Raw genomic sequence first — 72,089 nt, 5'->3', positions numbered from 1 at the left:
CTTTTGTTTGGGGTTCTCTGTGCTTCCTGGACTTGTAAGTCTATTTCTTTCACCAGGTAGGGGAAGTTTTCTGTCATTATTTCTTCAAATAGATTTTCAATATCTTGCTCTCTCTCTTCTTGTGGCACCCCTGTAATTCGTATGTTGGTATGCTTGAAGTTGTCCTAGAGGCTCCTTACACTATCTTCATATTTTTGCATTCTTTTTTCTTTTTGCTTTTCCGGTTGGGTGTTTTTTGCTTCTTCATATTTCAAATCTGTGACTTAATTCTTGCTATCCCCTAGTCTGCTGTTAGAACTCCGTATAAGGTTCTTTATTTCAGTCAGTGTATGTTTAATTTCTAGGTGGTCCTTTTTCATAACCTCGAGGGTCTCACTAGATTTCTTGAGGATCTCACTAAGTTTATCGGTGGTCTCACTAGACTTATTGAGGGTCTTACTAAATTTATTGGAAGTTTCTAGAAAATTCTTGAAAAACCGTATACGTTGGGTTTTGAGCTCTATATCCAGTAATTTGCTTTCCTCCATTTCTGTCATTTGTGACCTGTTTCTTTGTCTCCGCATTTTTATGCTCTCCTGTGTTGATAGAGTGTTCTTTCTGTGCTAGCTGTCCTATAGGGCCCAGTGGCTCAGCCTCCCCAATTACCGGAGGTGGACACTCTTGGTGCACCCCTTTGTGGGCTTTGTACACAGTCTTGTTGGAGTTAAGCCTTGGTTGTTGTAGGTATCACTGGGAGGAATTGACCTCTAGGCCAATTGGCTGTGAGAATCAGCTGTGTCTGCAGTGGGAGAACTTCTGTGTTGAAGACACACTTATAGGGCAAGACTTGCTTCAGTGGGGCTTTGGTGCTCACTGAGTCTGTACCCTGAGTGTGTCCCTTATGGATCTGAGGAGTTGTAATCTGGATGGTCCCACTCTGACCACTGGGTACAATGGCTCTTGGATCTCTAAGGAGGTGCTAATTTAGCCTCTGCCTGAGGCTGTCCAGCAGGAGACCAGCTGTGAAGCAATGCAAGCCACTGGGGGCCTTGGGCCTTCTTTTGGATATTCTGGCTTTCTTTGACCCAGCTGCAGTTTTTTAGGTAATTTTAGATTGCAAAGGGCCAGGCCTTTCATATGCAAAAGGCTCTGTGCACAGCTTGGGTGGGGCGGGGTATCAGGATCAACAGGGCAGAGCAAGCAGCTTTGGCTTCTCCTCAGTCCTGCCCTAAGAGGCCCCGCTTCTCAGTGTCCCAGTAATCACTGCAAGCACCTCTGATAGAAAGCTGCCCTCGAGTTCCGACTGATGCCAGACAGTACAGTGTCTCCTGTGTGAGTCTGGGTCCCCAGAGACTCACCTGGAACTGGAGTCAGGGCTGTAGGGAGATTGTGCCTCCCTCCCGATTGAAAAAGACAACCGAGTACTCAGTTGGCAGCCCTTTACATGTGCACCTCCGTACCTCTGCACTTTACTTCCGCACCTCCTCTGAGTCTCAGTGTGCTTTTCTCTTTCCTTCTAGTTGTAGAATTTCCACTCAGCAGTCTTCCTGTGGTTCTGGATGATGTTCTTTCTGTCTTTTAGTTGTATTTTTGAAGTGGTTGTGCGAGGCAGCAATTTCCAGTGTTTACCTATGCCGCCATCTTGATTTTTTCCCTGTCTATTTATTTTTACATCTATAACAACATATTTTTGTAATGTCAAAGTAATTTTCCTTTTTATTTAGACACTCAGAGCACAGGCACTGCTCTGCTCTCTGCAGAGACCACACATCCCCTCATTGTTATTGAGTTCATTGTTGACTGTTTACTGACCTATACACACCTAAGTGAAAGAAGTGCATGTCTATCATTTTACCTTTTTTCCAGGCCCAGAGATTTCCCTGCTGTGCTTTCTCCTGCTTCCCTCATCTATCAACAATGAATTTCATGAAACCACACAAGTCTCCACTTTTGATTGTAATGTTTAAAATGAGGTGCAAAGCTCCATTCTCCGGAGCATAATTATCTCATTCCATTGAGATTTTGCTTCACTGCAATTGTCTACATTTTGGCTCAATAAACTCAGAAAAATTCTGCACAGGTTTCCATGTTTTCTAGATGGACAAGAGAAAAGGTTCTCGTCAGGCAGGGTAGACTTGGGGGTGAGTTATCATGTGACACATTGGTATCTTAGTCATTTCGTAGTAGAGAATGGACAACAGCTCCCTGTGTTACCAAGGTCACCCTGGGATTTCTGACAGAAAATCCCATTCTAAGATGGGAACACATAGGCTTTTCCTGGGGTGGGAGAGTCTGGATATGAGGACAAGTGGGTTGTTCAGGGCAGCACCATTGACATGACAATAGGAGGGGGTCACATCCAGGTCCCACAGCAGTGAACAGCTGGATCGCCAGCCCTGATAACAGGTCCCCCCTTGGTAAGTAGTGCAGCGCAGGTTGGCCCCAGCTCCTGACCTGGAGGGACCATAGGGATGGGGTCCTCTGGGAAGCAAATGGCAAAGCAACAGACTTGGTATCTTCAGCCCCACGTCCTTTTGGGAAAAGCATCCCTATTAATCATGATGATGTGTAAGAGTGGGAGAAGGTTTATAATGATTGTCAGGCCAACATGGACACTGGGAGATGGGCATTAAAACAGGAAAGTCTGTAAAAAAAAAAATACAAAAATACACTTGACTGAGTGTGACGTGAAATGGAGCAAGGTCTCGCTTCTGATATTCCTAAAACTTTGTGGGCAGTGACTTTGCATCTCATCTGAAGGGGGCTGGACAGTGAGAGTGGGTTGTGGGGAGGATACAGGCCCAAGATTCCTTTGGAAATTGGACTCTAGGAGGGACCTAGGAGAGTGGCAGGGCAGTTACTGGAACCCAGGGCTACCTTTGACTACATGGGATCCTGGAGTCTGGGTCACCTCAGCACCTGCACTCACCCTGCAGGAGTACAGCACACTGGAAGATGTATGGGGCACCTATGCCTCCTGCAGAGGCATGGAGGTGAGGACCCCATCTTTCAGGTCCTCTAAGTTCTCCTGTGAGGAGCTCTGTAAAGACAGTTCCCAGTCACAAGGAGGAAAGCCTCAGAGCCCTGTTTTGCTGGTTCTCTACCCCTGTAATCCTCCACTGCAGACACACACACACACATAGTGTGGTCTGCTGAGATCTCCACTGCAGAGGAAAAGGTGTGACAGCCTGAGGGTTAGGATTCCCATTGGCACCAATAAGGGACCCCTCTAGAAGCCCATCTCCACATGCCTGCCCTGTCTTAGGGGGTAATCACAGCAGGACCTCTAGGTGATCCACTGCCCCCGAAAGCTGTCCCAGCCCCAGGGTTCTCCCTTCAGGTCCCTCTTCCCCAACACATGAAGGGGAGGGGATGTGGGCTGCGCAGGGATGGCACACAGAGGTGGCCTGGCCTGAATGGGTCTGGCCCCGGCCACCTTGTGTTACCTGAGGCCAAATTCTAGGAAGTGGACACATACATCAGGGATGAGGGTTGAACCAATGTCTGCACCGTCTGAAAAAAGCTCTCACTGCGGGGACTCCGGAAGCAAGAGCACCAATCACCGGGAACACAGCAAGAGAACATGTTGCACTGGCAGATGCCTCCTGGCAAGTGAGCTGCCTGTTGGGCTACATGTGGGTGCCTGGTTACGGGGTTTCAAGTTATATTGGATAGTGACCTCCTACCTGGTATTGTCTTCCCTGAGTCCCTTCATCTCATGACAGCTATGCAAGTAGTCCTGTGGGCTGCTGTCTGCAGACACCTCTTCTGCATGAAACACCTTATCTGTACACAGTGGCACCAGCACAGCCCTCTGCCCAGCCCCCTAGAAGCTCTGGGTGCAGCCAGGGTCCCAGACTTGAGGAAACCTACCTGGGTGCAGACTCAATCCCTCATTCTTACCTTTTCTTGATCCTGGATCAGTCATTGTGCCTGTCAGGGCCCGTCTCTGTCCTGCCTGCACAATGGGTTATGGAGCAAGTGCTTCTTATGGCTGTTCAGGCTACTGTGGGGGAGTAGCTACAAAGTAGGAGGACTATTACATGTAGGTAGTGCCTCCAACCTCTTTTTCCTTCCTGTTGTCACCTCCTCTGTGTCTGCTTTTTTTCTAATCCCTCCCAAAGTCATCACATCTAGAGTGAATGTTGTGTGTGTGAGTGTGTGTGTGTGTGTGTGTGTGCACATGACAGTGCTCCCTTTCTGGACCCCAGAACAAATCAGCCCCCACAAAGGGAGGAACAGGCAGAAGCTGCCCAGTATGTCAGGATTTCTAAAGTCCAGACGAACTCTGTGGGGAGGTGGCAGCCTTGACCTGGAAGGTGTGAACATTCCTGAAGTTTGCACTCTGAATGTCATGTACCCTGGCCAATCCCTGCCTGACCAAGGGCTTCAGTTTCCCAATTATCCAATGAGGGTGTGATCCACAACTTCGCAAGCGTGAGCTGAGCATAAGAGGGCCTGGCTTTCTCCACTGCGGGTGGGTTGTGGACAGAGGTGCACTTACATGATTCCAGATCTGGGCGCCTTTTCAGACAAATACTGTCTTGGCTGCCAAGTGCTCACAGTCTCCCCTGTGCCATCTCCATATCAGCACAGGATTCCAGCAGCACAGCCTTTTCCAGAGCCCCTGAGCAAACCTGGGGGCACCTAAGACCCCCTCTTTGAGGACACAACTGGGTTTTTCTCAGGCTCTACATTCTGACCGTCTGTGATCCGGGGCAAGGCATGGACCTCTCAGGTCACTGGTTCCCTCCTCAGTGACTCCCCATGTTCTTCACCTTCCTCATGTGGTGTGAATGTGTTCCCTCCCTTTCAATGTGGGTGCTCGTAGTGACTCCATAGAAGACGGCAAAGGTATCCAACACGACCTCCATGATTTGTTTCTAAAAGTCAGTGCCTGGGCCAGACAGAGTGGTTGAGCATCATCCTGTGCACTGATGGATTTGGTTCCTGGTCAGGTCACATATCTAGGTTGTGGGTTTGATTCCTAGTCGGGGTGCATACAGGAGGCAACCTATTGATGCTTCTCTCACACACTTTTGGTTCTCTCTCACTGTCTCATCAATTTTTTAGGAAAAAAATAATTTAACAATTTTTTAAAAATATATTTTATTGATTTTTTACAGAGAGGAAGGGAGAGAGATAGAGAGCTAGAAACATCGATGAGAGAGAAACATCGATCAGCTCCCTCCTGCACATCTCCTACTGGGGATATGCCTGCAACCCAAGTACATGCCCTTGGCCGGAATTGAACCTGGGACCCTTCAGTCCGCAGGCTGACGCTCTATCCACTGAGCCAAATCGGTTTCGGCTAATTTAACAATTTTAAAGCAAATCCATTTTATTTCTTTAATCTTCATTGCTGAAAGTGTTACATATGTCCCCTTTTTACCCCATTGACCACTTCTAGCCGATCCCTACCCCGCACCCCAGGCCTTCACCACCCTATTATCTATGTCCCTGAGTTATGTATATATGCATACAAGTTCTTTAGTTGAATAATTCCCAACCTGATAAGATTTTAAAAGTTGATGCTTATCCACTTGCTCACTCTGATCTGCTCTCTCTCTCTCTCTCTCTCTCTCTCTCTCTCTCTCTCTCTACTGAGGAATAAGCCTCTGTGCTGTGAGTTGCTATCTGGACAGACCCATGTGACCCAGCACTGAATGAGACCAACAGAGAGAGGAAGTCAGGCCTTCCATCCAAACTGAATCCTAAAGACCCCCCCTCCCCTGAGTGAGCTCAGACCCTCAGTGACAGAGATCCTGCCCCAGGTGAGACCACAGTAGTCCCAGCTGAGCCATGCGGGATTCCTGGTCACAGATGTGTGAGCTAATAAGTGTGTGTTGGTTAAGTCTCTAATGTGGGGTAACTGTCAGCAATAGGTCACTAGCACAGTCGTCCCACACCAGGCCCTGACCCTGCCCTCCTATCTCCCTCATTTTTTCCTCCCAATTACCTCCAGCCCCCAGCCCCTCATTTCCCACACCCTCTGCCTCCAGTTTGGATGATGGCTGTGAAACATAGGAAAGGACGCTGCAAAGTAGAGCCAAACTGAAAAGTGTAATTCGAAAGAAGAAACAGGACCGGTTATGACCACAGTTCTGAGCTTCCAAGGTAAGGAGATGTGCCAGGGTTCATGTCCCAGCATCAAGAAGGGTTCAAGAATCTGGAAAAGGCTGTGAGCAGATGACATAGAAATCCAGAGACTGATAAAGAGTCCAGAGCAGAGTTATAATTTTGAAAGGCATTGGGGTCAGAGGACCTTCAGCTAAAGGAACTGAAGAGTACCTCCTTGTCTAGGCCCCTTGCTTTTATTAACACAATTTGTCCTAAGGCAAGGTGGAGATAATACACTTCAAAAGGTAAGGTTTCAAAGGGTACAGAGGCATTGTCAGTTTGGGTATTAGCCTAAGGCTGTTCAGGTTGTTTGACCAGTAGGAGGAAATAACATGTAGATTAAAATGCCTTTTAGCTGTCTGGCAACCACAATCAGTTTCCTATTCAGGTTTGGGGAAATGCCTTTAGCCATTCCCAACATGTGTGACTCAACCCTGTTGAGACCCCAAGTTTCATCAACATTTGATGAACCTCTTAAAATTATGACATGCTGGAATTGGTGTACTGCAGAGACACTACAGGCAAGGCTGGCGGCTGCCCCTCCAGGCCCACTGCAAGTGCATGCAAGTGCACTGTCATCACCATGGACCTCTAAAGTAGACCTGCCCCTGATTTCCAGACCTCCTTTAATTTCACAAGCCTTCATCGGCTGCCATTGTGAAATCAGGATGAAGAGGGTAGACAAGTACTTATTCATCTTTCTGCTTTAGAAATCACATCCTAAAGAGAGCCTGTGCAATGTCCCCACGATGGGCTCACGTTCGCAGTGCTTATGGTCCTCAGGGGTCAGTGGGAGGTCTCATCAGACTCCATTCAGATTTCCTTTCTCTCTGTGTCAACCAACAGGGCAGATCTCCTTGAGAGCAGGGACCCTGGGTGTGGTCCCCAGTGAGCGCCCATTTGTCCTGAGTCAGTGTAGCTTGTGCCATGGCGGGGTGCTGTACAAGGCTGCTAGTCCATCCTCACCAGGGTGGTTCAGAGCACTGAGGAGGATTGATGTAAAAGGAGAAGCCAGGCTGTCACCACAAACTTGTTCAGCCTTGGGGCGTGAGAAAGAATGGCTGCTGGGCTCTGGTGAGACAGAAGAGCCTCAGGAAAAAGCCCAGCTGAACCAGAGCCTAGGGTCTGAGGGCAGACAGACAGAGGCTCTGACCCCAGAGGAAATTTCGAAGCGGTGCCTCTGGAGGAGATGAGTGTGGACCCCGGGCCCAGGGACATTCCCTGTTCCCTCTTCAGTGCTGTGGGCTGACAGAGGAGATGCTCAGAAAGCTGTTCAGTGCCCGTGGAGCAGGGTGGACTTTCTGTCCAGGTGCAGGTGGCAGTCAGTGTTCAGGAACTGCTCTCTGCTGGTTAAACCCTACAGCATTCTGCAACGTGGACACCAGGGGGCGCTGAAGGCCAGGCTTTGTCCATGTGCTGGTGGGAGATGAAGTCAAACACAATGTGGGTTTGCAGCCCTGACATCAAGGGTCCCTGCCCCAATGCTGGTGGGTCAATTTCCCCCAAAGTCCCATTGTCTTGGGCCTGAAGAACATCACATCCTTAGAGCAGATGGCTCCTGACTCATTCTTCCCAACCTATGACTCATAGTAACACAACGCAGCCCCAGAAGAAACAGACTTGCTCAAGTCTCTGAAGGATTGTAGAGTTAAATTTTATGGAATCTAAATTAAATTTATATTTGAGTATTTCATTACATTTTCTTGAATTAGACTGAATGTTACTGAATAGTATGAAAAATACATAAAGTTATAAACATATATGTGATGAACACAAATATTTTAAAACTTCATATAAATGAGGGGAGGGAGCCCTCTCTGTTGTGGCAGCTGACACACGCTGTGGCCCAGGATCTAAGACCACAGGTTCCAAAGGAGCTGAGGGGCGTTGCTCACAAGCTGCAGGTGGGTCCACATCTGCAAGTTCAGTGACGACTGTGCCTGGTGCCTGCTCTGGCTCTGGAGGGGGCACCAGAGTAGGCGTTGCCACTTTAGGTGTTTCTTCATCTTGCTCTGGAGTTGCTTCTGTAGATACAGGAAGAGAACATGTTACCACCATGACTGCCTTTTGTGTGCCTTACAAGAAAGAAACTTCCCATCTCCATCACTGAAGTCCCATTTCAAGGCCCCCCCCCAGGAAGCCCTCCAGACTGCAGGCCCTGGGCTATGACCTGAGTGGCTCTGTGCTCCTGCCTAAGCTCAGCCTCTGGGAGCTCTTTTCTGTGTGGGCCAGCCTGATCCCCACTCACCCACACCACCCAATCCACATGCACAGCTCTCTGACTCCCTCCCTTTTTTCTAGCAGAAGCCCTCAGACCTCTGCCCTCTGGCAGAAATCTCACAAGGCATGAGATCCAGGGTGTTGCCAGCTTCTCCAACTCACAGTCCCCATACTCCCCTTAAGGCTCTGATCCAAAGCCCATTCACTTTTTCTGCTGGTCTAGAGATCCACTTTCTGCTTCACAGTACGTGTAGATCAGCGATACTTTGAGGAAGAGGTCATATGGGGTGTACTGTGGATGCTACCTGCCTGCGCAGCCCAGTGTGACTGAAATCACTCCTGCCTAGAAGGAAGCGCTGGAGTGCAGCCCTGGGGTCAGGGCCTTTGCTGAATGAATGAGCCCAAACCACCCCCATCTCAGAAGGCTGGGTGAGCCTGGGGTCCCCCTGCTCACCCCTGGGATTTCTGATCTGGCTTCACCCAGGACAGAGACCCCTAATGGAATCTCTAACGTCTTTATCAAAAGAGAAAATAGCTTAGCCTAAGTCCTGAGGAGAATCACAAATAAGGCACAAGTTTCTTTAAAAGAAGAGAAAATGGCCAATTGGAACAAGCACAGCTCCTCCAGCACAGCTCTCCAGAGTCCAGGCTCCCAGCGGGCCTTTTCCTGGGAGGAACCCCCACCCGCCGCCCCAAGTCCCTACAATAACCCTATGAACCTGGGCCTAGGCTCTCCCCATGTTCAGAGAAACAAACACTCAGGGACATGCAGTGATCTGGAGACTCACAGCAAGCAGGTGGCTGAGTGACCACTGCGCTGTGGAGGGGCAGGGCTCACCTGGTCCATGGTTGGTCCCACACACGTTGGTGAGTCCCAAAAGTTCTGTATTAACACAGAAGGGTGGGTGCGAACCAAGGTGGGGACGCTGCCCAGGAAGCTGGGCACCAAGTATTTGACCAGTTTTTCCATTAACTGTTCCTGGGAGGTCTGCACCTTACATGTCCATTTTTATTTTTAATTTAATTTTTTTTTTTTTTTTTTTGCCCTGTGAAGGTCAAGCTTATTTGGAAGCCTGAGTGAGTGGTGTTGGGGACAACATGGAGGCCCAGGGGTGAGCTGACAGGCCTCCATGTTGGGCTTAGGATGCCCCCACTGGGAGGTCAGCTCTGAGTCTGGGCACAGCACAGGGTGGAGCCAGCTCCCTGGGAAGCAGAGTCCTGGCTCCAGGAAGGGCAGGTGGAGAAGGTGAGGGCAGTTCTCCCTGGGTGGGTCAGGGTCCAGAAAAACAGACTTGCTCAAAGCTTTGAGGGTTTTTAGGGTTAAATTTTATAGAATCTAAATTAAGTTTCTGTTTAGGAGTATTTCAGTATATTTTCTCTATGGTACACTGTATGCTATTAAATATCATAAAAATATAATAAAATTATAAACATATCTAACAAGAATATTAAACATTTAACACTGTGTCTAAATGGGGTTAGAAGGGTGCCCTCTCTGCTATCGCTGCTGACATGCGCTCTGGCCCGGGATCTAGCACCACAGGCCGCACAGATGCTGGGGTGAGTTGCTCAAATGCTGCAGGTGGTTCTTCTGCCTCTTGAAGTTCAGTGAAAGCTGGGCCTGGATCCGGCTCTGGCTCTGGAGAGGCCACTAGGGTGGGGTTGCCCTTGAGGGTTTTCCTGATGTTCTTCTGGAGCTGGTTCTGTAGATGCAAGAAGAGGACATGTTACCACCCTCACTGCCTTTTGTGTGCCTTCCAAAGGCACACTCACCCACGCCACCCCCGGAAGCCTCCTCCTCCTCCTGTCTCGGCCTCAGTGGGCTCAGGTGCTCCCGCTGGGGCACTGGGCCTGGTTTGGCAGGTAGGAGACTGCAAGTTGAGCTCTATGGAAGCCAACAGCATCATCAGGCTGGGAAATTCTGGCGGTGCTGGTCCAGCCAGATGCTCAGGATGCAGGAGATGGCCCTGGGGAGAGAGATAGGTGAGCAGCAGAATGTGAGGCCTGCCTTTCCCTTCCACACGGCCCTCCCACAGCACCACTCAGAGAGCCTGGGGTCCTGTGCCTGCTGCTCCTGCCCATCCAGAAGCCAGACCTACTCCTTGTCCACCTTCAGTCTGGCAGTCCTGGCAGAGATGGGCCTGGTCACCCAGGAATGGTTGGCATGAAGCCCTCCTACCTGACAGCTCTGGATCAATGAGGGAACCACCTGTCCCCTTCTTCAGGGGAACCTGACATGCTCTCCCAGTGTCCCTGTTCCCTCCCATTAGGACTGAGAGGGCTGGTGTCCACCCAGTTCATGTCACTGATTGGCACTGAGCAGGTGCTTCAGGAATACTGACCAGTGAGCAATCAAACAAACCCCAGGGCCTTCCTATCACCTCAAACGTTAGCTCCTGCACCTACATGCTGCCTCATTCACTAGCTGTCCTGTGTGGTTCTTTGCCTCCCACTGAAACTCAACTCCCACAGGGTGGGGTACCCCAAGCTGCCACTGCGGACGTTCTGCCAGATTAGGGAGCAAGGTCCCGGGATAGGGGTGCAGACTGGGCTAGAATTAGGAGTGGAAGGCTATGAATTGTCTGAGGGGCTGTCTGTCCACTGACCTTCCCACTCGCCCACACCACCCAAATCCACTTGCACAGTTCTCTGACTCATGTCCCTTTTTCTAGGGAAGCCCTCCGACCTCTGCCTCTTGCATAAATCCCACCATGAGTGGGATCCAGGGTTTTGCCAACACCTTGAATTCACAGTCTCCATACTCCCCTCATGGATCTGATCCAAAACTGACTCACGTTTTCTGCTGAACAGAGGTTTACCATCCTCTTCACAATACGCGAAGATGCAGCCATAGGGAGAGGAGGCCAGGAGGACGTCACATCAGGTTTCCTGTGGACACTATGAGCCTGTGCCGCCTAGTGGGACTGAATCGCTCCCTCCCAGAAGGAAGCTCTGGAGTGCAGGCTTGGTGTCTGCTCTGAGCACTGGGTTATGGTCAGTGCCTAGAAACATTTCTGTACCTGGCAGGGCTTCTAATATACGTGCTGATTGAATGAGCCCAAACCAGCCCCATCTCAGATTGCTGGGTGACCCTGGGCCCCACTGCTCACCCCTGGCATCTCTAATCTGGATTCACCTGGGACAGAGACCCCTAATAGTATCTCCAATCTCTTTGTAATATTAGAAAAGAGCTTAACCCAAGGCCCCAAAGAGAATCACAATTTGGCAGTGGCTTCTTCAACAGAAAGAGAAAATGACCAGTTGGTTCAATCACAGCCCCTCCAGCAGACCTCTCCTCGGTCTAGGCTCCCAGAGAACACTTACCAGGGAAGAACCCAGCAAGTCCCTACAATAGCCCTATGAGCCTGCTCCCTGCTTCTCAGAGGTTTCAGAGGAACAAACACTCAGAGAGTTGCAGTGACCTGAAGGCAAACAGCCAACAGGTGGCCTGGTGAGCATGTGCTCTGGAGGGGGAGGGGCTCACCTGGTCAATAATTGGTTCCACTGCTGCTGGGTGGTAACAAATGTTCTGTAGTAACAGGAACGAAGGTGGGTTCCCTCCTCAGGTAATCAACCACTTTGTCTAGCCAGTGTGCTAGGGCGATGTGCACCATACAGGTCTTTTTTCTTTCTGCCTGTGAGGCTGAAGTTCACTGGTAACCCTGAGTAGGCGGTGCTAGACCAGTTGGCTGTCCGGCAGCTGTTTCCCAGGGCTGGGTTGACTGGACTCCAAGATCTTCTCAGAATGCTGCCATCAGAGGCTAGCCCTTGACGTCTGGCTGCCAACCTCTGAGTCTGGGCACATGTTGGAGCTGTCTCCCAGGGAAACAGAGTCCTGGCTTCCTGGAAGGGCAGGCCTTCAAGGCCAGAACCCTTCTCACTGAGAATGTTGGGCATCCTGAGGTCAAAACACATCTTCCATGATGCTCCAGCTCAACACTGCCCTCCTGAGTCCCACCCGCCACAGCGTTCTGGTTACTGAACAGAGCATTGAGGAGCTCCCAGTGAGGGGCAACCCCCTTAGGTTCCAGGCTGTGAGCACATTCTCTTTGGGTTCCCAGGGTCTGTGTCTGTAGTAAACTGAACTGTTCACAGAAAAGCAGCTGGGTCCTTCTGGTCTTGGCCAAGGCAGAGTGAAGGGCAGGGGGAGGGGCAGGGCTAGAAGGTGGGATTGTTGTGTCCGAAGATGCAGATGGGGAAGTGCTTGACGTGGGAGGACCACTGGGCGGACAACTGGAAAAACGCCACGTCATTCCACTCCACGCCATCGATGACGACCGGCAGCATGCTCTGCTGGTGCTTGGCCCTGCAAACCAGGCGACCAATGCCCTGGATGCACTGGCTTTGGGACTCCACATCCTCGTCCATGGTTTTCTTGGGCGCCTTCTTTTTTCTCTCCTTGGTGACCACAGTCATGGACATGGCAGGTGTTGCTGTGCCCTCACCACTGCGGGGCAGCCTGCTGACATGGACAGACTGGAAGAAGCACTTGAGTGTGTTTTTGGTGGTAGGCAGCTGTTTCTTCTCTGCGACTCTCTTCGTATCTATTGGCTGGACTGCTGTCCAGTAATCCACCTGCAGCTCCATCATCTGTGCATGGACACTCTGGCTGGTGGAGGACAGGCCCCCACTCATTGATGTGGGGGAGAGTGTGTTGGGTGAGGCCTTCCCGGTAGGGGACAGAAGCTCACCGCACCATGAGAGGACTACATCATCTGAGCCTCCTGACATGGCTGCAGATGGTTCCACTCTTCCAACCTTCACTGCCCCCACAAAGGGGATGAGCTGTGTGGACTTTTCATTGGGGCGCTGCTGCTTAGACATGAGAATGGCCTCAGCAATGGGCAGCAGGTAGACACAGTTGGCCCCCGCAACGTACTCAGAGATTCTCGACACAACGTCCTGTGTGTCCTGCAAGGTGTTCTCAGACTCCAGGTTGTTGAACATGTCCCGCCAGTACAGGTCCTGGAATAAGTTGTTGTAGCAGCAATCCATGGAGCCCAGGTAGCTGGCCAAGGGGTGGGGACCCAGCGGGATGACCAGGAAGCGCATGTAGTCTAGCCATTGGGGTGGCTGCTGGGACAGCTGCCTCACGAAGACCCGCAGCACAGCGCTGAAGTAGGGCTGTGCCCCTGCCACCGCCATCTTCACAGGCGTCAGGGCCTGGGAATTGCAGTTGCAGTATCTCTGCATGTGGGAGACGATGATGCTGAAGGCCTCCTGGACGTCATCTGTGGAGCAAGTGCACACCACGGGCAGCGTGTGCCCCTGCAGGATGTCCGAAAGTAACTGGCCCTGCCAGTCGCAGGTGTTGACCAGGATGATGTTCTCGGGCATCTTGTCCTGGGAAATGAGGATGTTGCTGAGCTGGTCACGGACGGGCTTCCTGGGGATCTGCCGCTGGCTCTGTGGGTCTGGGCTCTCGTTGTCCAGTCTGTTGACCCACTCATTCCGGGCTGTGTCGCAGCCCCGGTGGCCAGCCTGCTTCCTCTTGGACCTGCTGGAGGGCAGGACCAGAGACTTGGTGAAGCGCACTATGGATGGCAGCTTCTTGGTGAACCAGTGCTGGGCGGAGGACCCTGCCTCCCGGTTGTCCTCCAGCTGTGCCAGCTGCTTCCCAGGGGAGCAAATTCTGTGGGCCATTGAGTCAGAGCTGCTATCACTTGACATGCTGTCAAAGTATCGCCTGAGTTTGGGCTTTGGGGTGCTGGGGACACTGATATCGTCCTCCGTGTCTAGGCTACTGTCACTAGAGCTCAGCACAATGTCATACCGACGGTGCAGAGCCTTCTCCACTTTGGGGACATGCCTCACAAGGGCCTGTTCTGAGGATATGACCTTCTCCGACACTTGGGCCCTGAGCATAGATGCCACGGCTTCCTGGTGGTAATTGTGTTGACTGTTCATGCACCTCCTTCTTACTATGAGATTACCTTTGTCCAAGTTATTCTCCTGGGACTGCCTGTGGACGGAATTGTGGCTGGCCGGCTGCTCAAAGAAGCAGCTCTCAGATGTGCTGGCGAGGTCGTTATGCGAGGTTTGGACCTTGTTGCTGGCCGGCATGGCAGTGGCCTCCTGATCGATATGCTGGCGGGACAGGGAGGGCATTCGAATCTCAGTGGTGGGTTTGCTGTAGGCCACAAGTTGGGAGTCACTGTGGCTTGGCTGCTTGCCTCCCGGGGCCCTAGCGTTCTCAGGCAGGTGGGCCAGACTCAGAGGCTCCTTTTGGATCCTGGTGCTGTGGAGGCCCCGCATCTCCATCGGCAAGCTGGAGTCTGACAGGCCTTCCATGTATGGCCTGAGCTTGGGATTGGGGCTGCTGAGGACACTGTGATTGTCCTTCATGTCTGGGCCGCTAGACAGGCCTTCAAAGTATGGCCAAAGCTTAGGTGTGGGGGTGCTGAGGACGCTGCCATCGTCCTCAGTGTCTGGGCCACTGTCACTGGGATTCGGCAGCATGTCATACAGGAGGTCCAGGTCCTCCTCCACCTCCGGGACATGCTCCCCATGGTCCTGCTCAGGGCCCAGGACCTCCTCCGACAATTGGACAGTGCGCAGCCATAACAGGACTTTCTGTTGGTAGTTCTGTTGCATGGTCAGGGTGCTCCTTGTGAATATGAGATTCCCCTCATCACAGTCATCCTCCTCCTGGTCAGCGGTATGGTAGCTGGCCTCCCGCTGCGAAAAGAAGCTCTCACACATGCACTCAGAGTAGTTGTCCGAGGACTCAGCCTCAGGACTGTCTTGCCTGGCGCTGTCCTCGTGGTCGATGGGCGGCATGGACAGGGAGGAGATCTGGATCTTGTCCACCTTGCTGGTGGGTGTGCTGTGGGACACAAATTCGTTGTCCCTCTCGCTTGGCTGCTTGCCTCCCAGGGCCCACGAATTCTCGGGCATGTGGGGCAGACTCAGAGGCTCTGTTTGGGTCCTGTCACTGTGGCTGCCCCACATCTCCGTGTGCAAACTGGAGTCTGACAGGCCATCGAAGTATGGCCTGAGCTTGGGCCTGGGGGTGCTGAGGACGCTCTCATCATCCTCCAGGTATGGGTCACTTTTCCTGGGATTCCCCATCATGTCAGACCGAAGGTCCCTCTCTGACACTTTGGACCTGTGAAACAGCGCCAGGACTTTCTGCTTCAGCTTTCCTCGTATTGATGGCCGCTGCTTCTTTGGTTCCCCCTTCTCCAAGGCATCCTTGTCCAGGTCCTGTCTGTGCTTTCCCCTGCCGCTGGCCTGCAGCTCATCCTGCCCCTCGTAGTTACCTGCCGACTTGGCCTTAGGGCTGACCTGCATGGCACTGCCCTCGTGTTCGATGGGCTCACTGCACAGGGAGGAGATCCAGATCTCGGCCACCGTAGTGGAGGATTCCTTGATGCTGCCAAAGAGGCTCACCATCTGGCCACACCTGGGGTTTCGCTGCATGACGTCAGCCATGCGGATGGCGCCAGAGGCCAGTGTCTCGTAGCCCAGGACGTTTCTGTTCTTAGAGCACTTCCTCTGCTCCAGCATGATCAGGAGCTTGTTACCTTCTCCCTTGAGGAAGTGGTTGTACTGCAGGGAGAAGGTGAGCGCCAGGTTGGTCTGCACTGGTCTACTGCGGGGCAGCACAATCTCTTGGGACCTCAGGATGCCCTTGGAGTCTCGCATCCTCACGGAAATTACCACGGAGTGGAGGTCCTTGGCCAGCTTCTTGAAGATCACTAGCTTCGTTACGGTGAGACTACACCACCTGGGCACGCAGCTGGGGCTGGAGCAGTCCACCTCCCAGGTGGCGAACAGGTTCTGGGGGACCTGTGTTTTGAGCACCTTGGACGTGCTGGCCAGGCCGACAGTTCGTGAGGAAGCTGCAGCTGCTGGCATCCTACTGGACCTTTTCCTACTCAGGGTTGGTGGTTTTTTCTCCTGTGGTGGGACAGAGGAGGGACATGATTGGTGGCAAGAAGTGGCGCATGAGTGATCAAAGGAGAGTGTGGCCACACAAAAAGTGGCCACTCGCTAATCTGTGATTAGGTCAGGGAAGGCCTGGGTGATGGTCTTTTAACCTCAGAGACCTAAAGTTATCACAAAGATGCTTTGAAATTAAAACGTTTTAACTAAAAGCTGTTTACGGTGGGTCGCTGGGTCCTAGGTTGGAATCTTCTGCAAAAAAGGTCATTATTTACCTTAACTGAGACTGTCTACTATCTTTTGGAATCTACAAGAACATAGCTTTGGAACGTCAAAGGAATTTTCCTTTTTTTTGGATACTCTGTGCTCTGTGGAGACCACAAATCCCCTCATTGTTATTGAGTTCATTGTTGGCTGTTCTGTCCTATATCCCCCTATGGGAAAGAAGTATGTGTCTGTCATTTCACTTTTCATCCAATCCATCACCAGTGGATTTCATGCAACTCACATACATCGCCACTTCTGACTGTAATATCTAAAATAAGGTGACAACTGCCATTCTCCAGAGCATTATTTCAATCCTTTGAGGTTTTGATTCAAGGCAAATGACCATTTGGCTCAGATAAAATCTCAACAATTGTTCACAGTTTTGAATGCTTCTTACATGGACATTTACTTGGCACAATACAGCAGGATCCCAGAAAATCTCACCCAGCACCACCCTGCAGACCTACACCTGGTGCTGGCATCCAGCAAAGGGCCCATTGACGCACTAGTTCCCTGCCTGCCGGTGAACTTGTGACACTTGTCTGTTGAATTCAGGACCTTCCCTTGCTTGTGTTGCTGACTTTATTGGAGCCATATTTTGTAATACTCTTGGTGGAACAAAGGTTAACAGTTGATAGATCCCAGGCTATGGAGAGACAGGAGGGAAAATGGGACTGGTTTTTACCCCTGGCTTTTCTATCGGATTTGCCTTTTGAGAGTCTGGGCAAACACCTTAGCTGTTTAAGTGAGAGCTGATCTTGTTCAGCTCAGAAGATAAAGGGGCACATCCTCCTTCCTGCATGAATCTCAGATGTTCTTAGACAACTGAGGATCTTTGCGGATGTGTCAGAAGTCATTCCTCATGACATGCAGGAGCCCCATAAGGAAATTCCCACACAACTGCAATTAAACTAACTGGCTCTTCATGGGGAGCACTAATGAGGTTTAGTCCACCTCTTCTGGTAGCCCTTCTGGTTGTTGTAGTCAGCAAGGAGAGAAACTGAGGCACATAAGAAGGTTGAATGAGACTCTAGGTGAGTGAGCAACTTGCAGCTCAACCCATAAAGCAACAAACTTTAACCCACTACATAACACTCCCAGAAACTGTGCTGAGACTCTGCAGATACCAAACCATAAAAACAACAGCAACAAGCACACCTATAATTAACATGGGAAGTTGTGCCTCCATGGCTGGGAACTCCCAGGCCCCAGCCCTCATTAATATTCCTGATAGGAAGCCTTGACTTGCAAGTGCTTTACAGAAGTGTAAATGTAGGAAGTTTTAACTACAAAATATCAACTGAAAAATGGCCAATATACAGTTTTCTTTGGGTGCCTAAATTAATTTCTCACAGGCAAAATAAAACAAAAGAAACAAATAACTATAACAATGGCGGCCTGAAAATTGAACTGATTGAGTGTATAGGATGCATATCTTGATTTGGAAATTAGAAACTTCTAAGGAGAAGCACAGACAAATTCTCTTTAAAAAATAAATGAACAATAAATTTCAGAGATTATCTTCAAACTCTCCTGAAGCTAATACATGCTAACACCCCATCCTCCCCGTTCTATAGCATGTCCCCTATATCTTTTGCTCTCTCAGCTTCCTTGTCCAGATGTGTTCCTTCCCTTCCCTTCTTTCTTCCCCTTCTGTCCCCTCCACTGCCCCTCCCTACTGACTTAAGGGAAAATGAGATTAGGAATTCTGCCAACTCCCTTTGGAGAAAAGCTGCTCTCGGCCAGAGAGGAATCAGCAATCATCCTCCATTTTCTCTATGGCCCTGATTGGTTCACAGAGAAATTTAACTGATGGAACATGTAATCCTGGCTATTTTAACCTATTGCAATTAATATACTCCTGGTTTCTGGGAGGAAACTCAAGAGAATTGCTCAATAAGGTTTATAGAAAACTCCCATAGAGAATCCTCCACACTTTAGGGATATAGGAAACTGAAACAGGATTTAGAAAAAGGATACAAACAGAAACATGCCTAGGGCTGCTCCAAGCTTGTTTTTCCTTCCCACTGATACTTTGGGAGAATTTTAAATGATCATTAAAAGGAAAGCCATTGCCCTAGCCAGTTTGGCTAAGGAGATAGAGTGTTGCCTGCAGACTGAAGGGTCCCAGGTGTGATTCTGGTCAAGAGCACATGCCCAGGTTGCAGACTTGATCCCCATTAGGGGGCGTGCAGAAGGCAGCCAATTGGGGATTCTCTCTCATCATTGATTTTTCTATCTCTCTCTCCCTTTCCCTTCCTCTCTGAAATCAATACAAAATCTATTTTAAAAAAGGAGGAGGGGGAGAAGCCACTAAGTACCCTGTATATATTGAGGCTATTTTATTTGTTTTTGACCGCAACCAATTAATTGCTTTCACCATCCGAATAAAGCTTTCCTACAAATGTCTGTTTTTTAATCAAAACCTGTTTCCTTCCAACTAGGGAATGTTATGAGAATATATATGGTTTGCTTATCAAATCTTCCCCAATTCCCCTGTGTAGTGAGTAGGTTTTTTTTTACTGTTTAATGAAATCAGTGATGCTGACCTATGCTTTCTCCAGAATAGTAACATATATACTTAGAATAAATGAACCAGATACTGAACCAAAAGGGAAAGTAATGATTTTAAAGGAACCTTCCAGGAGGAAACTAAGCTTGAGACTGACCGAATGTTTGCTAATCATCTCTTCTTCAGTATTATCTTCCACAAGACCCTGAGAGATGGCTTAACAGGGTACCCACCCTACTCAGAATGGCCGCAAACAGCCCAGAGGCATGCAGACATGCCTCTAACACTAGGCTTTCTCATATGTCTGCCTAAAGATGGGGAACCAGCCCACAGTGAAGTGAGAATTCTCTTTTGGGGTACATATTCACCAAATGGGAGTAACTTGACCCTGGGTGCCTCAAACAAGAAGCCAATCTTCTTTTGTTACACCAATTACCTGGTTGCAATATAAAGTGGGTAATAGAGTGGCTTTGACACCGTTAACTTTAAGACTATCTTGCACATGGGACCTGTGTTGCCATTCCCAGGGAAGCAGATGGAGGTTTCATATACCTGAAAGTCTTTATACCTCTCAGAGTTGTGAGCTTTCTGGAAACTAGAAAAATATTCCCAAATAGAAAGAAACAATCCAAAAATGGGTGAATGAATTTGTCAATCCCTTGCTAACATTTGTGGTGGGGGGGAGGGCAACCCAGTTCCTGAGGTATTGAAAATGACTATCCTTGTTTTACAAATGAAGTTTTCAAGGTGCCATAGGTTTTGCTCCAGAAACAATTCAAAGCCCACCAAGTCCTTTTACCTTCTCCAAACCTCCCCCTATTCATTTTGGAGGCTTACAGGTAATTGACTTCATGCAACCAAAGTCCCAGAACCTTTGAAGTGAAAATACCTGAGTTCACCAAGACGTCTTGTATAGGCCATTTTTAAAAATACAAATCTCTGGAAGATATGACTTATCCCAATAGAAAAAACAATACCTTACCCACCTACACAAATCTCTTTAGCTTTTTCAACTATATCTTTCTAACTTAGTAAGTTTTAATGAAAGTTATTAAATATCTACACATTTTGAAATAATGTGAATACTGACACATTGATTGCTAGACAAGTCTGAAGTTCACTGCTTTTGGGGGTTTTTTAATTGCAGAAGGTCTGTAAAATGGATTTGGAGCTGTTGATGTAATGTTTTTTGCTTTGCTGAAGGTGTGTTTTTTGAAAGTAAGAGTTTGATTAAAATATGTTCATCAACGTCAATCTAAGGAATGCTGTTTGTTCACTTGTGTGCTTATGATTGGAAATTAATGCTCCTAACAGTTAAAAGTTCCAGTTAAGTTGGAAGAAATTATACAGTTATGACAATAGAAGGCTTGAGGTATGGAGAGTCATATTTGAAGGAAAAGGGCAAATGTAAGTTTCTCTAAGGATAGTTATTTCTGAATGGGTAACAAGGTTTGTAAAAGTTGAGGAAAGGTTTGTAAAAGGGGGTATAGGCTATACAATTTTGTGAAAGTTTTATATAAAAATATTCTTTTATTTCTCTACCAAAAAAATAATTCAAATTGTGTGTACAGTCTTTGTGTGATATGTGTTCATCTATGTGTCATGTGTGGTGAATTGTCAGCCTCCATATGACATTACTAGGATATAATCTTTTATTGGCCTACAAAGATTAAATGCTTATGTAAATTAAGGAGAATTCTGTAGTCTGGACAAAATACTTAATATTACAACTGTTTGCAAGTATGATTAATATCTTTTAGAGTTAGTTACCCTAAGTCTGTGTTTGCTTTACGTAGATTTACAAAAGTCCATGGTATAATCTTTTGCACAAGTATATTTGCAACCTTCCCAAAGATTCTATTGTAAGAGACTTTTAAAACAGGAGATGACTTTGAGTCAATTCCAATGGGCCCTGGAGTATCTCAAGGATTTATTCTCTCTCCTTATTAGAGAAACGTTTTTAACTAATTTAGGACTACTTAATATGCTTGAAATTACCTGAGAAGCTTTAAAAAATTTAAAAAATATAAATAACTGTGCTATTTGTGTACCTATATTTTTATTAAAATGGATGTTCTAAAGATTTCAACCTGCTCTAGGAAGGAACGTACAAAGATTCAAGAAAATTTCAAATAGGAAACACTCCGGTGTAACAGTGGTCTTGGTGTCAGCGACACCAGGCCGGCCAAGAGGATGGTTCCCTGTGAGGGTGTCTGGCAGTTCGACTCCGGGTATTTGTGGCACAAACATTGGAAGTTTATGAATTGTATCCAATTCTCAATACAAGAAGCCATGGACAATGTTTTAAAATCTTACATGCTATCTGTTCCTTTTATATTGAAATTATGTATTGAATCCAAATACATACATATACTTATATATTTTCATATTGTTCTCTGTAATTTTACAGTAATTTTTGTTATCCAAAAATCATTGCCTTGAAATGTTATATTTTACCAAAAAGGCAGTTTTTCATCAATTGCATTGCAATCAAAACTATAGCCATACCACTTTGTTTTGTCGTTCATAGATATTGTTTTACTTTACTGCATTTTCAAATATGTTACATCTTTAGAAAAATTCATGAAAAGGACTCTTGACTTACTCTATTTTTTTATTCTTTTCATATATTTTATTGATTTTTTACAGAAAAAGAGAGGTATAGAGAGTTGGAAACATTGATGAGAGAGAAACATCCATCAGCTGCCTCTGGCACAATCCCTACTGGAAATGTGCCTGCAACCAAGGTACATGCCCTTGACCTGAATTGAACCTGGGACCCTTGAGTCCTCAGGTCTAAGCTCCACCCACTGAGCCAAACTGGTCAGGGCTTGACTTACTCTAAGTAACAGGTTTCTACGCAGGTCACATCTTTGAACTGAATGAAGAAGTATAGAACTCTAAGGAATGACTGAATTCACGAAAATACTAGCAAATAACCAGGATAAACAACAAAATGGGTAGGGAACTAAATGAAGAGAAGATGGTTATTATTGTTATGACTCTGTTTAAAATACTGCTGATTTTTAAATCATTTTGTTTTTCAAATATAAGGAAAACTAAAAGCAGAAATTCTACATTACTATCCATGACTCACTAGGAAGGTTAGAGGGAATGATACATTAGTGACATTCATTTCACAGTAATCCCAAGAGACAAAGACTTCAAGGACCAAAACTTACAACCAGGAGATTTTGTTTATTGAAACACATTAATTAAAGACTCTCTCCAATGTGTTAAAAAGGACGTTACCTTATGAGAGGCCTAACCCTAAATGGATATCTGTCACTGACACTGCCCTCCATCCACCAAGGAGACTGAAGACTTTTCAAGGATGAGAACCCACGGGCTGTGGGGGCTGACAGCTTTCCCAAGAAGTCAACAAGGCCTGGATGCTGACAGATTACTGCTGCTCAAACCTTGTTCTTCTATCTCCTAACTGTTATTGATTATATGTACATCAACTGATTTTTATATTTTTATTGCACACCTTATTACATATGAATAGTTGAATTTCGACATCTGCTAAGTTTTCCCACCTACTAGACAAGTACATTCTAATGATCAGTATGGTAAGGAAACAGTAGAGAGTCTTAATTCTTCAGGTCAAACATAGCATAAGTACAAGGAACAGTGGATGAAGAAGGACACATATAATTAGCTTAATAAACAATTATGTAAATACATGCAAAGGGTTTTTGGTTGGCTGGGATGCTTATTTTCCTTAGTCACTTTCTTGTCTAGTAGTAGACATTTTCTATTCCTAAGCAGTGTTACTGCTTTAATGTTTTTGCTTTTGTTCCTGGTATGAAAGTGTTATACTAGCTGCAAAATACCAAAACTTAAGACAAGCAGCAAATGGACTCTGCTCATGTTAGGTCAAAATATAAAATTGATACAGAATATTTTTTAACAAGAACATATAGGATCTCATGGCCTCCCATGTACCTGCCTTTTAATTTTGATTAATAATAAAAATTCCACTTTGAATGCCATTCAAGGTTAGAGTCTTACCTTATCCTGAATGGTCCATTGTTCAGCAAGACATAACACTAACACTCATCATCAATGCATAATTTGTATTGATTTCTGAATAAAAGGAGGATGTGTGAATGAAAAAGGGGCCCCATGCTAACCTGACTAGCTCAGGGATGTCCTGCAAGGCAGCCTTGCAAACTCAGAGACCTTAAGTAACTACAAAGGATGGTCTGAAATTAAAACACTAACAGGAGCTCATGATGGGTAGTCAGATCCTTGTCTGGCATCTTCCCTGACATAGGTCAATCTTTACCTTAACTGAGTGTGTGTACTGCCTTTTTGCCTCTATGATAACATATCTTTGGATTTTCGTTATTTTGGACACCTCATGCTCAGGCACTGTTCTGTGCTCTGCGGAGATCAGAGAGCCCTTCGTTGCTATTGAGTTCATTGTTGACTTGAAACTATCCTACATCCACCATGGTAAAAGAAATATGTGCCTATCATTTTACCCTTTATCCAATCACAGAAGTGTCTCCAATTTGCTTTCTCCTATCTGCCTAATCTATCACCCATGGATTTCATGCAACCCACATAAGTCTGTACTTTTGCTTGTATTGTATAAAATAAGGTGCAAAATTGTCATTCTCAGGAGCATTCTCTCAACCCCTTGAGATTTTTCTCGCTCACAATTGTTGACACTTTGGATCAAATAAACACACACAAATTATTCAGAGCTCTGAAAGTTTTTCACATTAATAAGAGAAAAGGTCCTTGGCAGGAAAAGTAGAATTGCAGGTGAGGAATATGAAGCACATTAGTATCTTTGGTCATTCTCTTAGGAGAGGACAAACTGCACATGCTTGTATTAACAGTGTCACCCATGCGATTTCTGACAGAACATCCCAATGTATGATGAGAACACAGAGGCTTTTCCTGGGGTGGAGGATTTGGATATTAGGACATGTGGTATGTTTAGTGTGGCACCGTCGTCATGGCAATGGAAGGTTTTAAGTCCAGGTCCCACAGAAAAAAGACATGGATCTCTGTGATAAGCAGTCCCGGTCCCCATACAGTGTGCAGCCCTGGGTGGCCCCAGCTCCTGACATGGAGGAGATGAGGACCCAGATTCCTTTGGGAACTGGACACTAGGAGGGATCTCAGGGGAGTAGCAGGGTGCCTTCTGGAACCTGAGTCCTGTTGACTCCCTGGGGTCCTGGAGTTTGGGTCAACTGGGCACCTACACTCACCCTGCGGCAGTGCTTCAGGCTGGAGGATATATCAGGTGTCTGTGCCGCCTGCAAGGGAGTGGAATTGAAGACCCCATCTGTCGGCTCAGGTCCGCTCTCCTGTGCAGAGCTCTATAAAGACAGTTTCCAGTCACCAGGGGAAAACCTCAGAGCCCTGTTTTGCTGGTTCTCTAAAACTTGTGACTCTCCACTCCAGACACACAGAATGTGATCTGCTGAGACCTCTACTGGCAAGGAAAAGGCATGACAGCCTGAGGGCCTAGGCCTCCCATTGGCATAGATAAGGGACCCCTCTAGAGCCCCATCTCCACCTGCCTGCCCTACCCTGGGGTGTGATCACAGCAGGACATCTAGGTTATCCACTGCTCCAAACACTCCCGCGGTTCTCCCTGCAGGATCCCCTATCCACCACATGAATAGGGGGGATGTGGGCTGCACAGGGATGGCCCACAGAGGAGGCTGGCCTGGCGTGAATGGGTCTGACTCAGGCCACCTTCACTTACCTGAGGGGATCTTCTTGAAAACGGCCAGAGATGTCGGGCACGAGTGTTGAACCGTCTACAGAGTCTGGAACAACACTCCCTGCAGGGTCTCCGGGAACCAGAGCCCCCATAACTGGGAACACAACAAGAGAACATGTTGAACTGTCAACTGAATCTTGCCAAGTGAGTGGCAGTTGGGCAGTTGCTAGAAATTGGGTGCCTGGTTACGGGGGTTCCAAGTTCTATTAGGAAGTGACCTCACTTCCTGGATTGCCTCTCTGACTCCCCTCACCTAATTACAGCTATTGATAGTCCTGTGGGCTGCTGACTGCTCAACTACCTTCTCCATGGAATACCAACATTGTACACAGTGACACGAACACACCCTCTCCACAATGTTTAGCTGAAGCCAGGGTACTAGGTTTGTGGAGACAGACCAGGGCTCAGACTCAACCCCTCATTCTTACCTCTTCTTGATCCTGGATAAGTCATTGTGCCTGTTAGATCCTGTCTCTTCTCTGCCTGCACAATGGATTATTGCAGCATTTGCTTCTTAGCGATATTCACGCTCATGAAGGTAGTAGCTATAAAGTAGGAGGAGGAATGCCACAAGGCAAAAGTGCCTACAACCTCTTTTTCTTCCTATTGTCACCTCCTCGGTGTCTGATTTTCTTTTAATTCCACCCAGAGTCATTTGATTGTGTGTGTGTGTGTGTGTGTGTGTGTGTGTGTGAGAGAGAGGGAGAGAGAGAGAGAGAGAGAGAGAGGGAGGGAGTGAGAGGGAGAGAGATTGTGTGCGCGCACACACACATATGTTAGTGCTAGGTTGTATTGTGTTAACAAAGCCTGAATACAGTAGTTTGCAGAGGCAACGATTCATTTCATAGCCATATGCCTTCAATGATCGGTGGAACTAAAAAGACTTCCTGATTTTTTGGATTATTCACCTTTTTTCTTATTGTAAGGATGAGAGTAAGAACTTACAAGGTCATATGTCAGAGTGGAAACCAGAAGTTGACATTTTATTTGACAACTAGAGGCCCCGTGCACAAAAATTTGTGCACTCGGGGGGAGGGGGCCCTCAGCCTGGCCTGTGCCCTCTAGCAGTCTGGGACACCTCGGGAGATAACGACCTGCTGGCTTAGGCTTGCTCCCGGGTGGCAGAGGGCAGGCCCAATCCCTAGGTGCAGCCCCTGGTCGGGCTCAGAGCAGGGCTGATTGGGGAGTTGGGGCGCTGCCCCCTGTCACACTCAAGGCAGGGTCGATGGGGAGGTTGTGGAGCAACCCCCTGTCACACACAGAGCAGGGCCCATCAGGGGGGTTGGGGCTCTGTACCCTGTCACGCACAGAGCAGGGCCCATCAGGGGGTTGGGGTGCTGCCCTCTATCACCCACAGAGCAGGGCGGATCAGGGGGTTGGGGCGCCGCCACTCTCACACTCAGGGCAGGGCTGATGGGGAGGTTATGGCTCTACCTCGTCACACACAGAGCAGGGCCCGTGGGGGGGGGAGCTCCCCCCTATCAGGCACAGAGCAGGGTGGATAGGGAGGTTGTGGCCCCGCCCCCTGTCACACACAGAGCCGCAGGACGATCAGGGGGTTTGGGTGCTGCCCCCTGTCATGCTGATTCCAGTGCCGGGAGGCCTCACGGCTCCGCTGATCCCGGTGCTGGGAGGCATATTACCCTTGTACTATATAGGGTAGAGGCCTGGTGCACGGGTGGGGCCGGCTGGTTTGCCCTGAAGGGTGTCCTGGATCAGGGTGGGGGTCCCCACTGGGGTGCCTGGCCAGTCTGGGTGAGGAGCTGAGGGCTGTTTTCAGGCTGGGGGTGACTGAACTCCCAAACGCTCCTTTTTTCCAAACTGCCCGCTCAGAGGCCTGCAGCCGCAGGCGGGGAACGTTGGAAACCAACGATTCTCTGTCACTGAGGCAACCAAGCCTCATGTTAGTTTCAAGCTGCCTGGCTGCCCGCCGCCATCTTGGCTGACAGTTAATTTGCATAACTTGCTGATTAGCCAATGAAAAGGGTATCGGTCGTACGCCAATTACCATGTTTCTCTTTTATTAGATAGGATGGCTTGTGGGGGACATGACTTCCATTTCCCCCTTTCTAACAGCTGCCAATGTCCATATCCAGGTGGTCTGGGGAGTTTGGGTCATGCCCCAGAGTGGAGTTATCAGCACAGCTCACTGGCCTGGCACAGTGATGACGGTTGTATGTGGACATGTGACTTCAGTGAGTTGAATAAAATTCTTTTTGTTAGTCACAAGAAAAAAAGTTCTGTTGTCATATGTCTCATGGCCTTATGAAAACATGCTTTTAGTCAATAATCATGTGAGAGGTGCAAATGAAAACAAAAACGAGGTCTCTGGCCGGTTTAGTCAGTGGATAGAGTGTTGGCCTGAGGAATGAAAAGTCCCAGCTTCGATTCCGGTCAAGGGCACATGCCCAGTTTTGGGCATTGATCCCAAATAGGGGCATGTAGGAGGCACCTAATCAATGATTCTCTCATCATTGATGTTTTTCGTTCTCTCTCTGAAATCAATAAAAATATATTTTTTCAAAACACAATGGGATACTGTCTCAAACTTGTCAAAATGGCTATCATCCAGAAATCAAGAAAGTACAAATGCTGGTGATTATGTGGAAAAAAAGGAACCCTTGTGCATTGCTGGTGGGAACGTAGACTGGAGCAGGCACTGTGGAAAACAGTATGGAGCTTCTTTGAAAAATTAAAAATGAAACTCCCATTTTACCCCGTAATTCCACTTCTGGAATATATCCCAAGAAAGCAGAAACACCAATCAAAAAGGATATATGCATCCCTGTGTTCATAGCAGCACAATAGCTAAGATTTGGAAACAGCCTAAATTCCCATCAGCGTAAGTGCCCAACAGCAGCTGAGTGTAAAAAACCTGTGGTACATCTACATAATGGAATACTATGCTGCTGTAAAAAAGAAAGAAGTCTTACCATTCACAACAGCTTGGATGGACATGGAGAGCATTATGCTAAGTGAAATAAGCCAGTCAGATAAAAATAAATATCACACGGTCTCATTCATTTGTGGAATATAATGAATAACATAAACTGATGATCAAAAATCGATCCAGAGACAGAGAAGCATCAAACAGACCCTCAAACCTCAGCAGGAAGGCAGGGGAGAGTGGGGGAGAGAGTAAGAGACCAAGCAAAGGTCTTGAATGTGTGCATATAAGCATAATCAATGGACACAGTCATTAAGGGGGTAGGGGCATGTGCTGCAGGTGGGGGTGGGTGGGGAGGGGTCTAGGGGAAAAATGGAAACATATGTTATACTTTAAACCATAAGAAAATAAAATAATACAAATATCTCTCTTAGTAGAAAAAAAAAAAGGGAGCTAGTGCTCGTTCTGGGTCCCAGAGCAAAGCGCCCCCTGACCCCTAGATATGGAGGAACATGCAGGAGCTTCCCAGTATGTCAGGATTTCTAATGTCCAGACCAACTCTGTTGGAGAGGTGGGAGCCTTGGCCTGGAAGGTCTGAACATTCCTGAACTCTGGGCTCTGAATGTCATGGACATTGGGTGATATCTGCCACTCTATGGACATCAGTTTCCCAATTTTCCATTGAGGGTTGGGTTCAGAACTGCATAAGCCTGACGTCACAACAAAGGGGCCCAGCTCCCTCCACCCTGGGTGGGCACTGGACAGAGGTGCATGCCTGTGGTTCCAACTCTGGGCTTCCTTTCAGTCAAATATTGGCGAAAGGCTCATTTACCTGCTGAATGCTCACCATCTCCCCCATGCCTCTCCATGTCTGTGCATGATGCCACCAGCAGATCCTTTTCCAGAGCCCCCGAGGAAACCTGGGTGGAGCCAGGACCCCAACTTTGAGGACACACCGCTGGATTCATCTCAGGCTCTGTTGGGCTCAGTATCTTGTTCATTTATTTCTAAATACATATTACCCTTCTGGAAAAAGCATGTGTGGGTATCACTGATTTCATAAAACAAACAAATAAGCAAACTAAACACCTCTCCCTATCAGCTGATTTGGGGCATATTTTATTAGCAAAGATAGATATTTGCTAATATTGCTATAACATTCCCTAGTTGGAAACAGGTTTTGATTAAAAACAGACATTGGTTAAATATTCCTGCCATTTGCACAGAAGCTTTACTCTGAAGGAAAAGATAATTAGTTGGCTGTGGTTAGGAATAGAGTAGCCCCAGTGTCTAAGGGGTCTTAGTGGCTTCTCTTTCTATGATAATTTCACCTGCTCCCAAACTATCAGTGAGAAGGGAAACACCCATGGATCAACCCTATATCTGTGTGTGTGTGTGTGTGTGTGTGTGTGTGTGTGTGTGTGTGTGGTTTGTTTGTTATTGGTTTTCTACATCCCATTTCAGTGAACAGATTTCTCTACAGGAATTTTCCTGAAAGCCTTATTTAGAATTTGTGTTGCATTTGCTGACAAAAACCATTAGCTATATTAATTGGAATCAGTTAGAAAATCCAGGATTACATATTCTAAGAGTTAAATGCCTTTGTGAACCCACCAGGGTCATTGAGAAAATCAGGAACATTTGCTGGTCCCTCTCTTGCTGAGACAAGCTTTTCTCCAAAGGGAGTTGTTAGAATTCCTATTCTCATTTTCTCTTAAGTCAGTAGGAAGTGATAGTGGAGGGGACTGAAGTGAAAGGAAGAAGGATGGAAAAGGGTGCAGAATATAGTGGGGGAACTAGAGAAGGTGGAAGAATGGGGTGTTGGCAATTATTACCTTTAGAACAGTTCAGAGACAGTCTATAAAATTTCTAATTCCTTAATTGTTTTTAAAGGAATTTATATGTGCTTCTGAAAATCTCCTGATTTCCAAATCAAGATATGCTTCCATTCATTCATCCAGTTTAATGTTAGACCTGGCATTTCCCTAATTTTCATTGCATGCCAAAAATTAATTTAGGCACACAAATCAAACTGCACTTTGGCCATTTTTAGGAGGATATTTTCTAATTAAATCTTCCCATTTCTGTAAAGCACGTGTAAGTAAAAGCTTCCTATCAGGAATATTAGTGAGGGCTGTAATCGGGCATCTCCTGGACTTGGAGGCACCACTTCCCATGTTAATTTTAGGTGTGTTTTGTTGTTGTTGTTTTGTAGTTGTGTGTATGTGTATGTGGTTTTGCTTTTCTTTCTGATATCTGCAGAATATGAGCAAATTCTCTAGGATTGTTATATAATGTAATTGGTCAACCTGTGTTGCTTATCGGTTGAGCTCCACGAGGCTCTCACCCCTCAAATCACATTCAAACCTCTGATGTGCCTCGGTTGATCTCCCTGCTGTCTCAAACAACCAGAGGGTCAGGGAACGGTTGACCAAACCTTATGGGTGCTCCCCCACCAGAACCAGTCACTTTAATTGCAATTGTGTTGAAATTTTGTTTGGGGCTCCTGCACATCATGAGGAATGACATCACACATCCACAGATATTCTTAGTCCCCTAAGAATACCTAATACTCAGACCTGAGGGAGAATATGACACTGTATTTTTGGAGCTGATTTAGTTCAACTCTAATTTAAATGATAATGGGTGTTGTTGTTTTTTGGGGTTTTTTTTTGCTCTGATTCTCAGAAAGCAATTCTGATTGGAAAGCCACAATTTAACAACAGCCACCAATTTTTTTCCTACTGTCTTGTCTTAACCTAAGTTCCATCAACCCTTAATTTTAGGTCTATCTGGACTATTTAAAAATACAGCTCAAATAAATCTAACCCTCTACCACCAGCAAGGGAAAAGTCATGGATTTAAGATACAACTCACCCAGGTTCACCCAATGGGTGGGGAACCAGCAGTTCAATGGGTCCTTTGTTGAATCCTAACACCATGTCCACGGGTTGGTCCTGGGTGAGCTCTTTTGGAATCCTGACCCACTACATGAAGTAAATGTCAAAGTATGAAACATTCAAACTTGTCAAGAATTTTGGTCGTTTATTTAAGTCCCACTGTCAATAACTGGCAGGATGAAAATCTCAGCGAATTGAGATATTCTCTCTGGCAGTTTTGCACCTTATTTTATACATTACAATCAGAACAGGAGATGTATGGTGGTAACAGGAAACCCAGTGGTGATGCATTAGGGTTTCAGAGAAATCAAAGCAGCGAATCCTCTGTGACTGGATAAACAGTAAAATGACACAGACATACTTCTTTTACATGTGGATATAGGATAGTTCCAAGTCAACAATGAACTCAGTAAGAATGAGGGGATTTGTGGTCTCCACAGAGCATTGCCTATGTGTTGAGGGGCCATGAAATAGGGAAATTCCTTTGACATTGCAAATTATATATTATTGTAGATGCCAAAAGGTAATAGACAGGCTCAGTGAAGGTTTAGATTGCCCTTTGTCTGGGAAGATGCCAGCCTAGGACATGACTACCCACCATAAACTGCTTTTAGTTTAAAAGTTTTCATTTCAGAACATTCTTTTTGATAACTTTAGGTCTCTGAGTTTGCAAGAACACCACACAGGGCTTCCCTGAGCTAGTCAGTGAGCATGTGGTTCCTTTTCACACACACAGTTCTTGGATCACTTGTGCCCCACCTCCTGACAACAGTCACTGAGTGCTTAGGGCAGTGGTCGACAAACTCATTAGTCAACAGAGCCAAATATAACAGCACAATGATTGAAATTTCTTTTGAGAGCCAAATTTTTTAAACTTAAATTATATAGGTAAGCATATTGCTATTAACTTTATTAGGGTACTCCTAAGGCTTAGGAAGAGCCACAGTCAAGGGGCCAAAGAGCCGCATGTGGCTCGCGACCCGCAGTTTGCCAATCATGGACTTAGGGGATTGGTCCGAACTAAAGCCCCAACCCACCTGGCAGTTCATAAACTGCCCCTGAGGGAATGTCCCTCCTCTGTCCCAACACAGGAAGAGAAACCATCACCCCAGAATGCAGCAGGACCTGTATGTTGTAAGCAGATGCAGCTACCTTGCTGCCCACAGTCCTGGTCTCCACACCTCCCGCTTCCCCATCCCTGTGCCCAGGTTCAACACCAATGCCCAGGAACCTGTTTGCTACCCAGGAGTTGGACAGCCCCAGCCTCAGATTCGTGCCCAGGTTGTGCAACCTGACCTTAATGAAGATGGTGGTGTTCAAAGAGTTGGAGAAGGACCTCATCTCCATGGTGATCGCCATGAAGATGCAGTACTCCACCCTCATATCGATGGTGATCACTGTGAAGATGCAGGGCTCCAAGTACATCCTACGGGAGTGTGCTGTTCCCCAGTGACAGTCCTGGGGTTGACCTCACTGAAGGACCCCCACTTCCTCTGTGAAAAGGCAACAAGCTACAGGCCCTGTTGCACTGGAGGAAGTGCTTTAAGAACCAGACCATCTGGAGCTAGAAGACACTCCCTGTGGGCGCCATAAGCATGGCCAAGGTCAGGCAGCGAACCCTGAAGGGTGGACAAAGTGGCCGAGGAGGCTTCTGCTAAACTGGCCGAGATCTGGATTGCTCCCTGTCCAACCAGCCCATCCACTGGGAGGACAGTGCCATACAGGACAGATGCAAGGCTAAGTCAAGGGTTCATTACTCCGAGGGGGTACATCAGAGCTTCTCCTCTGAGCAACAGGCCAGCAACTATGCCACCTATGGACCGAAACCTGGCTGAGAAGGGCATTAACATGGGGATGCTCAAGAAGTAGAGGCCATGAATATTAGGAAAGATGTGAATTACCAGGCCACAAAATATCAAGGAAAAAGTGGTGGCGTGGCTGGGAAAGTTCAAAGTGTTGGAGGAGTCTGTGGAGTCGAGCAGGACACAGAAGAGCATGTCCCAGAGTTCGAGTGAGACATGGACCTTCTATTTAACACACTGCGAAACCCCAGGGACAGTGGCCCAGACATGGAGGATGAGAACAGCACCCTCAGCACCCACAAGCCCAAGCTCAGACTGTTCTTTGAAGGGTTGGCACACTCCAGCTCACAGACACAGACGGAAGCATCCACAGGGCCCGGAGCCAAGAGGAGTCTGCAATTATGGCCAAAGTGCAAGAAAACACGTGAGCCCTCAGGCACCAAGCAGCCCAGAGACAGTGTTTCAGACTCGCGGGCCCACAGCACCCCCTCCCCCAAAGTCGCCTGAATCTGGACCTCCTCCATGTCAAGCCAGTCCACTCACCATGTGGACAGCGCCATGTAGGCCGGCCCAAGACCAAGTCTACAAATCACTACTCTAAAAAGGAGTATGAGAGCTTCACTGAGCAGAAGGCCGGTGAAGATGCCGCCCATGGATAGGAACTGGATCAGGAAGCAGTGACTATTGAAAGTCACATCAAGGTCCATGACAAGCAGAATGTAGTGGCTTGGCTGAGCAGGGCCTAAGTGTCGGAGGAGGCCCTGGACTGTGAGCAGGACCCTGCTGATCATGTACCCGAGTGGAGGAGGACCCGCACCTTCTGTCTAACATGCTGGAGAACCAGTGACAGTAGCCCAGACAGGGAAGAAGATGACAGCCTTCTCAGCACCACCAAACCCAAGCTCAGGCCATACTGCGAAGGACTGTCACATTTCAGTTCAAAAATGGACATGGGGAGCATCCATGGTGCCCACAGCCAGGCGGAGCTTCCAAGTTTTAGGTGGTTCTGCTGAGGGCTAGTGTGTTGACGCACGGAGTAAACAGTCCCGGGTTCAAATCTGGTCACGGGCACAACTGTGTTGATTACAGGCTTGATCCCCAGCCCTGGCCATGGCACATGCAGGAGGCAAGCAATCCATGTGTCTCTCTCACATCGATGCTTCTCTCTCTTTCTGTCTCTCCCCGTCCCTTCAAGTTTCTCTAAAAATTCAGTGGAAAAATAACCTCTGGTGAGGGTTCACAAAACAAACAAAGCAAAACAAAAGAGCTTCCTAGTCCAGCTGAAGTGCCCAAAAAGACCAAGGTCAGTCAGCAACAGCCAAGTGACAGTGTCTCCCACTTAGAGCCCCAGAGCATGCCCACCCAGGGGAGCACCAGCACCGCCCAAGGACAGCCCGGAGGCAGAGACCTCAGCCCTGGACATGCTCACCAAGAAGATGCTGCTCACTAGGCGCATCACCAAGACTGAGTCTCTCATCCCCTCCACCAAGGCCAAGGGGAAGCATCCCCGCCACCATGGCTGGTCAGGTTCCTGAAGGGGCGGCAGACGGCACAGCCATAGAACAAGTGAGCCAAGAGCCCAGACAATGAGCATGTTCAGACCCAGGGAGCCAGCTGCAGATCCCCAGGAAGACCATGTACAACCAGCTGAACCACATCCCCATCTCTGATGACCAGCTGCCAGAGAGCATCATCCTGGTCAAACCTCTGATTGGCAGGAGCAGTTCCCTCTCAGACACCCTGCAGGGGCTCATGCTGCCTGTGCTGTGCATCTGCTTCATGGCTGACGTCCGGTGGCCTTCAGCTCCATCATCTGGTGGATACAGAGATACTGTAATGATAATTCCCAGCCCCTTAAGCCGCTGAAGATCCTGGTGGCAGGGGCACAGCACTACTTGAGCGCTGTGCTGCGGGTCTTCCTGGAGCTGCTGTCCTACAAGATGCTCGGCTGGCTGGGCTATGTGCACTTCCTGGTCATCCCGCTGGGTTCCAAAGTTGTGGCCAGGTACCTGGGCTCCATGCATTACCGCTACCACAGCTTCTCCCAGGACCTGGCCTGATGGGACCTGTTCCATAATCTGGAGGCCCAGAGCGCCATACAAGACACACTGGACATCGTGACGAGAATCACGCAGTACATCACGGGAACATCTGTTCCTCTCAGCTTCCCATCGAGGAAGCCCTGCTCTCCTACAAGCAGAAGAGACCCAATGAGGATTCCTTATAGTTCATTCTTTTCAGGGAGGCAGGTGAAAGTTGGGACAGTGCAACAGTCCTCAGACACGTCGGGAGACTCAGATGATGGGCCCCCTTGGGCTGCAGCGTGCTTTTATCCTTCCCTCTGTCCCTACCTCTGTTCACCAATGAGGCCTTGTCATCCCACTCATCTTGTCAGTGAGTGGGGTTTGTCCTCCCCCAGACAGGGCGATGGCGCCAAGCTGATGGAGCGGCAGGTGGATTGCTGGACGGCAGCCCAGCCCACAGACAGGAAGAAAGACTCGAAGAAGACCTGCCTACCGCCAACAACACCCTCAAGTGCACCTTCCAGTCTCTCCAGGTCAGCAGGCTGCCCAGTATTGGCCAGGCCAAAGCAACACCCACCATGTGCATGACAGTACTCACCAAGGAGAAGAAAAAGAAGGTGTTGTTTTCGCCCAAGAAAACCAGGACAAGGCATGGAGTCCAAAATCCAAAAGCCAGTGCTTGGAGGCATAAGCCACCTGGTCTGCAGGGCAACGCAGCAGGAGAACATTCTGCGGGTCCTCATCAAAGGTGTGGTGTGGAATGAAGTTCTTCCAGCTGGCAGCCCAGGGTCCTTCCGCATCCAGCACTTCCCCATGTGCATCTCCAGACATTCTGACTCCACCTTCCAGCCCTGCCTGCGACCCTGCAGATGCCAAGCACAGGAGGGCCCACCTGCTTTTCTGTTCACCTTTCAGTTTAGTACAGAAACCGACCCTGGAAACACAAAGAGAAACCTTCTTAAGTACAAAAGTGCTCACTACCCGGAAGCTAATGTGCAGCCCCCATTGGGAGCCCCAACTGCTCTGCTGATTAACCAGAACTCTCTGGGGGTCAGGCGGGCAGTGCTGAGCTGGAGAATCATGGAAGGTGAGTTTTGGCATCAGGACCCCTAACACTCCCAGCGAGAAGGGTTCTCCCTTCTCCACCTGCCCTTCCTGGAAGCCAGGACTCTGCCTCCACAGGACTCAGAGCTGGTGGTCAGATGCCAAGGACTGGCCTCCCATTGCGGGCATCCTGAGCAGAACATGGAGGCCAGTCAGCCCAGCCCTGGGCCCCAGCTGCCAACCCGCCAAGTGGCCCCACACCATCCACTCGTGCTTTCCTAAAAAAATAGGTGTGTGGTGCAGACCCCCAGGCACACCGGCTAGACAAATTGGTGCAATACCAGCTGCCCGCCTTCCTGAGCAGGGACTATGCTTTCGCCCTCATCTCTCTGTGTTATGACAGAACATTTGTTCCACCCAACAGGTGTGGGTCCACCTATTTACCAGGTGAGCACCCTGTCCCTGCACAGCACAGTGGTCACACGGCACCCTGCTTGCTGGGAGTCTTCAGGGCACTTCATGTCTCTGAGTGCTTGTGCCTCTAACCACAGGGTGAACCTAGGGCAGTAAAGGCGAAACTTTTGAGCTCTGCATGTCAGCATTTTGAAAAACCCTAACTTAACTCTGGTGCCATGCCACATATAGAAATTTTTGGATATTTGCAACCATAGTAAAACAAAGAGTTATATTTTTTAAATTTTTTTAAATATATTTTATTTATTTTCCACAGAGAGGAAGGGAGAAGGATATACAGTCAGAAGCATTGATGAGAGAGATACATCAATCAGCTGCCTGCTGCACATCTCCCACTGGGGATGTGCCCGCAACCCAGGCACATGCCCCCGATCAGAATCGAACCCGGGACCCCTCAGTCCACAGGCAGACGCTCCATCCACTGAGCCAAACCGGCTTTGGCAAGAGTTATATTTTTGATATTTATTTTATATACTTAAATGCCATGTAACAAAGAAAAATCAACCAATGAGTTTGCATGCCACCTCTGACACATGTGTCATAGGTTCGGCATCACTGACCTAGGGTCAAGCTCACAGGTTTATTGTAGAAACTCAGTGGGGTCCTCCCTGGAAAGTGCTCTCTGGGTGCCTGGACAGTGGAGAGGTCTGCTGCACGGGCTGTGGTTGAGCTCATTGGCCATTTTCTCTGCCTCGTGACAAAGCCTCAGCCTCATTTGATTCTCCACAAGGCCTTGGGCTAAGCTCTTTTCTCCTTAGATACAGATTGGAGATTCTATGAGGGGTCGGTGTCCTGGGTGAAGCCAGAACCAAAAATCCCAGAAGTGAGCCACGTGGCCCCATGCTAATTTTATTCTTGACTAAAAGATTACAGAAAAAGAGTGGAAAAAATCTAAAATATTAGTGTCAGCACTGTGTAGTTGATGAGGGTAGAGGAATGATACACAGGAGGGCATATTAAAGAGCATGTCTTGCTGAGGAAAATATAGATATGTGTAATAAATCACAGGGATACGTTTAAGTGCATGTATTTTAAGTTATGGGAAAGCACCTTGTCTTGCAAAATAGAATTCATTAATTTTAACCCTGCCTCCTGAAATAGGACCTATTAAATGAGAAGCAATAAAGGATTTTTTAAAATAAGAAGAAAATTTGACAAATGGAAGTTATTGTTTGCTTTGTTAGACATATTATATCAGACTAACAGATAATACCCAGTCTTTTAAACAAAATAAATCATTACCACATACCATGCCACATAGGAAGTCTCAATAAATTCCAAAGAAGATATATATGTTTTTTCTCCATTGATATGTTCATGAACCATCATGCATGATGCCTATATATTCTCTAACCATAATGCACTAAGGTAAGAAGTTAATAATAAAGAATAGCTTTAAAATCACCAAATATCTGGACAGTTTAGAAAATATAGCAGAAGCTGAAGTGAAGTATATTCTATACAAACCCTGAGTTCAAAGGAAATTATGAGTAAAATTATGGAATACTCCCAACTAAAAAACAATAAAGAAAAGCTGCATATCAAAAGCAGCCATAAAAGACAGAGTTTTTGTTTTAAATAGACTTCTAAGGAAAGCATTACAGCTGGGAAGAGAGATTGAAGTATCCAAATAGTAAATTACAGAGAGCAACAGAGTGACTTAGAAGAAACAAGGAAAGGGGGAAACATAATGGCAGAAATCAGTAAAACAAAGAATTTGAAAAAGCCTTCAACAAACCAGAAAACTGCTTCTCTAAAAATACTGGTAAAACAAACAGATTTCTAGCCAGACTGACCAAGAAACAGAGAAAAACGCTGTGCGCATATAGCTAACCAGTTAGGCAAAACGGACCAATACCTGGGAGGAAACAAACTATACAACCTTCCTCAAGAGAAAGTGATGCCCTGACTAGTCTATCAAAGAAGTTGAATTTGTAGTTAAAGCATCTAAGGAAGGGAACCCAGGCCCAGGTGGTTCACTGGAGAATTAAACAGAATAAATGAACAGACACTTCACTGAAGAGGCTATAACATGTCCCATGAGCACTTGAAAACTTCAACATCATAAGCCATTAGGAAAAGGTTATTTAGACCACAAGGAGACTAACTGAAATAAAAGACTGTGATAACACTTGATGGTGGGGAGGATGTGGAAAAACTCACTCATACAGGGCTGGTGGGAATGTAGACTATTACAGCCACTGGGGAAAGTACTTTGGTTGTTCCTTATAAAACTAAACATACAACTAACACGCACCGAGCAATTGCACTCCTGGGCATTTATCCCAGAGAAATAGAAACTTTCATCCACTCAGAAACCTGAGCACAAATGTTTATGGGAGCTTTATCTTAAAACCTGCAAGTGATCTCTGAAATCCCTTGTTGCGATTAATATCTACATTTTATCAGAAATGTCTGTCACATAAAAATGGGTAGAGTATATGAAAAGGGAATTTCATAAAGGGAAACCCAAAACGTTAACAAGGTATGAAGAGGTATTCAATTGCACTTGTAGTAAGATATGCAGAGATGTTGAATTGTACTTGTAGTCAGAGAAGTAATGAGGCCCTCTTTAAACCGATTTGCAAGACAAATTAGAGTGGGATGATGGGAAGTGTTGGTGAGGCTATGGGACAAATGGGAACATCATGGGCTATGATGGGGGTGTAAACTAGTACAGGCACCCAGGTGGGCCATCTAGAAGTACTTAGCAAAATTAAATATGCTCTTATATATTTGAATATTCATATGTATAATTTTGCTAAGTCCGAAGAGCAAAAGAATCACCATAGGAGAACCTAGAACATAGGCCTCTCATTCTCAATCTTGAACTGATCATTTTTTTTTCTTTATTGAATAAGATATTAAAATGTGTCATTACCCCACCAATATCACCTTATCCCCCCAATCCTGCCCTCTCCCTCTCCCTTCCCTCATGTTGTCCACATCCATCACCTATGCTGATATGCATTCATACAAGTCTTTTGGTTGATCTTTCCCCTTCACCGCACCCCCCAACCCCCGCCTTCCCGCTGAATTTTGAGCATCTGAAAGATGCTTCCCTGTCTATGGCCATACCACCCTCAAAGCGCCCAATCTCATCTGATCACTTTTTGAATAACATTTTCTTGGCTGGGATACAGGGGGGAGAGCAGGCCTTCTGTGTCAAAATATAACCCCTCAGAGTCTAACAGCATGAAGCTGGTTCTTCTGATCAGCATCACTGGGTGGGAATGGACCACTGGAAATATTGGCTAGAATAGATAGCAAAGAGATACCTGGAATAAGTGGGTTCCCAAACCTTATCCTGTCAATTCCACCTAAAGGACATTAGCCTTTTTTATGAGTATTTCCCCACTGACATAAATATCCTTATGCGATGTTAATTGCATTGTATATGAACAGCATGGCTAACAAATTCCTGTGACATGATGAAATGTGGCAAAGAGCTGTGATGGAGTCTAAACAGAGAAATTGGATCATCTGTGTACTGTCTTCTGCTATCGTCTGAAAGTAAAACGATAGTATAGGGAAAACAAAAAGACAAAAGTATCACTCAAGGTGTACATAAGGCCACATGAATATTTTCTGTAATTTTTAAAGTGTGACTATTAAGGATTAAATGTAAAAGAATAAAATCTATGTAGAATAATTTGTGATCACCTGTGTTCCTATTAAATCTTAAATTCTGCCATTGCCTGTGTGTCTTTAAATAGAGCATTAGGGTGACAGTTGGGAGACCTATGAACTCCTGATTCCATCCCAGTTTTCCTTCCCCAGAGCTACTTACTATCATCCACTTTGTGCTTGTCCCTAAGTAGGTTTCTATAATTTTACTCAAAAGTTGTGTACACACAAGTTAATTTAGAGTTGATTTTGCATTTTTGAAATTTTATTTCAATAGCATCATTCAGAATGTACCCTGACACTTTCTTTTCCACACAAATCATGCTTTGAGATTTGTCCACGTTGCCACACATACTGCAGTCCATTAGTTTTACCGCTTTACTAGGCATTTACTATGATAACTTTATTCTCCTGTTGAAGGACATTTGGGTTATTTCTAGTTTTCCACCATCATAAACAATGCTGAAATGGACTTTCTTGTATCCTTCATGGGCACATGAATGAAGCTTCTCTAGAGTATGTTGCTAAGAATGAATTTCTAGCAGGAAGGCCATACACACCTTAGGTTTTACTAGTGGATGCAACTTCACTGGCTGGTTCAGCCATCCCCCCTCCCAGCTGCTGTGGATGTTGGCTGCTCATGGCTCCTGATGGCCCTTCCCCTGTCCTGAGCGGGTAGGTGCTCCCAGTCCACTACCCTGGGAGGCCAGTAATGACTGGTACTGGGTAGACAAGCCTGGCTCCTTACCTAAAATGGGAATCACTCAATGGGTACAATTCCTCTTCCAGATCCCCTCTCAAGACCAGCCTGAACGTAATGTGCTGAGTCCACATCTCTGCTCACCTCCCTCCATCTTCTTTTTCTGAGGTCATTCCTTCACTAAACTCTGTCCCACTTCCCAGGAGTCACTGCTGCCAGGGAACCTGGCCCAAGATGGCTAATATTGCCAAAGTCTCTCCAGAAGGGCTGCACCAATGTTCACAGGTAGGAGAGGCTTGAAGGCTGAGAAAGAGAAAGCCCATCCTAGAGATGAGGTGGGGGAGGGGGAGAAGGCAAAGGTGCTGAGATGAAAGAAAGAGTTTTGTGAATTCAGCAAACTGAATGAAAGCCAGTGTGGCTGAAGTGTGGGGAGCAGAAGAAAGAGAAGGACACTGGTTGAGGTTGGAGATGTATGTAGGAGCCGACAAGGAGACCATAGGCTGGTTTCCAATTTTTTTTTTCTAATTGTAAATGGAAGTTTTTGAAATGGTTTAAGCAGAAAGTGATAGGGTTCAATTTAGACCAAGAAAATTTGTGTGTAGAGAGAATGGTTTGGTAAAAAAGATAAAATAAGCAGGGATTTGAGTATTTACACAGCAAGGAGAGTGGATCATAAAAATTAGTGTCAACATAGAAAGTAAGAAACACAATGGGATTTTTAACACAACACTTCCTGTGTCTATAAAACACACAGACATACAAAGACATAAATTCTTTAAGCATACATGCCAATTTTGAAGTGGCTACTATGTGGAGGGAGAGGAAGGGAATGGAGATTAGAGGTAATAAGAGACAATAAAACCTGGAAGTTGTCTTGCAAGGAATGGTGGTGAAAAGGTGGGATAAATTGAAGCATGTGATTTCTGGAGCCCTGAACCAAGAAAACAAAAATCAAAACAACAGCTACCACCCACCTCCCTACCCATTATTTCCCTTCACCCTGTGGAGACCCACATCTGCGAAGGGGAACAGGTTTTCAGAGAGACCTTCCAAATAATCCAACTTTAACCTACTAAGTGGGTGGAACTGGATGGCAGAGGCCTTCCTAGTGATTAATGCAGCATCTGAGTCAAGGAACCTGGAGGGAAGAGGAAGCAGAACCTCCCTGGAGCCTCATTAGTAAGGACACAGATGGGAGCCCTGAGGCAGTCTCATGCCTGACCTGGTGGGGGGCTCCTGATGCTCCCTCTGAGCCTAGTTCCACATTTCCCTGGGGCTCCATGGTGCCAGGTCTTATCTCTGGGATCAGAGATAATCCAGGTTAACATGTCTTGTTATTTCCCCTTTGCACAAGTTTATGACCTGGTCCCAGGAGATCTGGGGACCAAACTTCCACCATGTCTGGTCACTCTGTGCCTGGGTGCCCAGGGCAGGAGTAGACACCCATTAGGTCTCAATAAACGCCTGTGGATCAAAAGTGATCGCTTGAATCCTTCCTTGATTGGGGGCAAGGACCTTGGGCTTTCCCTCCACGTTTTTCTTCAAGTGCCCAGAGAAGCACAGGGAATGCTCTGCAAATGCATTTGTCAGTTGGTGTTCAAAGAGTTTGTTGAGGTGGTTTCTTTGGTTCCCTGTCTGGCCCTGAGAGACAAACTCTCAATGGATAGAATAGAGTGGATGCTGGCTTTATCCAATGGCCTGCTTCTCTGAGGTGCTCTAGAGCAGTGGTTCTCAACTTCCTGAAGCCGGGACCCTTTAATACAGTTCCTCATATTGTGGTGACCCCCAATTTCATTGCTACAAATTGAACATGATTAAAGCATACTGATTAATCACAAAAACAATATGTAATTATAAATATTTTTTACGATGGTCAAGGCGACCCCTGTGAAAGGGTTGTTCGACCCCCAAAGGGGTCGCGACCTACAGGTAGAGAACCACTGCTCTAGAGTCATATTCTCAGACACTGTTCAGGGAGATCCAACACCCAATGTTACTTACTGAGCAAGCTCATTGGTGGGTAGTATTTTCTTACAGATTCGTATCTGAATGAGCAGCTTGGGGGAAGCCAATCCTTCCTGGAGGCTTAGCCACATGATCTCCCCCTAGACAGACAGTACTCATGTCTTCTGGGCCCCAAGACCTTGCCTCAGCCCTTGGGACATTGAAAGGAAAGAGTAATTCTTACCCAGGAGCAGTCCTGGATCTCAGTCCACTGACAAACAGACAGAAGTAAAATCACCTCAGATTCCATCACCCAGAGACAATCACATGCAACATATTAGTATATTTGTTCCTAGTATTATCCTGTGAATGTTGACATAGTTTCCATCTTGTCATTCTTATCTCATCTGTTTCAGTACCATCATGTGCTTAAGTATTGCCTAAATGGGTCTTTATGCTCTTTTTGTTTTTAAAATACATACATAATGCTGTGATGGATATCTTTCTTTATAAAATTTATACCATTTTGAATGATTTATGAGGATCTCTATCAGTGGAAATAAACTTATAGAATCAAATTATATGAACAATGATTCTTTTAATATCTTGTCATTTAAAAATAAAATCCTGATGTAATAATTTAGTAATGGACTTGCAGGTTTTTCTGGTAACATACAAGCACACATATAGGTAATTTAAAATTGGATCACACAAACTTGTGCTTTTAATTTAAACTTCATCTTGGAAAATTCCTGTCTAACTTAAGATAACATGACTCCTGTTTACAACTGCTCAAGTATTTCATTATGTATGCACAATAATATCTTTTACTCTGTTGTCTATTGATAGATGTTGCAGTAATGCCAAAATTTTATGATGACAGTGTTGTCATAAATTTACTAATATTCATATATTTCAACGTTTACACTGTTTCTTGAATTCCTATAAAATAAGTTCAAATTGGAGTTGTAACAAAATGATTGAATATTTTAATTTGTATGGATGCTCTAAATCAGGGGTCCTCAACCTTTTTAAACAGGGGGCCAGTTGAAGGTCCCTCAGACCGTTGGGGGGCCGGACTATAGTTTAAAAAAAAACTATGAACAAATTCCTATGCACACAGCGGTGGCAAAAACACCCGGTGGGCCGGATAAATGTTTTCGGCGGGCCGCATGTGGCCCGCGTCCTGTAGTTTGAGGACCCCTGCTCTCAATTATTCTCTAATAAGCTTGTCCCAATAAAATGTTTCCCTAAAATGTATGAGTGGCCATTTTTTCACACTCTTTCCAGTACTCAACTTTTCCTATTGCTCATCTGCAAAGGAAATTATTTTTCGTGAACTTGTCAAAGGAAAAGTGTGGTTAAAGTTGTTTCCCTGGCTTCATAATTTAAAAGCTCTCCACTTTGTTGCTTTGACGCAGCGTTCAAAGTGTGGTAACATTTTCTGACCTCCTGTCCTGGTTTTCATTCCCCAATTTTACCTTTACTGTGACTTTCCTTTGCCCTGTTTCCCTGTCTTACTCAATTGGATTCTATTATCAGTAGCGTCTCCTCTTCCAAATTCATACCACCATCCAAGACTTATGCATCTCAATACCTTCCTGCCATCTCTCCTGCTCACCTCTCAGGAGTTCAAACACTTCCCCATATTAACCCTTTATGGACCCTCCTGGAGGTCCCCTAGTCTGAAATGAAGGGTCATCTTTGATTTTACCCTACTTTGTATCTCCAGGACCCAGTCCACCATTGACATGTCATGATTTCATATCCAAGTGGAGTCAGTTCTTTTTCTACTTGTCCTGCTCTTGTCCTAGTTCACGCCACCATCCCCATCTGCTGGGCCTCTGCTCTCTCTGCTTCTGATCTTGTCCTGTCTTCCACCTGTTCTCCTCCCAGCAAACAGAGTGATCCATTCAACTTAAAACCAGCCATCCCACCCTACCTGCTTAAGACACTTTAATGACTTCTCATTGTCCTTAAAACATAAAACAGTATGACTCACTGGCTTGTTGTGCCCCATGGACCTCCCAACCTCAACTAGTGTCTCTCACAGCCTCACTCACAAAACACCAGCACTGACTTCCTTTCAGTCCTTGAGACACACTTTTGTGTCTTTGCAGATGTTCTTCCTTCTCTTTGCAAAGCTCTTTTCCCAACTCTCTGAGTATCAGACACTCTCAGCTGTCTGACTCAGCTTAAATGTCTCTCAGAGAAAAGCTCCCTGACCATCTAATCCAAGACGTTGCCCTTTTCTCTCCCCCCACCCCGCCCCGCCATGACTCTCTATTCCAGATTACTGATTCCTTGTAGCATTTATCGGTTTGTGGTTATTTTGTCCTGTCTGCTTGCTTTGAGGAGCTCTCTCCTGTGCTGGTTTACAAAGTCCATGAGGGGAAGCAACCCAGCACCTGTCCCAATCCCACCATCATAGATAATTATATTCTTAAGATAAATTTCTAGAACTAGTATTTGATCAAAAACATGTCCTTTATGTTACTTTATGTTATAAAGTCACAAAACGACAATGTTGAATGTACATTTTTCTCCTTTTTGGTGTGTGTGGAAAAATACTCAGTAATATGGAGACAGTATTTTTAAAGAATAACAGAGAGTGAGAGAGGAGAGAGAGAGAGAGAGAGAGAGAGAGAGAGAGAGAGAGAGAGAGAGAGAAGTGACTATGTAGCATACTTCCAAGACTTTCAAGAAATGTAAAATTTAATTTACAATAAACTGGAAGAACAAATATAAGGAGTTTGGTATTTGCTTCAGTGACTAATCTTATCACAATTTCTCGCATAAAAGCAAAGAGTTTCTTGGTCTCATGTATCTGCAATAATTGTCTGTATCTTATCCTTGCATCTTGGAGAGATACCTTTCTCAATATTTGTGATTTAGCTCCAAGAAGTTCCTTTTGCTATTTCCTTAAGATATTAATTTTTTGCCAAACTGGTTTGGCTCAGTGGATAGAGCATCAGCCTGCGGACTGAAAGGTCCCAGGTTCGATTCCGGTCAAGGGCATGTACCTTGGTTGCGGGCACATCCCCAGTAGGAGGTCTGCAGGAGGCAGCTGGTCGATGTTTCTCTCTCATCGATGTTTCTAACTCTCTATCCCTCTCCCTTCCTCTCTGTAAAAAATCAATAAAACATATTTTAAAAAAAGATATTTTTTAAAAACAACAACTTGTTAATCTTCACCTTGAATTACCAGTAAGGAGTGCTGTGAGAATTAAACCTGTTTCCCAGATCAGATTGGCAGGGCTGCATGAACCTGACAGTTTCCATGAACTTGGGGAATGCAAGTTGAAACTACCTCCCTGGAGGACACTCTGGCAATATGTATAACAATGAAGTGTCCTTCCCTTTGAATGTACCTAGAAATCTGTCCAAAAGTGAGCTCACGGGGAGGGAGCTTCAGGAGGGCCGGTGAGGTGCAGAGATGGCGTCACTGAAGAGTCCTGTCTTGAGCTGAATTAAAAAAAAAAAACCAACACGTTTTTATTAATTTGTTTTTCAGAGAGTGTGGAAGGGAGAGAGAGAGAGAGAGAGAGAGAGAGAGAGAGAGAGAGAGAGAGAGAGCCATTGATGTGAGAAATATCTATCAGTTGCCTCCCACACACACCCTGAGCAGGAATCGAACCGGTAACATTTCAGTGCAACCTTTTGGTTGACTGGTTGGTGTTAGTTGGGAGCTGGGGAGCTCTGAAGAGAGCTCCAGGCAAGAGTAGCAACAGAGTCATGAGATGAGCTGGTCAGGGGACCGTCCCTTTAGGGGGCTGCAGAGGACGCACACCGAGACTAGGCAGGGAGGACTGGTGGAGGCCTGGTCATACAGTCCTGCTGGCTGTGCCAGGGGACGCTGACTTTATTCCGTACACCAGGGCCCCAAAGCTTTGTCTGTAAAGTACCAGAGGGTGCTACAAAAGCAGCCACGGACAGTGTATAATGTGTGGGCGTGGCTGTGTTCCAGTGGAAATAGCCTGTGACGTGGCAAGAGCTTGCGTGCCCATAACAGAGGATGGGCGGCCCCACCAGTGTTCCTTGGAGAGCAGCAAAGAACATTGATGAGGGGGAAGCTGATTGAATGATTCTCTCATCTCTGATGTTTTTCTCTCTCTCCCCCTTCCTTTCTGAAATAAAAACAAATACATATAAAAAATGCCCGAGTAAACAGTATTATTGTTATTATTTTTTAATCCTCATCTGAGGACATGCTTACAAATAGAAAGGGAGAGAGAGAGAGAGAGAGAGAGAGAGAGAGAGAGAGAGAGAGAGAGAGAAACATCAATCGGTTAACTTACTGGAGATCAAACCCACAACCTCCCAGGTAGGTACCCCGTGCAGGAATCAAACCTGCAACCTTTTGGTGCACAGAATGATTCTCAACCAACTGAGTCACTCCAGCTGGACAACAGTAAACATTATTAACTTTTAAAAACTTCAAACCTTGAGAACATGCCTTTTTAATGTTCTGGATTGATGAAATAGGACATATTCATAAAGCAATGCTAGTCATGTCACAGTATGATGGTTGTCTTGAAGATAACCACTCATGAGATAGTTTGAGTTGTGAGCTGAACTAGCCATCTTTTTCATGGACCACATATTTCTGGAAAGAACACCTGACAGACAAGTTATGTTACCCGTGTTGGATATTTGGCAGATATTTTCTATAGATGAATGAAGTGAGCCTGTCACGTCAAGAAAAACAACTGACAGTGTTTGATAAAATTTGAGCTTCCAGTAATAAATTACAATTTTGAAAAACATTTAACTACCATTGATAGATAGCCTGATAGCTAGTCAGGGGCCGACAGCTGGTCTTCGGAATACTTAAAATTGACTTTTCTGACAATGTCAGTGGTGACATCGAAAATTGTCTAAAATACCTTTATTAATTTGAGAGAGGGAAAGAGAGAAACATCAATTTGTTGTTCCACTTACTTATTGGCTAGTCCTTGTATGTGCCCTGACTGGGGATCAAGCCCACAATCTTGGTGTATCCAATGATGCTATAACCAACTGAGCTGCCTGGCCAGGACTGTTATTTTTTAAATATTGTATAATGTAATGTGCCAATATTTGGACGATCTCCATAACTCAGTGGACCAGTATTTTCCAAAATATCAATTGGGGTTTTTTTTTCATATATTGATTTCTGAGAGGAAGGGAGAGATAGAAACATTAACACCAGAAAGACTGAAACTTAGTATATACCTATATTGCCCAAAAGCAGTAAAAATGACTGCATTGTGAAAGATTAACTAATGTGTAAAGAAATTTGTTTAAAATTAAGTTTTAATATTTTGTATATTATTTAGTTATATAACAAGTTATTAACAAGTAAATACAGTTATATAACAAGTAAATATTAACAAAAAAATTTACTTCACTTGGAAAAATAATTTATGATTTGTACATTTTATGCAAATGAAAGTGGAAATCTTTTTATGTGTACATCTTCCGCAAACATACTTTTGACATTTTCACATATTTGTTTTGTTGTTGTGGCAAAGTTGTACTTGACAAATTTGGCGTTTGTTAAAATGGGTTGCATTTGATGATGTTGCAGTTGATCTTTGTGGGTCTTCATGTTCTGATAAATTTTTCTGTCTTCCAGCTCTGTATTCGGTGGAAAGCTGTTCTGCTAATTGAAACAAGAACTCTTTTCGTTCTATTTGTATTCCTGTCGTTTCTTTGTAAAAGATCCAAGCATTTATAGCAGCCAAACCTAAAATATTGAAAAATATTTGGAGGGGCCATCTACGAGAACTAGCTTTTACTGTGTATTTTCTGGCCATTTGATCCGCCATATGAACTCCAAATTTTGTGCTGTTATAAAATTGAATAGGCCCTAACCGGTTTGGCTCAGTGGATCGAGCGTCGGCCTGCAGACTGAAAGGTCCCAGGTTTGATCCCGGCCAAGGGCATGTACCTTGGTTGCGGGCACATCCCCAGTAGGTGTGCAGGAGGCAGCTGATCCATGTTCCTCTGTCTTCGATGTTTCTAACTCTCTATACCTCTCCCTTCCGCTCTATGAAAAATCAATAAAATATATTAAAAAAAATTGAATAGATTCCGGTAACATTTTTTTATTACTTTTATCAATTTTCACAAATTTATGCTTAGAACTTAGAACAGCTACTCTTTTATTTGGTTTGCTTTTATATATTGTAAGAACACAATTCTCTGATTTATATAGCAGAGTGGAAAAATAAGGCATGTTATCCTTCGTTTGTTTGGCTGCTTTGGGTAGTTCTCTTTTGTTTCCTCTAATAGTTCCAACTAGAGTTGTTTGTTTGGCCAATAATTTTGTTGCGAGTGACATGCTAGTGAAAAAGTTATCAGTCGTGGTATTTCTTTCACAGCCTGTATATGGCTAGACAAGTTTCAGAACAACGTGTTCACTGAGAAGCACTGACGATGGTTGTTGTTCATCTTTCCCCAAATAAGGAAAACCATTCAAAACATATTTGCTACTAACATCTGATGCAAGCCAGAATTTGATGCCAAATTTGTTGGGTTTATTAGGCATATACTGTGTAAACCTGCACCTGGCTTTTGACGGAAATAATTGCTCGTCAACTGTTATATTTTGCCCTGGTTGATAGCAAGCTTGACTATTTTCAATGAACTTGTCCCCTACTTCCGAAACCAAGGCAAACTTATTTGTTTGTAGGTGCCTACTTCTTTCGGTTCTTTTGTCAAAACGAATAAATCGTAGGATTTGCTTGAACTTTTCTCTCGCCAGTTTTCCTGAAGAATTCGGGACCCCACTTTGCTGACCATAAATAACTGAGTTTTAAATTTTTTGCCTCGTAGGCTCCACGAGCATATGAAATCCCAGTACATGTTCCCGGTAACGTTGTTGTCCAGTCGTTCCTCAGAATTCGGCGGCCTTCTTCCTCTGTGCACTTCTTTATGTTTGATAACATAGTTATCTACTATCAGCGAGAACGCACTGATAGGATTATCTGCCATAATGTTCCTTTCTGCGTAGCCTGTTGGCCCTTTCATACCCTTGAAAATACAAGTAGATGGTAACCTTCCAGGAATACCACCTTCGTTAAATTTTGACCACACAGTACCATCGGCAGCTGTTTCGGTCTCCTGAAAGGTGTGTTCAGTTTCTTCATCAGAGTCTGAACTACTTAGCACCCTACACCTTTTCCTGGTCATATTGATGGCACTTTCCTTTTCATCATTGGTGATCGACTCTTCATCGCTATCTTCAGTGTCAGATATTTCACTTTGAATATAATCCGCTTCATTTTCAGATGATAGTTCAGAATTTGTTGCATCTGATTCTATATCGGTGCACTCTTCACTTATGTTCGTTAGCTTTTCCAATAACTCCCTTCTATTCGACATTTCTTTCATGAATTTAGGGAGCAAAAGAAATAAAATAAACAACTTATTAGAACAAGTATCACTGCATAAAGATTCGAATAACAAGTACTAGTTTAGCTTATTGAGCAACTGCAACTTATCAAGTATCGACAATTTATCATGTACTTGTATGTTATCATGTGACGGTAATCGAAAAAAAATGAAAACTGTTATTTCAATACAGAGCCGAACTGGTCATATAAGAAATTTACTCAATTCAATAATAAGAGTCATTTGATTATTTAAAATTTCCCCAAGCAGTCAAAATGACTGCTTTGAGGCAATATAGGTATAATATATATATATACCAGAAATGAAGGAGGGGGGAGGTAACTACAATTATTAATAAACACATTTATATATTGTACAAAAAGTAACAAAATTCTAAGACATTGTGTCCTTATATACATAATTGTTTTTCTAATTGAAATTAAAAAGCAGTCAAAATGACTTCCTTGGGCAATCTAGTGTGAATAATGAGGGAGAATCATTGATTAACTGCATCCTGCATACCCCTACTGGGGATTGAGCCTGCAACCTGGGTAAGTGCCCTTGACTAGAATTGAACCTGGGACCCTTCAGTCTGCAGGCTGACACTCTATCCACTGAGCCAACCCAGCTAGGGTGAAAATATCAATAGGTTTTAATGTAAGAGTATGAAAAACCATGGATATAGTTTCAGATGCCACACTGTTAACTAATCTTTAAGAAACTACCACTTCCTCAGTTTTGGTGTAGTAACAGAACAGCCACAAGTACCGGAAGAGACCATAAAATCCTCCTCCCTTTTCCTACTATATACTGGGGGTGAGGCTGGATTTTCTTTCTTTCCTTTTTAAAAAAAATTCTTTATAATTATTTTTTTAAATATATTTTATTAATTTTTTACAGAGAGGAAGGGAGAGAGATAGAGAGTTAGAAACATCAATGAGAGAGAAACATCAATCAGCTGCCTCCTGCACATCTCCCACTGGGGATATGCCCGCAACCCAGGTACATGCCCTTGACCGGAATCGAACCTGGGACCTTTCAGTCCGCAGGCCGACGCTCTGTCCACTGAGCCAAACCGGTTTCGGCATTTTTAAAATTCTCACCGAGCATATGTTTTTATTGATTTGGAGAGGAAGCGAGTGAGTAAGTGAAGGAGGGAGGGAGAGGGAGGGGAACAGGGGAACAGGGGAACAGGGAGAGGGAGAGGGAGAGGGAGAGGGAGAGAGGGAGGGAGGGGGAGAGAGAGAGAGAGAGAGAGAGAGAGAGAGAGAGAGGCATTGATGTGAGAGAGAAGCATTGATTGAACCCACAACCTGGGTATGTGCCCTGACTGGAATTGAACCTGCGACCAGTTGGTGCTCGGGACAACGCTCTAACTGACCGAGCCACACTGGCAGTGTACTTTGGGGATCTTTTGACAATATCTACCAAAAGTGAACATGATCTACCCTCCAACCCAACAATTCTACTTAATGTATATATCCGACAGAAATGCATACATGTGCTCATCAAAAGAGAGAATATACATAAGCAGCATTACTCATATAGCTAAAAACTGGAACTACTCAAAAATCTAGTATACTGACATAATGAAAGACTATATAACAATGAGAATGAACTATAATTAAATGTTACAAAATGAATGTATCTCACAGTAATCTTTAGTGAAGGAAGTCAGGCACAAGAGTATATACAATATGATTCTGTTTATATAAAACTAAATCAAAACTAATCTGGGTATTAGAAGTTAGGATAAGGTTACTCTAGGAAGGAGGGCAGTGACTTAAAGAGGGCACAGGGTATTTCTAGGGGTGCTGGAAAGGTTGTTTCTTGATTCGGGAGCTGTGTTCAACTTGTGAAAATTCATGGACCTGTAGTTATATTTTTATTTATATTGAAAAAAAAGAAGAAAAAGAGGCAAAATGAAGCAAAATATTAGCATGTGTTTGATTTTTTTCTCGACTTTTATATATATTTAAATTGCTATCTTCATTTAAAATATTTTAAAAATAGTCCGGCTGGTGTGTCTCAGTGGTTGAGCTTCAACCTATGAACGAGGAGGTCAAGGTTTGATTCCTGGTCAGGGCACATGCCCAGGTTGCGGGCTCGATCCCCAGTAAAGGGCGTGCAGGAGGCAGCTGATCAATGCCTCTTTCTCATCATTGCTGTTTCTATCTCTCTCCCTTCCTCTCTGAAATTAATTTTATATATATATATATATATATACATATATATATATATATATATATACATATATATATATATCCTATATAATAAAACCCTAATATGCAAATCGACTGAAAGGCGGAATGGCTGATGGCTATGACACACACTGCCCCGCAGAGGGAGGTGATTGGGGCTGGGCGGGCCAGCGGATGGTGCCAGACCACCAGCTGGGGGCCCCTTGCCCCCCAATTGCCCTGCCTGCTGGTCGCCCTGCAGATGGACCTGATTGCTGGTCAGGCCTAGGGACCCTACCCTATATACTGGGAACAGGTTCTTAGATTTAAAAATTAAAACCTGGCAAGGCTACTCTAACACTGAAAAAAACAGGATGATGCAGTGATAACATGCATGGGCTCTGGCTTGCACATTTTGGGCTCAACCCTGATTCTGACACTTATAATAACTGTGTGACAAAGCCAATTAGTTACTTAACTTCTCTCTGCTTCAGTTTTCCACCCATAAGATGGGGAAAATGGTACTACTGCCACAGAAGGATCATGCTATGTACTATTTTTTATAATTAGGGCAAAAAAATGTAGCTGCCCATACAACAGTAAGATGCCTTTCACCTGTGGGAAAAGTATGGTCATTGGTGCATGCAGCAGCCTGGATTGCGAGAGGGATGTCTGACTGCCAGTTTAGGCCCGACATCCCCTGAGGGGTCCTGGATTGTGAGACAGTCCTCTCACTCCTGCACCCCTCTGTGGGAGGTGACCGGGCGGGCAGATCAGGGGATGGTGCTCCCCCCTCCCCCGCCCCGCCACAGGCCTCCCTCAGCGGGAGGCAACTGGGCCAACAGGGGAAGGCGCATCCCCCATCACCCTGCCACTGCCACTGCCGCCAGCCTCCCTCTGCAGGAGGCGACTGGGTCGCTGATCAGGGGACAGTGCTGGCTGGCACAGGCACCCCATCACACCGCTGCTGGTCACTGCTGCTTCCCCCCACCCCCTTCCCGCCCCATCACCATCCCTTCCCTCTGCCCACTGGCATGCGCCTTGGCTGGCCTGGTGCCACCTGCTCGCCTGCCCGGCCCCCCTGCCGACTGGTGGTTCCCTCGTTTGGTCGATTTGCATATTACGCTTTTATTATATACGTCCTATATCATAGGATAAAGCATGTAGGCACTGCTAATATAGTCTTTCTTAAGCACCGAAAAGTGCCAATTCTTCACTGTCCTGCGGGGCTATTATTTCCGAGGACTCCCATCTATTTGACTCACCTGAATAGCTGCTTCTGGGGACTTTTCTCTCAAGCATCAATGTTTCCTTTCCATTCTCCAAATTGTAGTTCTCAGGCTTGGAAACTGGAAGCCCTGCTCAAAACAAAGAAAGGAAGAAAGAAAGAAATGGGACTTACTAATAGCTATTTGTGATGGGCAAACATCTATCGTAGAGCATAGTGCCAAATCCCTGATCTACAAAGAGGACGGGAATTACAGGAAGATCTGGAGTGAGGGAAGATGGACCTCCACATGAAGCTTAAAACATCTGCAGGAATCTGGGCCTGGTAAGGAGTTTCTATGCACTGGAAAACACAAGTGTTCATGCCTGTCAAAAGAGGAGAACTTATCTTTCTTCACTGAGGACGTTCCAGAGAGACGCTGCAGATCAATCCTCAGCTTAGGGAAGGAACTGGAGAAAACAGGACCCCAGGGGCAGCACCACACGTTGGGACTGTGGTAACTAGAATTTTTGTCTTCTGCTTTTCCTTTCTTCCTTCTTTAGCTACTAGAACCCACTTTCGTAGGGAATTTATTACATGAGGTTGGGGAGGGGCTAACATAGTTCTTACCACATCCATACAAACACATAAATGCACTTGTACACGTGTGTGCACACACATGCACACAGGTACACACAGGCTCCAAACTGCCCAGAGTAACCTATTTCCCTGGCTCTAGTCGTTGTTTCATTAACCAACATGTGACCCTCTTTGCTGAAACTCCTAGGATAGAAGCACTGCCTTTTTTCCCTTAGTTCTCTAATTGGAAGAATAATATAAACCTAGAGCTACTAAAGGCCATCTTTGCCACATGGGGAGACCCTAGGAATAAAGCCAGTAGGGCAAAGCCAAGCCACAGGATTTAAAAAAGAAAAAAGAAATTCCTGGTTATATATTGGATTCCCTGAATCAAGATTTTTCCCACGTGGGGAATGGAATCCAATACCTAAACTCTACCTAAACCCACCTCTCTTCATTAACAGAAGCCTTCATCGCCAGGGGATGGGCTCCAACACTGTTACCTGAGGAAAGTGGCGGAAACCCAGTGCAGCTGGGAGAAGTATTCACCCCTGGAGGAAAGGTAGGGATACGTATGAGGCCCAGCATTATGACTGAAGGAAGACAGAAATATTTATAAGTCCACACTTAATCCAGGTTCACAATGCCTACGTAAGAGCAAGCTTAATCAGATAAAAAACACCCCATCTTTCCCACCTCCCATCAATATGCCAATGGATTTAACTGTTTTGTAGAAAGCCAGGTAAATAACCCAATTTAACTTCAAAAGCCACATTTTGAAGGCAGAGATGAGCAATAACATTTGGGCTACAGTACAGAAGCAAACATATGTTGTAGTATTCATATTCACCTTGATGATACTTCCAGATCATGGTGTGGGGCAATCAAGTACAAGTAAAAAGCCCAAGTCTTACTGCTGCTGAGAAAGTGCAATTTAGTTCTTTCAAAGGACTACCAATAAAGAAAGTAACTATGGAGGAGCACCAAAATCTATATACAAATACCATCCAATCTTTTCGAGTCCTGAGCTGTGCATATGAAAAGCACAAGTTTAAGTAGACCACAACAGCTGGGGGGTAACATGCTGAGGACAGACTTTAGAAATGACAGATTTCTAGAAAGTGAGGCTGTACTTATCCCATATCAGTATCGACAAGCTGTTAATGTGGGCTTTTAGTTGAAAATTCATAAGGCCACAAACTTCAAAGAAGAGAAATACCTTAAAAAGTAATTTGCCCTCTCTAGGGGTAAGCACTGCACCTTAGGGGTAAGGGGAAAACGAAAACAGAACCATCTGAAAAAAAAAAAATTAGGCAGGATCAACGGTTACTCAATTCCAAAAGATACCCAGGAAAATGTTATCTCTTTTAAAAAATAGATTAATTTACTTAACTTACAATACATATGGTGGTTTTTTTTTAATCAATGGAAAAAAAGAAGACTCCCTGCCCCCTAAGCTAGTGTGAATTAGGTTTCTGTCACTTCAATCCAAAAAATCCTAATACAAAACAAGCATAGGCAGTTCACCAAGAACCTAGAACAGGAATAGATTTGTCTCTGGGTCCAACAGGATTCAGACTTTATGACTCCTGAATGGAAAAGCGAAGGCTTTGTGAAGCTATTTCACTGTCAATAAGGAATGCTGTCCCTGAGCAGACTGCAGAGTCACAATGAGAAGCCGTCCTTACAGAGCGAGACCAGGTTCCTATAGTTCTCCAGCATCACGTCCCTCTGTGCAGGATCCAGCTTCCCCCACTCCTCGGGGGTAAGGTCCATGGCCACATCCTTGAATGTCACGGATGCCTAAGACACAAAACATACTTCTGTTCACCATCTTTCACTTGACAGCATCCCTCGCCCCCCGCAGTTCTGGTGGCCCTGGAGCAGAGCGACTGAGTACACCTAAAGTGACAGCGATACATGACAAGTGTTCTAATAGTATTCAGAGTCTGAATATTCTATGTAAAGCCACTGGCATCAGTTATGTGCCATGCCCGCTCTGCTAGGTTCAATATGAGAGTTTCTCCATTGAGAGACATCACTTTTCTGGGAAATAAAGAGTTAAAAATAAAACATGAACTAATGAGTTGACGATGCAGTTTGGCAAAGTAGACAAAATAGAGGAGGAAAAAAAGCCTGTCTGCATAACTCTCCTTGTGCGTCCTCAATAAAAACTTGAAGACTCAATCTAGCCAATCAGAAGATGAGTTGAAATACAGACCTTATTAGTGGATAAGTCATGGAATGAAATAAATGACTGGCAGTGAGCACCAAATCCAATTAAGCACGGAAATAATTTAAAGCAAAAAGCAGTAACTGAAAAATGATGGCAACAGACTGAGTAAGGGAACAGAAAGAACTGAGGTTTATGTGTAAATACCATAGAATTAAGTTTCTATAAGACAAAAAAAATACAAAACTGTAAGGAGGTGAACACATATAAGTATTATTATATGCCTTTTTGTTTACTTATTTAAAGAATATGAAGTTTATTTTTACTTTTTAGAGAGTGAGGGAGAGAAAGAACAAGAGCGAGAGAGCGAGAGAAACATTGATGTGCTACAGACACATCGATCCCTTGTCTCCTGTATGTGCCCTGACTGCAACCTAGGTATGTGCCCTGACCATGAAATGAACCCGTGACCTCTGGTGCATGGACGACACTCTAACCAACTGAGCCATACCAGCCAAGGCATTACATGCCTTTTAAAATAAAACCATACAGAATGTGAATAATATTCCAAGGTTATTGAAATAAATATATATCAAATGCCTTAACTGGATAGAAAACACCTATTTAAACATTCATGAAGCATTTGCAAAAGTAACAAAGTAAATTTAAATAGATTCCAAGCATAAATAGAACAGAGCAAAAACTGATAATTGAAATAAACATCCGAATGTCAAAATAATAAAATGCAAAACCAATGCCAAATCACTAAAACTGTACTCAGAGGTGATTTCATAGCTTTAAACACTTCCATTTCATTAAAAAATAATGCAAATAAATTAGCAAAGCATACAGGTCAAGTTAGAGAAAGAACAACAAACTAAGAGAAACAAAGAATTACAGGATAAAAGCAGAAATTAAAGGTGGGGGGAGACAAGAACAATAGGTTAGCTGGGAGGTCTAAATAAGGTCAGTAGGTTGTAGTACTGTATCAATGCTAGTGTCCTGATTTTGGAAAATGAGAATAAAGTGAGGTAAAGTGTTATCTTTTGGAGAATATGAATGGAGGGTAAATCCTAACCCTAACCCTAGTATGTAAGAAATCTTTCTACCATTTACATTTCTTTAAACCTTAAATTATTTCAAAATAGTTTTCAAAAACGGAAATAATCTGAGACTTAAAAACATACAACAATCATCCTTGGAAAATAAAATAAAATGTAAATCTCTAAGTAGACAAGGAATTTTGAGGAAAAATGACTGAGATCTTACAGCCTGCATACCCCCAGCTAAATTGACACTCAATGAAAATTAACTTCCAGACGATCAGAAGAAAAAAATCGGGACACAACTGCAAACCAATGCACAAAAGACAGAAACACACACACAAGAAACAAGGAAAGCATAGTAAATAGAACTATAAAAATCACATGGCAAAAAAAATTTGAAACATACGATCATATTAATGCGAATGAGTTAATTTCCCTTTAAAAAAAACAGTAAACTTTTTTTTTTTAATTGATTTCAGAGAGAAGGGAGAGGGAGAGAGAGAAACATGGATTGGCTGCCTCCTGTTCATTTTCTACTGGGGATTGAGCCCCCAACTCAGGCATGTGTCCTGACCAGGAATCAAACTATTGACCTCCTGGTGCATGGGACAACACTCAGCTAACTGCGCCACACTGGCCGGGTGAATTAATTTCCCTTAAAAAAAAAGCCAAATCCTGTTTATTCCATAACCCTCCTAAAAACACCCCAAAGTTGGGGACTGGCAGTGGGAGAAATCAAAGGAAACATTACATGTCTGAATATAGGAGTGCAAGTTCACCAAGAGCATATGGAGAGATATACTGGGAAATCAAACTGTTACCCTCAGTAGGGAGAAGAAGGGGACTGAATTTGAGGAGGAAGTAATATTAGTTTTACATTTATATATGTCTGTGCTATTCACCTGGTTACAACCAACTAAGAATTAAAACTTTAATACTTTTAAAAAATTGAATACACGAAACACACAGTCCAGGCAAAGCATCACACCACACCTAATGCAATGCAAAAAGGACAAAAGTTTTTAAAAATTTCCATAAAAGGTTTAATCTACCCGAGGCTCTAACAGTCTTGAATCTAACATCAAAGTGTTCCTCTGGCACTTGTAGTTGGATTTTCCTTGGCTACTATGCTGGCCAGTGAGTTCAGGTAGGATTAATTGTATCTGACTCATGGGTGGTATGTGTACTTCCATGTGTGGGTGCAGGTATATTCCATAGTTCTGTCCAAATTGGTCCAAGAATGGGCCTAATAGCCGTTAAAGAGTTAACCCCTGGACTTCTGCTGGAATGACCAGGAGGGAAGCTGCCCTTTGTCTGGGGTCTTCAGCGTGGGAAGCTGTAAGCCTAGATGTGGTAGGGGCCAGCACTAGGAAGAAAGCTTGCTTGAGAGGAAAACCCACAGAGAGAAAAGAAGAAGTCAGTGAAATGGAGGAAATAGGTCCTAATGTTATTACTTGAGCTTATTTCTAGTTAGACCTGGATTTCTCAGTCATGATAGCCCATAAATACCTTTTTTTTTTTATTGCTTAAAGTATTACAAAGGGTATTACATATGTATCCATTTTATCCCCCCGCCCTAGACAGTCCCCTAGCCTCCCCTATCACCCAGTGTCTTATGTCCATTGGTTATGCTTATATGCATGCATACAAGTCCTTTAGTTGATCTCTTACCCCCCTACCTCCTGCACCCACCCTCCCCGGCCGTCCTGCTGCAGTTTGACAATCTGTTTGAGGCAGCTCTGCCTCTGTATCTATTATTGTTCAAAAGTTTATAATGGTCTCTATTGTCCATGAATGAGTGAGATCATGTGGTATTTTTCCTTTATTGACTGGCTTATTTCACTTAGCATAATGCTCTCCAGTTCCATCCATGACGTTGCAAATGGTAAGAGTTCCTTCCTTTTTACAGCAGCATAGTAGGCGTCCGGCCCGGGCAGCGGGGACCCACAGCTGCAGCGGCCCCGCGATCGTGGGCTTCGCTTTAGGCCCAGTCAAGGGACCCCTAGCTCTTGGGACTGCCAGCTTCGACCGTGCCCAGCTCCCATCGCTGGCTCCACCCCTACTTCCTGCTATCACTGGCCAGGGCGGCAAAGGCGCCTGATTCTCCGATCATGGCTGGGGGGCAGGGCAAAGGCGACCCCAGGGCCACCTTTGCCCTGCTCCCCAGCTCTTAGCTCCCCCCTGGGTTTCTGATCACTGTCAGTGGCAGGGGGCTTCTTCCTGCTTTCCCTTTCGCCTCCCTGCATTGTGCCTACATATGCAAATTAACCGCCATCTTGTTGGCAGTTAACTGCCAATCATAGTTGGCAGTTAACTGCCAATCATAGTTGGCAGTTAATTTGCATATAGCCCTGATTAGCCAATGAAAAGGGTATTGTCGTACGCCAATTACCATTTTTCTCTTTTATTAGTGTAGATATATATATATGAATGAAGTAGCTATTATTAATAAAAAAGAAAAAAAGAAAGAAAAAACTGGTTAGCTGATAAAATTGTCAAATTACAATATCAAACACCTGAAACACTATAACCATATAAGATTGAATATCAACTATTCTTAAAGATAAATTTCAAATGAAAATAATTACATTTCTCAGATGTTGTAGGCTTTTTAGAAAATTAAGCCTAGGAATGAATATTCTAAAATTTAAAAAGGTACCTTTATAAAAGTTAATAAAAAGTGACAGGCATTGAAAAAGCATGTGATCCAAAATGCAACAGCCATATCTGATTATTAAAATATCTTCGTAAAATACAAATAGAAAGATAGTTGCTAAATATCTTTCACTTAAAATCTTTCACTTAAAATCCTCTAAAACTCCTCATTGCACCTGGAATAAATCTTACAACCTGAACAAGACTGCAGGCTCTGGACCCCTTGCTCTGCACAACTTCCTGTCTCACTCTCCTCTTTACTCCAGCCACCCTGGGCTGTATTTCATTCCTAAAACCCGGGGAGCTCTTTCCCACCTCAGGGCCTTTGCACACACATCTGTGTCTGCAAGGCTCTTTGTTCAGGACTTCATAGGACTGACCTTTTTTCTCCTTTACATCTCATCTCCCCCCCAAAAAATCAACATGTGGAAAGTGTTAGATCTATCTCTACATCATAAAATTAAATAGAGTCTATTCATATTCTCTCATTTTTTGTTTTCAAATTTTTCATTCCACCTGCATTAGACTTTCAAAAGAAAAAAAAAGTTGCAGTAAAATGTATTCATCTTAAATTCATTTAAAATGTTTTTGGTAAGATCAGAAATACTGATCTAATATGTTCCCCTAAATCAGTGGTTCTCAAACTTAGCTGCACATTAGAATCACCTCAGAATCTTTTTTAAAATCCTGATTTCTGGGCCTTATTTCACTTAACATTATGGTCTCTAGTTCCATCCATGCCATTGCAAATGGTAATAGTTCCTTCCTTGTTACAGCAGCATAGTATTCCATCATGTAGATGTACCACAGTTTTCTAATCCATTCATCTACTGATGGGCACTTAGGCTGTTTCCAGATCTTAGCTATGGTGAATTGTGCTGCTATGAACATTGGGGTGCATATATACTTTCTGATTGGTGTTTCTGGTTTCTTGGGATATATTCCTAGAAGTGGGATCACAGGAATAAATGGCAGTTCCATTTTCAGTTTTTTGAGGAAACTCCATAGTGTCTTCCATAGTGGCTGCACCAGTCTGCATTCCCACCAGCAGTGCACAAGTGTTCCTTTTTCTCCACATCCTCTCCAGCACTTGTCGTTTATTGATTTGTTGATGATAGCCAGTCTGACAGATGTGAGATGGTACCTCATTGTTGTTTTGATTTGCATCACTCGGATGATTAGTGACTTTGAGCATGTTTTCATATGTCTCTTGGCTTTCTGAATGTCCCCTTTTGAAAGGTGTCTATCTAGGTCCTTTGCCCATTTTTTGATTGGACTGTTTAACTTCCTTTTGTTAATTTGTATGAGTTCCCTATAAATTTTGGAGATTAGGCCCTTATCAGATATGTCATTGGCAAATACGTTTTCCCACACAGTGGGTTTTCTCATTGTTTTGTTGATGGTTTCTTTTGCTGTGCAGAAGCTTTTTATTTTGATGTAGTCCCATTTATTCATTTTCTCTATAGTTTCAAGTGCCCTAAGAGCTGTATCAGTGAAGAAATTGCTTCGGCATATGTCTGAGATTTTGTTTCCTTTGGATTTTGCTAGTATTTGTATGGTTTCCCGTCGTATATTTAAGTCCTTTATCCATTTTGAGTTTATTTTTTGTGTATGGTGTAAGTTGGTGGTCTAGTTTCATTTTCTTGCATGTATCTGTCCAATTTTCCCAACACCATTTATTGAAGAGACTATCTTGGCTCCATTGTATGTTCTTGCCTCCTTTGTCAAATATTAATTGAGCATATTGGTTCAGGCCGATTTCTGGGCTCTCTATTCTATTCCATTGATCTATATGCCTGTTCTTGTGCCAGTACCAGGCAGTTTTGAGAACAGTGGCTTTGTAATACATCTTGATATCTGGTATTGAGATCCCACCTACTTTGTTCTTTTTCAGGATCGCTGCAGCTATTCGGGGTCTTTTTTTTTTTTTTTTATTCCGGATGAATTATTGGAGAGTTCGTTATAGATCTGTGAAGTATGCCATTGGTATTTTAATGGGAAGTGCGTTGAATTTATAGATTGCTTTGGGTAGTATGGACATTTTAATGATGTTGATTCTACCAATCCATGAACATGGTATGTTCTTCCATCTGTTTATGTCTTCCTCTATATCTTTTTTCAATGTCCTGTAGTTTTCTGAGTAGAGGTCTTTTACCTCTTTAGTTAAGTTTATTCCTAGGTAGCTTAATTTTTTGGGTGCGATGGTAAACGGGATTGTTTTTATAATCTCTCTTTCTGAAAGTTCACTATTGTTGTATAGAAATGCCTCAGATTCCTTGGGGTTAATTTTGTATCCTGCTACATTGCCAAACTCATGTATTAAGTCTAGTAGCTTTTTGATGGAGTCTCTAGGGTTTTGTATGTATAATATCATGTCGTCTGCAAATAAGGACAGTTTTACTTCCTCTTTTCCAATTTGGATGCCTTTTATTTCTTCTTCTTGCCGAATTGCAATGGCTAACACTTCCAGTACTATGTTGAACAGGAGTGGTGAGAGGGGGCATCCCTGTCTTCTTCCTGTTCTTAGGGGAAATGGTGTTAGTTTTTGCCCGTTGAGTATGATGCTGGCTGTGGGCCTGTCATATATGGCTTTTATTATGTTGAGGTATGATCCTTCTACTCCCACCTTGCTGAGAGTTTTTATCAAAAATGGGTGTTGAATTTTGTCAAATGCTTTTTCTGCATCAATTGATATGACCATGTGTTTTTTTTCTATCAGTTTGTTTATGTGATGTATCACGTTTATTGATTTGCAGATATTGTCCATCCTTGCATCCCTGGGATAAATCCTACTTGGCCATGGTGTATGATCTTTCTGATGTACTGCTGGATCCGATTTGCTAAGATTTTGTTGAGGATTTTGGCATCTATGTTCAAGAGGGATATTGGCCTGTAATTCTCTTTTATTGTGTTGTCTTTACCTGGTTTTGGTATTAGGGTGATGCTGTCTTCATAGAATAATCTTGGAAGTGTTCCTTCCTCTTGAATTTTTTGTGGTAGTCTGTGGAGGATAGGTTTTAGATCTTCCTTGAATGTTTGGTAAAACTTCCCTGTGAAGCCATCTGGTCCTGGGCTTTTGTTTGATGGAAGCTTTGTGATGACTGCTTCAATTTCTTCCATACTTATTGGCCTGTTGAGATTATTAGATTCTTCCTGATTGAGTTTTGGAATGTTGTATTTTTCTAAGTATTTGTCCATTTCCTCCAGGTCGTCTAGTTTGTTGGAGTAGAGCTGTCCATAGTATTTTTTAACAATCATTTGTATTTCTGTGGGGTCTGTTGTTATTTCACCTCAATCATTTCTGATTTTTTTTTTATTTGGGTCCTCTCTCTTTGCTTCTTGGTGAGTCTGGCTAGAGGTTTGTCAATCTTGTTTATTCTTTCAAAGGACCAGCTCTTGGTTTCATTGATTTTCTGTATTGCTGTTTTGGTCTCTATGTCATTGTCATTTATTTCTGCTCTAGTCTTTATTGTCTCCTTCCTTCTGCTCACTCTGGGGTTTTCTTGTTGCTCTCTTTCTAATTCTTTGAGTTGTAGAGTTAGATTATTTACTACCATTTTTTCTTATTTTTTGAGATAGGCCTGTAGAGCTATAAACTTCCCTCTCAGGATTGCTTTCATTGTGTCCCATAGGTTTTGGATTGTTGTGTTTTCATTATCATTAGTTCCCAGGATGTTTTTAATTTCTTCTTTGATCTCATTGGTAACCCAATCAATATTTAATAACATGCTATTCAGCTTCCAGGTGTTTGAGTATTTTGAGTTGTTTTTATTGTAGTTTAATTCTAATATTATGCCATCGTGTCTGCGAAGATGCTCTTTACGATTTCAATCTTCTTGAATTGGGGGATACTTTGCTTGTGACCCAATATATGGTCTCTTTTTGAATATGTCATATGAGCACTTGAGTAGAATGTAAATTCCGTGGCTTTGGGTTGAAGTGTTCTGAAGATGTCTATTAAGTCCATGTGATCTAGTGAGTCATTTCGGATTGCTGTATCTTTGCTGATTGTTTGTCTATAGGACTTATCCAGTGCTGTCAGTGGTGTATTAAAGTCCCCTACTATGATTGTATTGTTGTCGATCTTTCCTTTGATATCTTCCAGGAGTTTTTTTATGAATTTGGGTGCTCCTACATTGGGTGCATATATGTTTACCAGGGTTATATCTTCTTGTTGTATTGATTCCTTTAGTATTATGAAGTGGCCTTCCTTATCTCTTGTTAAGGCCTTCACTTTGAGGTCTATTTTGTCCGATATAAGTATTGCTACCCCAGCTTTCTTTTCCTTTCCATTTGCCTGAAAGATATTTTTCCATCCTTTCACTTTCAGTCTGTGTGAGTCCCTTCTAATGAGGTGGGTTTCTTGTAGACAGCAGATGTATGGGTCATGTTTTTTTATCCACTCAGCCACTCGATGTCTTTTGGTTGGAGCATTTAGTCCGTTTACGTTTAAAGTTATTATTGAAAGGTACTTGTTTGTAACCATTTCTTTTTTTGTGTGGCTGTTTTCTTTCTGAGCTTTTTATTTCTTATTTTTATACCAGTCCCTTTAGCATTCCTTGCATTGCTGGCTTGGTGGTGACAAACTCCCTTAGCCTTTTATTGTCTGTGAAGCTTCTTATTTCCCCTTCAAGTTTGAATGATAGCCTTGCTGGATAGAGTATTCTTGGATTCAGTCCTTTGCTTTGCATCACTTTGTAAATTTCAGTCCATTCTTTTCTGGCCTGATGTGTTTCTGTTGAGAAATCATTTGACAATCTAATGGGAGATCCCTTGTATGTAACTTTCCGTCTCTCTCTTGCAGCCTGTAAGATTCTCTCTTTGTCCTGAACATTTGCCATGGTGATTATGATGTGTCTTGGTGTGGGTCTTTTCGGGTTCACCTTGTTTGGGACTCTCTGGGCTTGTGTGACTTTTTTCTTCCCCACCTCAGGAAAGTTTTCTGATATTATTTCTTCAAGTAGGTTTTCTAATCCTTGTTCATCCTTCTGTTGTTCTGGTACTCCTATTATTCGTATGTTGTTTCGTTTCATGTTGTCCCAAAGCTCCCTTAGGCTCTCCTCCTGTCTTTTAATTTTTTTCTCCAATTGCAGTACATTTTGGGTGTGTTTTGCTTCCTTGTCTTCTAATTCACTAATTCGGTCCTCCGCTTCTCCTAGTCAACTGTTGATACTTTCAATGGAGTTTTTCATTGCAGCTATATCACTCTTCATTTCTTCTTGGGTCTTACTTAGGTTGTTGATTTTTTCATCTGTTTCTTCTAGCTTCTTCCATATGTTATCGATTTTTTCATCTGTTTCTTCTAGCTTCTTCCATATGTTATCGATTTTTTCATCTGTTTCTTCTTGCTTCTTGCAGAGGTTGTCGATTTTTTCCTCCATCCGGTTTATGCACTCTAGGATCCTTATTCTGAATTCTTTATCTGTCATGTTGCATGCCTCTGTACTACTTAGCTGCTTTTCTGGAGAGTCCTCCTTCTCTTTCCTTTGGGGGTTTCTTTGTCTACCCATGTTTGATCTCACTGACATATCTAGACGTTGAGTTGTTCAGTGGTTGCTCCCTTGGTGGCAGTGACTCCTTGGTCTGTGGTTGCTCTTCGGGCGGTTGCGGTAGCAGCTGCTCTTCAGTTGTCAGCAGCTCCTCTGGTGGGTGCTGTTCACAGCTGTGGTGGCTCTTCTGGCTGGTGGGGCGAGGTTTCACGTACAGCTGCTGTTCCTCAGCAGAGGATGAGGTGCTCAGGAGGTTGCTGTTGCTTGGATCTGCTGCGTTGATTTAAAGGCACAAAATACAACACAACAAGGCACCACGTACCAGGCACTATACACAAATGTATTCACGATATTAATAACCCCAATTAGAGGTGACCACCTGAATTAAGAGAATTAGGGGATAAGGAAGAAGGAAGAGAAAAAGATAAAAGAGAAAAAGGAAAAGAAAAGTAGGGACCAAAAAAAGGGAGTGCAAAAATGAAATTGGTTAAAAGGAGGGGGGGAAATAAAAGCGAGAAAAGAAAAGAAAAAAAAAAGAGCGAAAAGAGAGAATGAAGTGGAAGAGGGGAAGAGACTTTTTATATGAGGAGAATACTCCTATAGAACAGCCATTAATCCCAACAAATTCCAGCAACAGCTCCCTGGATATGAATGCAAACTAGAGACAACCAATAATATAACGATGAAAATAGAATGGTGAACACTAATCCCAAAATAAAATAAAGAAAAAATAAAATGGCACTTTAAAAAATGGTAAAATGGTAGCAGTAATAATACTGGTTAAAAATAAGAAGGTAGTAATTGAAAGGGTAAAATCAGGTGATGGAAAAAGAAGAAAAAAAAAAAAAGAACAAAAAAAAAATGAAGAAAAATTGGTTTCTTAGTTAAAAAGTGAAAAAAGAAAAAAAAATTGCAGTAGTGAAGGTCCTTCGTTTCTTCTATTCTTCAGTGTGGATCGCCTTAGACCTTCCAGGTATTCAGGAGAGTGTTGAGTTTCCCTGCGATATACTGTTCCTCTGTGTTGTAAACCACAGTCCTTATTTTAAAGCATGCCGCATTTATTTCCCAGACTGCCTTATTTTGTGTTTAGCAAAGAGTCAGTTTGTGGGTCAGCCTCTGGGTGGCAGTGTTCTGGCGTTGGCCTCTGAGGCTATAGGGCCTCTCTGTCCAGTGGAAGTTCACTGCCCAGAGCTGACTGCGTAATAGTTAGTTACTGGCGCTATGTTTTTGCTGGGATTGAAAATCCCCCTATAGGCCAGACCCTGTTAACTCCCAGGGACTGATCAGGTTATCTTAATCCTTGATGTCGTACAGGGTGGAATCTGCGTGTGGCTGTGCTCCTTGCCTGGGGGCTGGGGGGAGGAGTCTCATTCTCTGGAGAGGGTGGCTGCCCCAGTCCTGGGCTCAGGGGTGTCTCAGCACTCAATTCACTACCACCTCTCCCAGCTCCCCCTCTTTCCCCAGTCTCTCCCCAGATTCCACTCCTCAGCACACTCTCCCTCTCTTCAGCACAGGTGAGTGTCTGTATCCGAAATGTCCCATGAACAGGATTCAGTGAAAACAAACAAACAAATGCCGGCCGCGGAAACGGGGAAGGCTTGGTTTCTGTAAGCTTCTTCTCTTACCGGGACTGCATGGTCAGGTCAGCTCTTCAGGCTGCCCCCTTTAGGCTCAGTCCTCCGTGATCACAGAACCCAGCTCTCAATTTCCCTGGCGGCGCCAGGAATCCCGCGGTTCTCCTTTCCCCCGTCAGGGGCTGTGCCTGTCCCAAGGGACGCGGCTGTCTGCCACGCGGTCTCCCTCCGACTCTCTGGGCTCAGAGGTCTGGCAAACTTTCCTGCCCAAATCCCTGTTTTTTTTTTACCTTTCCAGGGGAGTTCTGCTCTTCCCGGCTGCAAACCCTCTCACCAGCTGAGCAATTTCGCCAATTCGGTGTGAGTGTTACTAGCTTCAGCTGCTCGCTCCATTTGCTCCGGGACACGACCTGGGACACGTCTGCGTATATCGCCGCCATCTTGGTTCTCTCTAAATACCTTTCCCTTACATCAGTTTGAGTTGAGTTTTATCATCTGCAACTTAAAGCTTCTTGACTAATAGTCTTCAATACTAATGTAAGGCAGTTGAGAAACCAATGAATTCAGGCAAGTATATAAGGACCCCAAGAAGTCACTTTTACAAACAGTACCAATGTACAATATGGACTTTTTACACTTGGAATCACAGTAGCAAAGAAAAAGGCTAATTTAGGAATCGTGGGTTGTGGCATGCCACACACATCATGAAGAGCTCTTTTCTCTTACCTAACTTCTTTTAATAAAAATTTCAAACATACAAAACGTTGAAAGACCAATACATGAATCACCCATAGAGTACGACCACCATTTAAATTTTTTCTTTTTTTTCTTCTTTATTTCAGAGAGGAAGGGAGAGGGATAGACAGAGATAGAAACATCAATGATGAGAGAGAATCACTAATCAGCTGCCTCTCGCACACCCTCTACTGGGATAGAGCCCACAACCTGGCATGTGCCCTTGACCGAAATTGAACCCGGGACCTTTCAGTCTGCAAGCCAACACTCTACCCATTAAGCCAAATCAGCTAGGTCAACCACCACTTAGATTAATTCTTAATATTTGCCTTTGTTAAGACAGATTGGAAAATTGTTTCACTTTCTAAACTTGTGCATTCATCATCTTGGAGGGCTGGATTTTAACTCTTTAAGTTAAGCCTTCCATAGGCTTTCCTATTCAAGTGCTCTTCTGAACTTTTGAGCACTTACTATTTTCATAACTCACTTCAGCTGTAAAGAAAGGTGCTTTCTTAATTTCTTACATAACAGTCATGTGTATGTTGATTCCCTTGCAGAAACATAAATGTTAAGATATACCCCGAAGATTAAAAATGGTGGCAGGGTAAGTGGATGCTACACAGACACGCTCCCAGGACCAAATTGGAATTACAACTAAAATACAAAAGAATCCTGAATAATCAACTAAAGATTAAGATATGCCCCATATGTTCTATTAAAATAGTTTCCTACGTTACCAAGCTCAGCAACTAGCACAATAGGCAAAGAAGGGTAATTACGCTACTTACCTGCCTGTTGACTGACAATAAGTATAACTAGATGGAGAAGATGCCATGGGTTAGCAGAAAACATTTTCTACTGAGTCCATTAGCCACCCGAGTAGTCTTAGATTAGAACTCAGCTCTCCAGATGGGCTCTAGTAGACAAAGGAACTTGACATCAAGAAGAAGGGTGCGCCTGTACTCTGAGAAATAAGGTGGAATTTCAATAATCAGTACAGACTCACCTGGGATCTGGCTGTGAGGTGGAGAGCTGCCACTTCTCCCTTTTCTGTGCTCTTCTCTTGGGAATAGAAAGAATCCTGGAAAGACGTAGCTACGGGCAAGAAAGCGGTAACTGTGGGATCTAAATCTATGCTGTGCTTCAGATTTACAAGACAAAGATTCCTCCCTCTAGGAATGATGCTCCCGCAGATACTGCACCTGAAGGCAGCCCAGACAACCCTTGACCCTGGGGTCATGGAGAAAGTCCAGGAACGTTGCCACTGGGACAGAACACCTACTGGCAGGTGTACCCTCTAATCGAGAAATGAGGATAAGCCAGTTTATTTCCAACCTTAATGTACATTAAATTAATATAAGAAAAATAGGCTCAGTTCTCAAAAATCACCCTGCAAGCTTATTTACATGTAGATCACTAGATTCCCCTTCCTAATAATTGCTACTAGTAGTTGGGTCTGAGGTGCACTCCAGAAATCTCATGAGCAGGCCATGGGTCAGGAGAAAACATTTTCTACTGAGTCCATTAGAAAAGGCTGACATGAAGTCACAGACCAAACTTCAAGAAAGACCGGGCTAGTCAACTACCGACCTCCGCGCCTGTTCTCCAAGATGCAAAACAGCAGTATCTGCGCGACGGACATAATACGAATGTTGTGCCACGGGAATAACAGAGGTGGGGAGGTATTTTCTGCCAGCCAAATAAGCTACGTTCCCAGACTCACTGACAGCTGGGGGAAAAGAACGTGGGAGAAAAAGTGACTGAGGCTGTGCTCTGGCCTGAGCTGCTAACATTTTGGGGTGGCTTTCCAGGACCCACTGTGCACCAGCTCAGGGGGAGAGGGGGTGCCCCACACCAAGCCATGCATTCTCATGCAAGGAGCCCAGCCATGCCCCAGACAAAGGAGACTGGCAGAGCCGCCCGCCAAGGGCCACCTCCCCGGGGGCAGCCCATTTCCTTTCGGGGAGGAAGGGCCACTTCCGCACACAGTCCAACAGCCCCGCAACTCTCACCTCTCTTCTCGGGCACCTCGGCCCAATCTGCCTCCATGATCCCCAATCCTCCCGGTTCCGAAGATTCGGAGCTCCCGTCTCCGCGCTCCTCCATCTGGACCTCTCGGCACGTCACAGCGAGAAGCCCCGTCCTCCCGCCGGCCGGCCCTCGGGGCGCTGCGGAAAGGCCGGGTCAGGTCAGGCCCCACTTCTTCCTCGGTCCAGGGCCGAAGGCACATGGATCCCGCGGGGGGCCAGGTCCCCCAGACCGATCCTCGGATGCCTGTTCCGGCCGCTCAGCACTGTACCTGCGGGGACCGAGCAGCTTGGAGGAGATGGCGCCGGGTTCGGGCTCTCTCTGAAGCCCGCGCCGGCCCGCGCCCCGCCCGTCGCGCCCGCCAGCACCGCGCTCGCACCCGCGTCCCCGGGAGGCGGCAGCCGCCGGAGGGTGTCCGGCCGGAGCGGGAGATGGGCTCATGGTCCGCCCTCGAGGCCCCTTCCACAAATGCGCGCTCCAGCTCCGGCACAGACTGCTGCCCCGGGGGCCGCCCCGGGAGCCGAGCGCTGAAAAGCGGCCTCCGAACCCCACTCACCTCCCATCCGGGCTTGACAAAGGCTCCGAACCTCTGGGGCCAGCTCGGAGCCGCGCATGCGTAAGAAGGGGATGGGGGCGAGGCTCATCCAGCCCAGAACTACGATTCCCAGAAGGCCCCGGGCACGGCCAACCTCCGTTTCTCAGCAGGTGGGAGCACACGTGGCGCTGTCGGGGGGTGGGGTGGGGGGTGGGGGTGGGAATTGGGGTCGGGATGTGAAGAAGCCGACCTGCTCCTTCTCGCGAGAGTACGGGCTGCATCAGCCACGTGAGGTCCATCGCCCTGGAGAGCGCTGACGTCAGGGACTCGGAGCCTAGTCTGTGCGGCGCGGCGCTGGAGGGACCAGGGTGCGGTGCTCAGAGCCTCCGAGGAGTTCCATCTGCGTTAACCTAAAGTAAGATGTATGCGAGCAGCCTATGCCTTTTCCGTATATTTTACCTCAACACACTCCTTGGCCTTCAAATAACACGAAAGGTGTACTTTTAGGAACAGTGGGGTGTACAGGGACACCGATGTCCGTGCATCCATAGACGACTTGTAACACTGACAATTCACCAGTGAGGGAGAGAAGTGGAAAGTTTTCAAACAGTGCCGGTAAATCTGAGCAACATGTCCTTATAAGCAAGCGTAACATCAACTTTATCAGAAGAGGCGGTTCCCTCAAAGCATGGTTAGTCTCTCCTCACCTACCCGCCCCGACTCAATGTTTCAGCTGCCTCCTCTTCACACGCCCATTTGCAAAAGCAGGAGTGAGAATATCCTCAGCTCTTCTCCCTCTGCGGTTACCGCCAAGTCCTGTTTCTTATTTCATAAAGAACTCTCCCACGTGTCCATCTCTCTCTGGCCACTGGCTTTACCTTCGTTTTGGCCACCGCCCTTTCACTAGGGTTATGGTCAGCCTCCCAACTGATTTCTCTGACTCACTCAGCGTTGCTTTACACCAATCTGTTCTCCACCCTTTGCGGCCAGTGACCATCCTAAAGCAAGAACATAACAGCACTTTACTGCTTAAAACTTGTCAGTGGCTTTCCCACACCTTGGGGAACGATGGTTTTTAGTTCCCACAGGATGGCACCCTTTGTCCAGCTCCCATTGTCTGTGCCTCCTGGTATTCACACCCTTATTTACCCCCCCCTCCCCACATCCCCCCCACCCTGCTCCCTGTGCAGCCCACATCCCCTCCCCTTAATGTGTTGCAAAGAGGGACCTGTAGGGAGAAACCAGGGGCAGGAACAGCTTTCTGGGGAGTGGATCCCCTAGAGGTCCTGCTGTGATCAGACCCCAGGACAGGGCAGGCAGGTGGAGATGGGGTTCCAGAGGGGTTCCTTATCTATGCCAATGGGAATCCTAGCCCTCAGGCTGTCACACCTTTTCCTCTGCAGTGGAGGTCTCAGCAGATCACACTGTATGTGTGTGTCTGGAGTGGAGGATTACAGGGGTAGAGAACCAACAAAACAGGGATCTGAGGCCTTCCTCCTGGTGACTGGGAACTGTCCTTATAGTTCCCAGTCCTGAGCTCTGCACAGGAGAACAGAGAGGAGCTGTCTGATGGGGTCCTCTACTCCATGCCCCTGGAGGAGGCACGGGTGCCCATACATCTTCCAGCGTGCAGCATGGCCGCAGGGTGAGTGCAGGTGTTGAGGTGACCCACACTCCAGGGTCCCATATAGTCAAAGGGAGCCCGAGGTTCCAGAAGCTGCCCTGCTACTCCCCTAGGTCCCTCCTAGAGTCCAATTTCCAAAGGAATCTGGGGCCCGTATCCTCCCCACAACCCACTCTCACTGTCCGGTCCCTTTCAGATGAGATGAAAGTCACTGCCCACAAAGTTTTAGGAATATCAGAAGAGAGACTTTGTATCATTTCCCATCATGTTCAGTCAAGAGTGTTTTTTGCATTTTTCTACAGATTTTCCCTTTTTAATGCCCATCTCCAAGTGTCCATGTTGGCCTGACAAGCCTTACACACCTTCCCCCACTCTTACACATCATGGTGATTAGTGGGGATGCTTTTCCCAAAAGGACATGGGGCTCAAGGTACCAAGTCTGTTGCTTTGCCCTTTGCTGCCCTGAGGACCACATCCCTGTGTCCCCTACAGGCCAGGAGCTGGGGCTTCCCTGGGATGTACAACATACTAAAGGGGGGACCTGTTATCAGGGCTGGCGATGCAGCTGTTCATTTCTATGGGACCTGGACGTGACCCCCTCCTGTTGTCTTGTCAACGGTGCTGCCCTGAACGCCACACTTGTCCTAATATCCAGACCCTTCCACCCCAGGAACCCTCTGTGTTCCCATCTTAGAATGGGATGCTCTGTCAGAAATCCCGGGGTGACCTTGTTAACACAGGGAGGTGTTGT

At 45.3% G+C, this 72,089-nt stretch overlaps 1 protein-coding gene across 2 annotated transcripts; it reads right to left on the bottom strand.

Annotated features, from left to right (window-relative positions):
* Window positions 1-45,528: 45,528 nt before the first annotated feature.
* LOC132217973 (zinc finger protein 286A-like) lies at window positions 45,529-69,342 on the bottom strand. 2 transcript variants are annotated; one of them, XM_059668544.1, is made up of 6 exons: window positions 69,164-69,342; window positions 68,158-68,246; window positions 55,168-55,282; window positions 53,176-53,286; window positions 52,959-53,051; window positions 45,529-45,601 (listed from the first exon to the last, which is right to left on the bottom strand). In XM_059668544.1, the coding sequence occupies exons 1-6, from the start codon at window positions 69,255-69,257 to the stop codon at window positions 45,579-45,581; spliced, it is 525 nt and encodes a 174-aa protein (XP_059524527.1). In that variant the 5' UTR covers window positions 69,258-69,342; the 3' UTR covers window positions 45,529-45,578. The 2 variants fall into 2 exon arrangements, with proteins under 2 accessions (XP_059524527.1, XP_059524529.1); XM_059668546.1 differs by lacking the exons at window positions 45,529-45,601; window positions 53,176-53,286 and adding an exon at window positions 50,779-51,384.
* Window positions 69,343-72,089: the final 2,747 nt, after the last annotated feature.

The sequence above is a fragment of the Myotis daubentonii genome, chromosome 16 (genome assembly GCF_963259705.1).
Source record: "Myotis daubentonii chromosome 16, mMyoDau2.1, whole genome shotgun sequence".
Taxonomy (NCBI): domain Eukaryota; kingdom Metazoa; phylum Chordata; class Mammalia; order Chiroptera; family Vespertilionidae; genus Myotis; species Myotis daubentonii.
The sequence above is the reverse complement of the archived record's forward strand: the minus strand, read 5'-3'. Positions and strand labels throughout refer to the sequence as shown.

Bases quoted from the DNA above. Each gene is read 5' to 3' on its own strand.
- LOC132217973 (XM_059668544.1), bottom strand. From the start codon at position 69,257: ATGGAGGAGCGCGGAGACGGGAGCTCCGAATCTTCGGAACCGGGAGGA. The intron at 68,247-69,163 runs GTGAGAGTTGCG...TCTTGCCCGTAG, and splicing joins CGAGGTGCCCGAGAAGAGAG to CTACGTCTTTCCAGGATTCT. The intron at 45,602-52,958 runs GTGAGTCAAATA...TTTTTAATTCAG, and splicing joins CCCCAGAAGCAGCTATTCAG to CTCAAGACAGGACTCTTCAG.